Genomic DNA, 70,696 nt, shown 5'->3' with positions numbered 1-70,696 from the left:
TGTAAGAATATGAAAATTGTAAATACTCATGAAAGATTGTAAAAAGCAATATCTTTATTTACAGCAAGGGAAAGTACATAGGCATAAAGGGAGAAAACAAGAGAAGCAGATCATTGATCCTCATCCCCAGTCTAGTTGTCGGCTGCCTGTTTAGGTACGGGCTCCTCTGGAATGAACTCAGGATGTTCCTCTTCCAGGTCAGGTCCCCGAGCTGCTTCCTCAGCTTCGGCCTACACCATGGAAGCAAGTTCATTCTGGTACTCGTCAGGGAGGTCGGACAAATCCATCTCAGGATTCCTCAACAGAATGGCAAAAATGGACTGAATCGTCTATTCTACAGCCATATTCTCAATCTCCGCCTCTTGCTGCTGAATCTCCGCAGTTAGCGAAGTGACGCGACCTCAAGTAAAGTGGAGCTCGGCCTCAAGCGCTGATCGCTGCTTCTCAGTAATCTCCCACAACTCGCCCCTTTCCCTCTTTGCTTGCAAGGCCCGCTCAGAGGTCGTTTGCAGCGCCTGGTCTTTCTCACCAGCCTCTTTGGTGAGTCTGGCCACGGTCCTCTGGAGGTCCTTCACCTCTTCATTGCGCTTCTCCAACTCGGACTTCTGAAAGTCCATCGCGCGAAATGCAGCATCCATTTCAGACAAATGCTGCTCCGCCTAAACGATGGATGAGTCTCTGTCTGCTTATGCAGCCTCTAACTCCGGCTTGAGCCGCGCATTCTCTTCCCTCATCTCCACCAATCCTTCAGCAGCCCCTAGCTAGACCTTCTGCAAGGACAGGTGCATGGAGAGCAGGGCCTGCATAATGAAGAGAATAAAGTTAGTCCCTTGTATTACAAAAGCAAATGTCCTCACCGAATGCAACTCGTTTACTTGGCTCAGGTGGTGGAAGGACGTGGTCATCAGGTTCATGGTGCCGAAGGCCACGAACTGCTCGAAAGCCTCCGCAAGCCCACATTCGAGCAAAACAAAGACTACCGGCTACAGATAGTCTGGTAGCTAACCCATTGACTCCAATACGGGGGTGTCTGTGCCCGTAGCAAGTAGAGTCCCCTTTGCCGGCTCCTTTCTCGACGTCCTCCAGGGGGCTGCGATCATCTGTTGTCTTGCCTGCTTACCCTCGGGAGCGATGGAGATACCAGTCGCGCCCCTAGCTGGCCCTCTTAAGGGGAATGCTTGGTAAGGCTGCAGCCTTTTGGGCTAGATACCCAAGCCCTCCAGTTCAGACTCTAACTCCTCAGTCCGAATTTGCCTCCTCTTTTTAGGCCTCTAGGCCATGGTTTTCTGCTTCGGGCGAGCAACCGAAGGCTGGGGAGCACCTACAGGTCGAGCCAGATCGGCTGTTGATGTACCTCCGTCGGAGGGACCGTTGAGAGCTGCTCTAGCTGGTTCGATGGCACCCCTTCAAGGGAAGGCAAATTGTTGTGGTCGCGGTGAGTTGGGCACCCTGAGAGGCATGGTCACTGTACGTGAACATCGTTAGTAAAATAGTTCGTTGCACGCGAAGTCAAAAAGGCTAAGGTCAAGGGGCTTACTCGGTGTGGTCTCTAGGGTCGCTTCTGAGTTGAAGAAACCGTACTTCCGCAAATTCGCGGTTGTCACAAGCAATCTTGCGTCGCAACTCTCTTCAGGCAGAAAGCCGAAGGTAGCGATCCTATCTGGATCCTCGAGGAGCTCTAACCTGGTCGTCTTGTTAGTTGCGAAGAAACAAAGAGTTTGTTAGCAAAGAACGAAAGAAAATTCGTAAACTCAACAAAGGAGGACCTACTTGGCTCCTGAAAATGGCAAATGCCATTGTGACGAAAGAAAAAGAACTTCGTCTCGTATGGTCCTACATTGCTCGGGTAACTGTGTATCCCCGCTTCAATGGTAGTTCGCCTGGAAAGGTAGTAGGAATCCTTGTCCTTACTCTTTTTCAGGATATATGAGCAACCGAGCTCTAGCACGGTTAGCTCACTCAATCCGTTTTCACGACACGTGATGTACATGGCCACGGTAATCATTTACGCGTTCGGTGTGAGCTGCAAGGGTGTGACCCCGAAATGGTCGAGGACCGACCTGACAAAGAGGTGGAAAGGGATCAACCCCCCACCCTTGAAAATGTCCTCGGAGATCGCGGCCAACCCTCGTGATAAATTCCAAGCTGTGTGTGTTCTGTCTTGGAAGACCTCCACACAAATAGCGTATTAGTCTACTACCCTTTGAAGCTCCTCGTCTATAAGTATCGACAGGATCTCTCGAGGGGGACCTGCAGGAGCATCCTGCATAAGCGAGCTGGTCCCTTCCTTAGCTCTAGTCGTTGGGGGGTTCATTCTACTGTGGTCTGCAAAAGCGACATGCAGGGAATCACTTAGCCTTCGTACACAGTTTCGTACGATGATGTGGAGGAAAAAGTAAATACTTCCTCCCTTAAACCCTAGAAAAACCCTAATAGAATACTTCTAGAGCCACCATCAATGGCTCAATCCCAAAGAGAATATTTCATCTCTGATCAACTTCCGACAGATTGTCATCGCTTGGCAACTATTGAAAACAAAAAAAATAATAATAATAGGTGGCAGAAGGATCATCCTTACCTCTTGAAATGAGAAGATTAGTCCTCTTGCTCTGGATATCAAGCATGCACCAATCTGATAGGCAAAGGACCAAGGCTCACGAAAATCTCTTACTCTTTCTGAGAACATGAATATTGTGGCATTGCCTGAAGTGAACTTGGGGTTTTATGGTGGAGGAAATGGCGTTTTGGTTTCTCGAAATCAAATGACGTTTGGGCGAAAAACACATCTCACCGTTGATCGCGACCCCGTGTCACAGATCAGCGAAGAAGAGTGACCGTCACGCTTTGAGAAACCAGATCGTCGTCCTCTTCTGTTGAAAACGCTCAAGCGACAGCACGTTTTCCCTTCTCCACATTAAATGCACTCACATTCGCATTTAATGCACTAATGGAGAATGTCGTTTTAGCATGGCCCGCATTTAATGCGCATGGCTAGCACTTATTGCGCACAGGACACATCTGTCATAACAAAGGATACTTCATTAAATGTATCTGCTACAAAAATGCAACGGATAACATCTGAAGAGGTTGTTATGTGCAACATTCTTCAGCCCATGTCTCATCGCGAAGCGACGTGACTCTTCGACTTGGATGAGCATCGAACGCAAAGCAACACGATCTCTTGCCCTACGCAAAAAATTTCGCAAAGTGCAATCAGGTCGTGAACCTCGGACAAAGATCAAGGTCGTTGTTGTGGCAGTGGATATGGCCTAATTCAGGTTGCTAACCCTTAAAGTAAAGGCCATTGCAGGTCACCTGCATGAAAATGTTTCTTCGACCTCTCTGCATTCAGGTCGATCAACCAATGTTCAAACGCATCAAATCAAGGCATGACATGTAGTTTCCAAGGTTCAATTTTTAAACCTTAAAAATTAGGGGACTACTGTTATGCCTGGAAAAGTAGGGCTAACGCAAGACCCTGTCAGCGCCAATGTTCAGAGCTTAAGTAAGTCCATGTGTCATTCAGGTGCAGCCACGTCGTGCACTGATGCAAGAGGCGTGCTCCTGCCAGTGCAGTAGGTGCGCGTCAGGCTAACGAAAGGCTGGAGGTGATCCACGAATCCAACCCCTGCAAAACTCGAGTGAATTACTCAAGCAGGTGACTAACGGGGTGCAAGGAAGGATTTGCACGGCAATCTGACCCATTCACAGATTTAGTAATCATTACGTGATTTCATCCCACTATAAATAGATGACTCATCTCCCGTTTGTGGGATTAGCTAATCTTTCTCTATAATAGTTTATTTATTTTCTCTTTGTAATCACTTGTAAGTCAGCTCGCTGAACGCGACCTGACCTCAGTATATTAATGCAATATCAGTGGACATAGAAGTCGCTTGTTAAAGCATCCGAACCACTTTAAACATCGTTCTACATCTTTTAACCATTATCATACTCTCAATCACATGTGTTCTCTGAGTCAGCTTAGCATTTCACACTTGCGTTTAGTTGGTGTCAAAATCATGCATCAACAAGAAATTTTAGGAATTAACATATACACACTACAAGAAAAAGATTTCATTAATTTCCTACTAAGAATTTCCTTGGATCTTATAGTGCAAATGCGAGCATGTTTGATTGTACATTAAAATTGTTTATAATATTTTTAATAGAGTAGTAATACTCTTCCCAAATGAAATCTCAAGTTTTATATTCCAAATGATGTGTCATCTCATGTGGCATTGACATATCATTTAACACTTCAACTCCTCATTTATACATCAAAGCCATATAATATAAGGGAACACATTACTTGGAATGAGAAATTTGAGGTATCACTTGGGAAGAGTAGTATTATTGTTTCAAATAAGCTCTTGCACGGCTTATAGAAAAACTCAAAATTTGAGCTTCTTCTATAAGTTCTTTTTTAGCTTATTTAAAATATTGAAATTTCAAAAATATCATTGTTTTAGTTTATAAATTTGACTCAATATATTCTTGTATATTAAAACTTTTTTTAGTAAATTAACATTCGAAAGCTCTTTTACATTTTCCTAACCAAATGACTAATACATTTTTCATAAAAGTTCTGATATACTCTTCTTTTATAATTCGAATAAGTCATACTCCATGAGTTATGAAATAAGAAAATTTTAAAGCACAAAAGAACAAGTATAATTCAAATTTTTTTCAAATATCTTTTTCAAAACATTGAATTGTCTACATGTCATTCCACCTAAAAGCATAAACTAGTAAATGAGGACTCAACATTAAATTAGTTCAATAAGCTCTCTCAAATAAAACTTGGATTTATTTCATTTTTCTTTATCCAATTGAATGCTGAGATTCGAACTTTACTGGATGTAAGATTTTGAACTTTATACCTTTTTTTCTAATACCATGTTAAATTCTCATACCATCCTATTAGTCCAATAATAACTACATAGTTTTCTTATTAACTTTATGCATCAACTAAATTTACACTATGTATAAGTTATCATTGTAATTCTCTTAAACTATGGACGCCTCAAACTAGATGTAGAGTATTCATCAACCCATGGTTCATGATCCAATGGAAAAATTGCACTAGAACTAGAACTAGTGACTTGATCATCATCTCCAGGCTGATTTATAATAACAATCTCCAGACTTTCCGACACCTTCGACCTGGAGCTTTTTGACGATAAATCTGCTGCTTGTTGGGTCGTCTTCTTCGTCTCTTTGCTTTTTCCCCACATCGCGGCATACAAGCCTATTATTATGAACACCGATCCTATAACGCTGTCATCAGAAGAAGAACATCCAATTACATATTTTACATGTAGACCCTTCAATATTTTGCAAATAATATAAAGAAGTTTATTATTAAATTAACCTTCCCATTTGCAGTTTCTCGTCCAGGATCAAAGAGCCAACCAGAGCCACAAACACAAGTGCAAGTGGGTTGAAACTTGAAACAAACAATGGTCCTTTTATTCGTAAACACCAGGCCATTACTGCGAACATTAATCCAGTAGCCACAGCTCCCTTGAGACACAAAAAAATTGATAGAATTTATATATCAATACCAGAATTAATCATATCAGACAAGCCAATTAATTGAATCTTCATTTGGATCAATTTACCGTGTAGACAGCAGCAACAAGCCTGATGTTCCAACCGAGTTTCCATTTGCTGAAATCTCTCTCAGTGAAAAGGGCATAGATTGTTGCCTGAATTGATGCTGTGAAGCACGTCAATGCAGTGCCAGAGTATTTGCAAGGGTATCTTGCAACCATCTTGGTCTGCAACACACACAAATATTGTCGGGATGTAACAATCCTAATTGATTTCACATCGCAAAAAAATGGGTTTAACATATAGGTCAATAACAACGTGGGCACCCTTCCTTTGCAAGTTGGTTTTAAGGGTGATTTCTACCCATTTGTGACTATTACAATGGGTACTAGAGCAGGTACTACGCTGGGAGTCCCTCGTTGTTGTTAGGTAGGCAAGCTGGGTTTACCCTCATTGCGGATGGGCAGATGGGGCAATCTAGAGGTATAAAGTCCTCCCATCAGGGAAGATGGGCAGGTAGGCAACCTGGGGTAACCGCTAACCGGATGGAAAGATGGGGCGACCTAGAGGGATAAAGTCCTCCCAGCTGGAAAGACGGTCACCCTCTCCTTACAAACCGATTATAGGGTTTGATTTCTACCCACTTGTGATTGTTACACAGGAACTGAGGGAACCGACATACATCATCTGTATGTCCATCATCAACAATAAAATAGAAAAAATAAATATACGAAATTTACCTGAATTATGTACCAAACTGCAATGGATAAACAACCAGCTACGGCCAATAATGAGCCGAGAATTTGATTATTGACGCTATTATGTGAAGGTTGTATGTGATGTGTATTGTTTTGAATGATTTTGATGTGGGTTGACCATATTTTAATTTCACTTCCTTTGTAAAAAATGAGAACCATCCCTCCAGATAAGCTCACTAGAGTTCCCACCACCTTGGCAATTCCAGACATTTTTCTGATTTCTAAACTCTCCAACCTGAAAAAGAATAACGAAAATCATAAGAATTACAAGAAATCAAGAATATGAGTTAAAAGATTAAATATGTTTCGAGAGAGGTTTAAAAGAATAACCTGAACAAGACAGTCAATATGAATGTGAGAGCAGGAATGAGGTTAACCATGGCAGTAGCAAATGTTGCAGATGTTAAGGTAATGCTTTCGATCATTAAATTCTGAGAGAGAGAACACCTGCAATACAATTTGCATATTTAATATTAAAAAAATTAATTCTTCAAAGCATCAGCAAATCTTTTCTCAGTTTCATGAATATAATCAATCATTTCTCACCCAAATAGCCCACATAAAGTCCCCTGAAACACAATCGTCCATGTCAACTTCGGTCTGTTTGTCCTGTAAACACAAAGATCGGAGAACATGGATGAAATATTAGCCATTAAATCTCTACATTGTTCTTCGATAAATTAAACTTATTAAACTCATATCGTTTTAATGTTTCGTATGTTCATGTAATCTGGTTATAGTTAAGGTTCTTGTACATAACCCACGAAGGCTTAGTTGGATTGTCAGGTAGCCCCCCATGGGCACCTGCATAGCCAAAAGATCACTGTTTCCCACTTCCCACAAAGATTACAGGGTTCGGTGGGGGCTCTAGCTTTGAGCTAGGGTTTGCAACTTGCGAAGCAAGTGTAAGGGATTTTTAGATTCTTCAACATAAAAAAAAAAAGTTCTTGCACATAATTTAGAAATTTTCACTAAAACTTTTGGATAACCTATACAGAAATTTGTTATTCTATAATCTAAGTATACTCTGAATTTTCCATTAACAGGCATGCATGAAACCCTTCCTAGAGTATTTTCAAGATGTTAAACTCCTCTTCTCAGCCAAGCTGGAATTAAAAAAAAAAAGTAGATAAATTAGGACAAATCCTAAAGCATGAAAATTTTCTCCATTTTCGGGAGATACATATGATAATATATAGGAAAAAATTTCTATTAGTTAATTAAATTAAATTAACATATGTTGCATCCTCAAACAAAATTTATATATAATGTATTACCTTTCAAAGATCAAGGCAAATGGAACCACACAAGCTGTGGCAAATATAAATCTGTAAGCTATCAGTATTCTTACGCTCATCCCATCATTCACAGCCAGCTTGTAGAAAATATTTACCATTGCAACTATGAATTGAACTATCACCATTATTATCACGGGCTTCACCTTACCAACAAAGTTAACAAATTTGTTTGCCATGTTGGTCAGTTTTCTTCTTGGAAGAGAAGGCAAAATTACGTCTGAGTTATTTTGAGTCAAATCTTGAGCTTTTAAAGAAGATTTCAGAAATAGAATTAATCTGGCGAAAGATTATGCATATCCGAATTCCAACATATAGTCTGATTTACTGTCATATATATAATCAAGTATATAATTAATTTCTCTTGCACACGTCATCATTACCAATGTATACGTAAGAATTTATACATATATTAAGGATTTGTTTAAGGATAAAATTTACTCAAATAAACTCTACAGTTATTAGTTTAATAAATAATGAAGTTTATGAATAAAAAAATCTATGAACTTCGAAGATATAAATCATGATGAAATTCAAGAATTTGGAATTTGAAGAGTTTTGCATATTAATCATGTACAAGCATTAATACACATTAATGAAAAGTCGATTATTTATTTTGAAAAATGTGATACGATTTCAACCTATTTCTTATGTGTTTTAAGTCTCATTAATTTTATTCAAACGATTTTTATTTTTATTTTTACAAACCCATATGAATTTTACAAAAAAAGACGTCTAGAAAGAATCAGGATAGTAATATGGTATCTTATAATTAATGAAGAGGATTCTGAATAATCTAGTACTGCCCTGTGGACCAGATTTATGAAAGGAGAGATTATAATTAGTAATGTAAATAATAATATAATTAAGCTTGTTTGTTTTGCTTAATTTTATTTTCTAATTAAGCTGATCACCGACTGACCTGACTAAGAAATTTGTGAAGCTTTGACTGATACATGACACATGGGAAATTGAAGTTTAGGACATTTGTGATTTGAAACTAGGACACATATGTTGTTATACCATTGAACCACAATAATGGATAGTGCAAGATCATAATAGTAAATACAGAGGACTCTAGAAATTGATGCTTTTTTTGTAAATGGGGACAAGGGGAAAGTATCAATAAGGTGGTTGATTTTCATAGTATCATGGGTCCAAAATGGATGGGCAATTAGGAGACAAATGTAAGTAGGGATCAATTTATGAAGTAACGGTTTGGATAAAGCAAGGCAGATCAACCTTTCAAATTAGTGTACAGAATTAATCGTTTGCCTTTGCCACCCCTGAGGTTTCGTACAAAAACCTTTTTTCCCTTAAAATTTAAGAAACTAATATTGTAATCCATGGAAAAATATAATTTCGAGGAATATTATTGATAATTTTATCTTCGTAGGTTAAAGGATCTTTTCAGGCATGAATTTAATACAATTCAATGTTGTAGGAATTGTTGAGGTGGTAAACAAAATAATTACCTTTAAACTCTTTCTCACATCCATTGGATTGTATTGAATCCACGGCTGAAAATTTGTATTTTAATTTAAGTTAAAAGATCTTGTCCCATTAACAAGAACTAAATATATAAGAAATACCTTGCCAAAATTAAGGCAAACATATAAAAAAATAAATACAAGCAAATCAAAAAGATGAAATATGGATCAAAACAATACACTCTATTAAGGAAAATTCTATATTTTTTCCTACATCATAATGGAAATTTCTTCTTTTCTTTTCCTTCCATTTTTAGATTGTATGACTTTTGATGTGAAGCAATTTCTTACCATTATATTAATCCAATACGCGAAAGAGCTATAAAATTTCATACGATCTGTGCTTGTCAGTGATAATTTACTAGAAATCAACACAAAAAATGGTACATAAAAACAGTCTGTGATCTATATATAATTCTTACAATCCCATATATTATGTCTCACGAGGATTGAAATGAACTTCAGTTTAAAACAAATTTGAGATTTTTAACAAAAATATTAAAAACAAGTTCACCCACAAAAATAACCCAAAATATAAAAATTAAACCAGTGAACTACTTGGCTTCTGCAACCGCCTTGCCTGCAGCCTTAGTTTCCCTGCAGAATGAATAACAAATGATGGTTTTTTGTTTAGTGTCCACATTATGATCCCTCTATAACACTTTGACACTAAATATTTCCACAACTTCACTTAGTTTCTTCTGTTTTCTTCTCATCAGATGGCTTTTCATCTCCAGGTTTAATCTCAGACGATTTCGCCTCATCTTCGGGTTTAATCTTGGTCTCAGATAATTCTGTTTCCACAATTTTCTTCTCCGATGATTCCTTGGTTTCGGTCGCAGCAACTCCGGGTGTTTTCTCAGAATCTGGCTTCTCAGGAGCATCAACAAATTCTGCAGTAGGTGTATGCTCAACAGAAATCTCAGATTTTTCAACTTCAGGTTGCTTTGTTTCGGATTCCTCTTTAGCCTTTTCGGTCTCTTTTGAATCTTCTTTCGCTGCCTCTGAAGTAGCATTAACATCAACCGGTTTTACCTCCTGCCCTTCTTCAGTCTGCAAAGAAAGAAAATCAGAAAACCAAAATCCAAAACTATGGCCCCAATTTCATGTAAAATGTAGTACAGTTTTCACCCCCTTAATTAGTAATTCTAATTCGAGTTACTGTCAGAACGTATCTAATACTTATCCTATTCTGTTACATCAGCAAACCAATAATGAAATAAAATACAGATAAGAACCCAAAAACTAGTACCAATAATCTTTTGTGGATGTTTGGTATATTCACCTAGACCATCATTAATATGAGAGCACGCGCAATTCACGTGTTCTGATGTCACATATTTTTATTGGTTGATTTTATATATATATCTTTCATAAAGAAGATTTTTATTTTTCTTTTTTTGATATAATAATGAAAATCGTTTCTCTCTCTCACATGGGAGACAGGAAGACACAAGAAGCTCTAAAAGCCAGACAATACTAATGTCAAGCTCTCACAAGTTAACAGAAATAGCCATAAAAATGACTCTTTGAGAAACGAAAACAAACAAGAAGCAGAAACAAAACAATTTGTGGGTCTTGAACTCAGACCTCTTTGTTTGTCATCTACGGAAGATACAATGATTCAAGAGAGAGAGAACTAATTAATAATATTTGCAAACAAAGATTCTAAACCCTGTATACTTTGAGTGGTGCACATCAAATCAAAAACAAAGAGGGAGAGAGAAAGTAACCTTTGAGTGAGGTGAATAATTCAAAGAATCTTTTTAGCAAACAAACATGACGACAAAATACCATACTGGCAGAAAAAGACATGGCCCAGGTTCAATAAAGCTAAAAGATTTGTGTAAAATTATATTGAAAAAAAATTAAATTTTGACTGAAAATTTTATGATTTCTATACCTTTTTTTTTTTTTTTTTTTTTGAAACAAAATATAATGAATCAATGAAATGATTGTCCTAATTAAAAGAAATTTATCAACAATGATCTGGGTATCTTCTCAAATTATGAAACTATAGATCAAACATAAATATGCATTAAAGCAAAATTAGATCTAACAAAACCAAAAGAAAGTAATCAAAATTTTGTTTTCAAAATCATGAAAACAAAAAAAATGAAAAACAATTTATTTATGTTACCACCTTGAACAAGTTACTGAGAGATCGAGGTTTGGTTTCTTGATCATCACCCTTGCCATCTTCAACAATCTCCTTGACCTTAGTAATTTCATCACCATCACCATCTTTATTGTCAACAACCACCACCTCTTTGGCTTCTGCAGCCACCGTGACAGGTGCTGCTGCAGCCTCCTCCTTAGCGGGCTCCGGCACCGGTGCCGGCACCTCCCTATCCTGATCACCCTTCAACACCTTTGGCTTAGTTGCACAACCCCCCATAATTATTATACAAAATTCTTAATTTTTTTTTTTTTTCTCTCTTTCTCTCCCGAAAAATAAAGAAATTAAAAACACAAAAAAAAAAAAAAAAACAAAGACGTTGTTCTTGTTTATTATTGTGAAGAGAAAGATGAAAGAAAGAGAAAAGATATAGGAGATTTATAGGAAATAAAGAGTTAAAGGGTTGTTGTTTCCGACATTCGTTCTTTGTTAAGATGAAAATCTACGGAGAGAATAAGAGACAGATAGACAAAAAGAGTGACAACAGGAACAGATTGGATTATGGATTAAATTAAAAACCAAAGTGTTTTAATAAAATACTGTCATTATTATTATTATTTTGGACTGAAAATTCGGAGGATTTGAATGGTGCAGGTTGTTAATGTTTAGTTTACGGTTTAGTTTTGTCTGTTCATTTTTTTTTTTTTATATATATATATTTTTTTTTTACAGCATGGCAATGGGTATGTGTGAGTTGGCCAATCCTAAATGGAACCCACATTTTCTATATTAGTAAACCACATTCCTTAGAGGTGTCAAATCGATAATCGTAGAAATATGAATGATAAAGTATATGAGTAGTCAAGATTTTGCGAGATGTCGAATGAAGTGTCGACGATGAGGTTTTGAATGAGGTGTTTTGGAATGGTTTGTTTGTCCATGTTATATTTAATATTATTTATGAATTTATGAATTTAAAAGATTTATTTTAAAAAAGTTAATGTAAATATAAAATGATAAAACTTTTATTTTCCTAAAAGAATATACTTTTTTGAATTGTTTTATATTTTAGGGTTATTTTATCCCCCCTGAAGTTTTAAAATACATCAGCAAGACCCTTATTATTATTGGTATTATTGACACAGTATATTTTAGCCAATCAATTCTATTAATCTTAATCATTTATATGGTAATTCAAAATTTTAGTGTATTATTAGGGAATTTTATTTCCAAAAATAAAAAAAATTAACAATTAAAGAAAGGGGAGCTGCGAGAGCCTCTAATAAGGTAGCAAATCCCAAAATTTGATTCTAATTAATGGTTCCACTAATTTAAATATATTACATTCCATTTAAACTGTATTTCCTAAAACAAAAAGTTTTATAATTAATCTCCTATTAAAGAAAGGGGAACTGCGAGAGACTCAAGGCCTTCAATGGTGTCGTCGGGTCGGTGCCAGCCTATTATTATTATTAATCTCCTATTAAAGAAAGTTTTAAAGTTTTTTTTTTTTTTTTACTATTATTATTATTACTTATTTATTTAAATGCCGGCTAGAGCTGCAGAACTTTTCCCATAAATGGGAAATCGGCATATGCTTAATTTAGTAAATAATTTTAGAAGAAACTCAATTTTGCCCAACATCAATTCAATTGCAATAACATGATTTGCTCCTCAATTAATTTATTAAATTAATTATATGTACACTTGAATTTTATCATCTGAATTAACTGATAAAATGGGGTATGGTTTCTGAACTCTATTATGTATTGGAAATTTGGAATACTATTAATAAACCATTAGACATTAGTTAATTATAATTAATTTATGTGTGACGAGTAATTCCGACGTGTAATTAAACCTTTAAGGCAATCAAATATACCTTGACCCAAAAAAAAAAAAAAAAAATGATCATGGAGACATTATTGTCATAAAACTCAGTATTAAAATAAATGAAAGAAAAGTCTAGATTTTAAGAATAAAACATGGAAATAGAAGCTAATAAAGTCGGCCTTCTTTTAAGTGTTTTTGGTATCAAGAATGCTACTCACATGTTATAAGACAGAATAAATTTGGTAATAATATTTTGAAAGCTCAAATTTCCACATAGATTTGAAGCAAGAAATTAATGGAGAATCTTAGACGAAAATAGTTGCCTGATATAATATAATATTTGATTAATTTATAGTTGTAAAGTGGCTAATTAAAGTTAGTGCTGTCCTTTTATTTATGTCGTGTTCTCCATTACATTCTTTTCTTCATTTGTGCTCTCCACTCTTAAGCATATCCATTCAAACTAAAAATTAATATTCTTTTTTTTTTTTTAATTGAATTTTTGGGTTTCGAGTTGCAAATTCCAACGATTTTATTGAGATACACGAGTTTTAATTCTTGCAATACGTTCTATTTTTCTAATTTTTGGGTCAAATTGGAACTTGAACTCTCATAAGAATTCAAGAGTTATTTGTTTTACTTGTCCATACAAATATTTACAGAATTATTTTTTAACCATAAAAAATAATAAAATTTCAAGAACTCCTATCGACTTTTGTATGCTATAAAAAAAATAAAAACAAAATCTAGAGTATTACATTTCAAGTTTGGATTTTATTTATAATGCCCAGCCACTGTCAACATATTGTCTTCGGATTTGTTTCTTTTCCATCTCAATAATAATGGGAATCAATGATACTATTGATTTGTTTCTAATAATAAAGTCTCATAGATTTGAATAGAAATGAACACACTCTGAGAGGTAAGTAAGAAACAAATCCCAGATCAATATCTTGACATTTGGTTGAGATATTACATTTCCATCATATAATATACAATCGAATATTAATTCTTGTACACGAGAGTCAGCAAAATTTTAAATTTTTGCAAGAAAAAAGAATTATATGTATAAACTTTTTATCAATTTTTGCATGCAACAATTAGGTATCACTAATGAGAGTTTTAAGTTTGAATTTCGGATCCACATCTTTTGAATCGTAGGCTATTAAAATTGTAGGAACCATGTCGTGGCAAGCATGAAATAACAACAAAAATTTTCTTGCCATGGCATGGTCCTGTTACCAAAGATCACGATTTCGACTCAATTTAACCCATACAAGGTGATTGAGTCCGTCGATATCGACACGAAGGTGGGCTTGGGATCACCCTATTATTGACTGCTAGATCAATCGGAGGGCATAAGAGAGGTGGCGGATTAGAGAGATAATTTCTCTCCCTAGGGTTGGTGGCCAGGGTTTTGGGAAAGCTATTTTGCTCTTAATTTTGCAAAAATAACTTTATGAATATTATCTCTCTTAAGTTAAACCTAATGCCCATTTATATAGACAATCTCAAATAAGAGTTCAATAAAGATTTTAAATTTTTAATTCCTATTTGGGTTGGATTACAATCCTTATTTGAATTGGATTGTAATATGTGATATAAGGAATATAATATCTCTTAAAGATATTCTCCTAAATATGAATTTTAATTAAATAAATATTCATATTTATTTAATTCCTATATAAATACATATTTTAATTAAATAAATATTACTATTTATTTAATCCATATATATTTATCATATTTAATATATGGGTTTTAATAAATATTTAATTAAATTAAATATATATTCTCCAAATTAGTTAAAATTAATATGATTCCAATTTTACTAAAAATTCTCCCAATAAATTGGATAATAGCTTCAGTCCCTTAGCAAAATTACCAAAGTGCTCTTTTTGCCTACAATGATGAAAATGCCCCTAGACTCCCAAATTACCGAAATACCCTTTTTGACCTAAGGACAAGATTGTCCTTCTATTTTTTGTTTCTCACTTAACTACCTTATATATGTGTGACTCGAAGGCTTACCACTTTGCCGATAGTGTCCCACTAACTAATTAAGCATCAAGCAATTATTGTTTTGGTACACTAATCAAGATTGGCCTCTAGCAAGACATCATGATTATTCGGTAAGTAAAGAATCAGTGATTTAGGCTTACCTTGTCTTCAGTATGGTTATCATGCAATTCGATCTGTGTCATAATCTTTTATCTCATCAAGGTTTGAGGTACAGAAATAGTGTCTACCTCAAAAGCTACCTTGACATGTTCTATATTTGGTTCTTGAATCTGACGATTATTGGATTCAAGCACTAACTCGATTTCACCGTGGCCACAAATTTGAGATCGTAGTTCTTTAACCAAATATCTCGCCGAGATAAGATCTCTTGTAACTAGGAGCGATGAATCATTTGTTGATCCACCATGGTCATTGTGTACTTCTCGATGTAACCAATCACCACCGTTCTAGTAATCCTTAAAAGAGACGACTTTAGGCTAGTGTCAAATCACATCAATATTTACACACGGTGCTCTGGTGATCTCAAGTTGAAGGACCACATGCACCGTCATTCGTAAGAGGATGTATTCCATAGACACTGAGCTTACCATCTCGTGTGGAATCCTCTGATTGGTCAGTCCAGTGTACTTGCACAAACAAGCACTCATGCGTTGCACCAGGTTGATGCCCACAACCTTGACATGTGAGATTTGACACTACTTTTCGATAGGGTAGTTCAACGCGATAATAGTCTCTTCATATAATTTGTGTCCTTGGTCAGATTTATGCTATGACTACGGACGGTTTAAGAAGGGTCACCTTGTACTCATAAGGTTCTCATAATGAAGATTTATGACACTTAATTTTCTCATCATTGGTTCTAACCTTTCTAAGGACATATACTATTTTTTTTACGCGTAGTAAATAGATACTACAGTATATACTCATAAATAAGCGATATCTTTTATTCATTAATTTGAAATGAGTTTACAAGAGCTAAATTATTGGCTCTAGTGCACCTACTCTAACAAAAATAAACATGCTTTATCTTTTCTCAAAGATATGAGAATAATTCCAAGTCTTATGCTTCATAGTTTTAATTATTTATTTATGTTTACATGTTATAAACAATACTATGAAATTAATTACAAAAATAAAGCAACAAGTTAATCAATCGTTAGCATGGTTTCGTAGTTTTAAATAAGGTACATGAATTATTTGTATAATGAATCTTGACTCTCGAAACTCTAATTATAAAATTGAATCACACTTAAGCATAAGAATTATGCTTTGGCTAACCCTAATTAACACCTAATATTGAAGGAGAAATGAGCTATCCAATCAAGAAAAGCTAGCCCTTTTAATTAATTAAAGTGGTGGAATTTCCTTAATCAATAATCTTTTGTGTTCAACTTTTGGATAAGAACATTAATTACATGTAACCACTTGGTATGGGGTCAGATAGCAAGACCTTAAGTTATCTAAAGGTCTTGTGATAGAGTCCCACTGTAATACCTGCCTTATACTACTATATTCATGAAAACACTTACAATAAAATAAAGGTACATTAAGAAAAATAGTTGGACCCAAAAGTTTTCTTTCATTTAATATACATATTCTTTACATAAAGTTAGTATCATTTACAAAAGTTCTCAAAAGTATGGTGGACAGTGTTACTACTCTCCTTCGCCCGCTGACGTCCATCTGACCGTGTGCTCACCTGGAACCTGCAAAAGCATAGAAAACAACGGGATGAGCACAACTAATGCTCAGTAAATAAATCTTCTACCTGTCTATCCTCGTAACACATTCTCTTAATTCTTTCCTTATACTATTTTTTTCTCATCTCTATTCTCTTTTTGTTTCTATTTCTGTTTCTGTTTCTCATATGCTTTGCTATACACCCTCTGGTGTATGCCACGACCTCATCTTACTGGAGGCACGGCCGGGAACTCAACCTGCTCTTCGTGACTTTACTCTTTTTCTCTTTCTGTTCTTTCTATTCCTTTGTTTCTCATTCTTACGCATTGGAATGTCACGGCCTCATCTGACCGAAGGCACGGCTGGGCACTACCACTCTACGTGACTTCTACTCATTTCTCTACCGATCGGATTTGGTCATGCATGGATTCGGAACCCTTGGCCATGTGAGTGTACATTCTTTCTCTCTCTGAATGTCACGGCCCCATCTTACCGGAGGCACAGTTGGGGATCACAAAGCACCCACTCTCGTGACTCTACTCATCACTCACGGGTTCCCCATCGCACAACTTACTCTATTCTCTTCTTTAACTCTTAGAGTAGCTTGTGCACAAGGTCTCTACTCTTTCTCTAGCTATTCATCATAATGTAGCTTAACACCTAGAGTAATTCTCTACTCTTTCTCAACTTTTTCTTAAGTTCTTTCTCAATGCACAATTAATGCATATGGATGGTTCATACTCATTAATGCACTTAGGAAATGCCAATATGCAATGTTGCAATAATTAAGGTTCATAACTCATTCTCATGCTTCTCTTAGGCATTTCATCAAATAACTCATGTGCATCTAAAAACTCTTCTTTAACTACAACTCTATTTCCCCTTTTTAACCATCAAAAATTGGAAGTAAACTCCCTTCCATAGGCATAACCCCTACCATAGAAGAACACTCCCAAAATATATACTCAATCTCATCTAACTTCATCTTAACTCATCACACATCCACACTTCTTATAAAGGAAAAGTGTCCAACAAACTCAACAAGTAGACATATAACTCTACTCAATTTCTTAATAACATACATAAAACATGCATACATCATTTCTACTGAAACTCTATTCAAGAGAATTCTCAAATCTCAACTTGGGTTGGGATTTACTTATCTTGTGATGATATGATTCCACTAACACTTCCCTTTTCCTTTGGTAGAAGACTTTTCTCTACACCTTAAAACAATAACACATTAAGACCTCATCAAATTTATAGGTAAAATTCACATCTAGAATAAGAAATCTTACCTTAGGATGACTTAGATCAATTCTCTACCAAGATCTAACTAAAAAAACCCTTCAAAATCCTTGAAAGCTTGAAGGAGAAATTGAGAGGAAATGGAGAATGAAAGAGGCGGTGGAAGAAGATGAATGAATGGGTTTCTAAAGTTAAATCCTTATTATCTCATATTTTCTCCATTCTTTCCCATTTTACCCTTACTCTTTCTTGAGAATTCCGCTTTTGCCCTTTTAATTCTTTACAAATGCACCCTCATTTAAACTATTCTCCATGCAATTTTTTTGCATTTCACTCCCCACTTTTCCTGCTAATTAGGGGTAGAATGGTCATTGTGCCCCAAAGGAAGAATTTTCTAGAAACTTCATTAAACTTTTTGTTAGGCTCGTTGCCGCGGCGAAGATTATTTCTTCGCCTCGACGAAACTTCACAGAACCTACAGCGTGGGTTACAGGGCCTCATCGCCGCGGCAACGATTCTTCTTCACCCCGGCAAAGACAGTGACCCCAAAATTCCACCAAGTCTTTACAATTTCAGGGTAAACACTCAATCAAACCAAAGCATCCATTCAAACAAGGGCCAACCAAACCATATTAACAATATTCCAAGTCAAACAAGAGTTAAGTAAGAGACATTAGCTACACCCACCAAATGGCCACCTATCACATTTTGTGACTTACCTGACTCATTAAACTTATAAGGTGTTTAATGAACTCCAAAGATTAATTGAGGTGCGCGTAAACTGGTTCGGATACCCCAATCACCGACAAAAAAAAAAAAAAAAAAAAAAAAAAAAAAACATTAATCACATGTTAAAAACATTTAAAAAGAAAAACATATCAACTCATCACAGTCAATCCGAGCAATTTATTTAGGTCTTATGTAACTATAAATAAATGGGTTAAATAAAATTAAGTCAATTTTATTATTTTTTATTTTTTTTATTCGTGGTAGGAACTAAATTGTAATATAAATTTGGTCAAAACTGAGAAGGGTCAACTTGAGTAAACTTAGAAAAATGATAGGGTTATTTAAGTGAAATTTGTACAAGGTCAATGACTATTGATCTAGCATTTGTAATTAATTTTCCAAAGTCTTTTCTCCACTATAAAAGGGGTTTATCATTCAATATAAGACTTATTCTTGAATTCCACTTGTGTTTTCTCTCGTTTTCTCTTGATCTAAACATCGTTTTTTCCACAGGTGAAAACTCTGAAAAAATCATTAAAGATCTACAAAATTTTCAATTGCTTATGTTGAATTTCCTTAATGAATAGTGTTATACATCATAATTTTTATCCCAAATTTTACATATTGCTCATGCAAGCTATCAATTAAGATTTCGTAATGTTCAACTTGTTATTATCAAAAAAGAAGCAGAAAAGGAAAAAAAATAAAAAACCATTTAAATTTGTTATTGTAGAGTTATTTTTAGATGTGGATCTATTGGTTCCCCATTACTGAACCAAAGAAGCCCCAATTTTTAATAAATATTATAATGATAAATTTATCCCAAAATTAATTTTAATTTTCTATTCTTTTCAAATGCTTTTGACATCACACTGTTATCTCATAAACCCTAATTTATTATTATTATTATTGCAATTTAATTCATTCTTAGAACAAAAAGATATTTTAATGGATGAAGAAGATTTGTTATGGGATATATCAAGTTACAAACAATGTAAAATTATAAGCTTCTAATTACTTCACATATAATTTTATTGTTACTTTTTCCTTTAAAGCATTGGTAACTATTTTAATTATATATATATATATATTTGTTGTTTAACTGTATTATATTCTTAGGATTATTTGTAATAATTCTTTTTAGCTGTAATTTTTTCTGAACTATAAATTTAATTATCAAAAAAATTATTTTAAGAATAGTGATGGTGGGGTATAAAACATAACTGAAGAGAATGAAATGTTAAGCCTTTTAAAATATATAAAAAATAAAATAGAATGAAGGACATTTATGAGGTGTCATTAAAAAAAGGTTTTAGTTTTAAGAAATCAAGTAGTGGGGTCAATACCTATACTCTATTTTTTATTCAAAATTGTGACTTGTGGTCATGAAAACTTGTTAGAAGCTTGGGCCTGTTGGCCCACCAACTCATTATGATCATCATTAATAACATTATTGTAGACTTATTTAACTAATTGTAAATTTAGCTACTCCTTTTATTATTTGATTTTTTCTATAGGAAAATTCCCTTTTAAGGAAACTTCTAACAAGTATTATGAATCCTTCATAAAATATATAATAATAATAATAATAATAATTTAGGAGATTTACAATAAATTTGAGTATTTTAGAATCTATAAGATCATATTATATTTTAATCAAAAGAAAGAGGGATCAATCATACTTAATACTACGACATAAAACATTATGAATATTAGGCTAAGCTCACGCCCATTCTTAGTGTAAATACAACGTGTTTTATTGGCTTTTAAGAGTTTTATTATGTGTGAAATAATTGGAGATGTCAAATGGGTCTATTTATGTCAATATAATCATATTATATTGTCTTAGATATCATTTTTTTTTTTTTTTTTAATTTCACTTATATTTGTAGAATTCTAAGGCGCCTCTCGACTTATTTGTTACGTAACTATTTTTTATTTTTCAGTTTTACTTATTCTAATATTGATTTTAAAAAGTCAAACACAATTTATTTAAACCCTTATTGCCAATTGTCTTTCATACCCTCTGTTTTAAAACTCGGACCGATCCAATTGGTCGATCTATTGGTCAGATCGGTCCAACCGGGACTTGACAATCTCTCCGATCTAGTTCAAGTTCTAAGGGGGATTTGTTATATTTTAAACTTGTTGGGACTAATTTAATTTTTAGGGATGTTTTTGAAATATTTCAGAATGTTAGGAACTAATTAAAATTTTTTGGAAATTTTTGAAATAAACTGAAATTTGAGGGACCAATTTAATTTTTTAAAGGTATTTTTGTAATATATTAAAATTTAAGGGATTAATTTAAAAAATATTTTTGATGTTGACGTCATTGGTTCAACCGATTGAACCGATCAACTAGTGACCCCGTTACCTTACCGAATTTCACAATGGGTCAGGTTCTAAAACAATGTTCTTATCTAAAATCTTAATCGAGTACTAACCACAATCCTAATGTCATGCTACAGTCGTCTCGTACTATATATTGTCTATAATTTTTAAATTTGTGTTAAAAATGTGGATGAACCTTTACGCCCAATAAAAAGCCCAAAAGAAACCTTAAATCCAGCCCAAGTTCGGGTTCAAATTGTGGAATGGGCTTTTTAGCCCAATAAAAAGCCCATAAAACAACCACAAATCCAGCCCAAATCCTTTGCCTGATCTTACAGACCCTAGAACTTAACATCCCATGAAAGCAAAGAAGAAAACGGCAGAGCCAGCGAGAAAACCTCGGCCTTCTCTCACTCTAACGACCGCAAAACCGAAGACTTTACGTCCCTACTTGCGGTCAATCCCTAATTGGAGGCAAAAAGATTCTTTTTTCACCCACAAAAACATCTCTTTTATCTGCGCAACAATAGCCCATTTTTATTAACAAGAAATATTTTTTTTGTCTAGTTTTTAATTCATTGATTATGCAAATGCCCAGATGGAAAAATGTGTTGTTTTTGAAGAATTCATTCACAGCACCAGCTTTGTCAACCCAATGTTCTGCTTTTTTTCATTCGACACCTACTTCATGTGAAAAAGGGAAGAACAAATGGAATGCTTTTGCTGTGAGTATATTTACTTGGTGTTCTTGTTATGTACCTGTATTGATTTTTATGAAATAAAAAGATTGAATTTTGTGTAGAATAGCATTGGAAGATTTATGTTACGTTAGATTGAAGCTTAAGGGAGCTAAGAGAGTTGTGATTAATTTATCTTAGTAGGCTCTTATCATTCTAATGTGAATACATTGATAGTTATAATTAGTGATTGGTTTTTAACTGTGAAAATGTTTTCATTATCATTACTATTATTATTATTGTTATTACTATTATATATTCTTATATGTTCTTTCAACTTTGCTTATCTTGTATGAGAAAGTTTTGAAAGTTGAAATGTTTTTGCAGGATGAGAGTAGAGCTCAACAACCATCTAAGGTATATATGCTTATTTGTATCAGCTTATAGGATTTTTTTTTTTTTTTTTTTTTTTTTTTTTTTAAATGCTAAGTTTTATATTAATAGTTTATAAATATCAAATTGCAAGATTGAGCAACCTGAGTTATTTCGAGTAATGGCATTTATTTCTAGAACTTTATGCATATGCAGTCCTTATTTGATCTTTGGATTATTCATATACTAATTGTTTTCAAGTTTGGATAACCACAAAACCTTTGCTAAATTAACTGAATGTAAATATCATGGCGAACGTTGACTGCCTTTGGTTTGCACTTCTTTAAACTGCATATGTGTGCACCTAAGAATTTCAAATTCATATACTTATCTTATTAAGGGCCTAATATATATGATCTGTGGTTTTGATAATTTTTTGCTAGGAGTCTTGCTTTTCACTTCATCCTGTCTTTGCATCTTAATGCTGATATATGAGCCGAATTTGGTGTAGAATGGGCATTCTTGAATTTTTGTTAACAGAGTTAGGCCTACAAAAACGAATTGTTTCTATAAATAATTGAGATGAGAGACACTTTTTTCATGTAGATGGATGGTTGTTTAACTTTTTCTAAGCTCTGAGTCCATGACTCTACCGTGTCAGATAATTTCTTTTCTTGAGTAACCTCAGTAGTGCTTTGTAAGAAATTGCAATTTGGTATGTAGCAAATTTTTCTAGTGTTTTAATCTTCATGTATTCTTGTAATGAATTCTTTGCAGTAACCTCGGTAGTGCTTTGTAAGAAATTGCAATTTGGTATGTAGCAAATTTTTCTAGTGTTTTAATCTTCATGTATTCTTGTAATGAATTCTTTGCATGCTCCTGTTCCTCCATATCTCTCCCATTTAATTTTTACCTGACCCTGCAAGCTTTGAACACCAGACTTCTATAAGATATACAATACGTCAAAAGCGTGCCGATGCCAAGAAAGCTTTAAAAGATCTTCTTTTCACAAGTGAATCGACAAGAGTCTCATTTCAGGTAAATTTTTGTGCTACACCTACTTTGGTGATGCTCTATTGTTTGATTTAAACTTTGTGCTTAAGTAAAATTGGTTGGGGAATTTCTTTTATTCTAATGGTTTGGATTGCTATAAGATATCCAATTTCAGGCTTGTAATATGGATAGGGATTTCACAATCATATTGTAAACTTAAGGTCTATGAGAACCTACATTTCTTCCAATCTTGTATAACAATTTTCTGGTGGTTTACTTCTCTCTCAAATTTTCAACAAAGAAAAGCAAAAGATCTGCTGCATATTTAGCAAACTAAAAGCAGTTGTTTGGTGGGAAAGCTACTAGCTGAACCATATATATGATTCTCTCTATCTTTATTTATTTGGACTCGAAAGCAATAGAATATTATCAAACTTTCTCTATTTTTGGATTGTTTTGTTTTTCATAATTTGATGTAACATGTAACTTTTGGCATAAAAGTCAAATGAACTTTTTGGTTTGTTATAGCATTCTTATGGAGTGTGATTAGAGACCCCAAATTAGTTGATGACTTTAAGTTGATTTACCTGTAATTCGAGTACAAAAAGTCATGATCTTAACATGCCCTTTGAGGTGGAAAAAGTTAGTAGCAATCTTGTACATGGTGATTTGTTATCTTTTCAAGAAAATGTTAAATCATAATAAATGCTATGTAATACACTGAGCTTTTGGATGCCATGCGATGCTTAAAAGTATTATTAGAATTTCGTTAATTCTTCTCACTGTGATTCTGTGGGTTGCCACTACCCATTTCCTACTTGTGCATAAGTTTAAATTGTCCATCCAATATCCTACTTAGAACTCCAATAGTAATTTTCTGTGTACTGATGTGTGCATTGCTTTATACTTCTGTCTAGAATAAAGACCACCCAATATGGAAATTCGATGGGAAAAGCGGATGGGATGCTGAATTGGATACGAAAGGCAGACCTAATTCTTCTTCTAGACATTTAGGGAAATCTGCCCGTAAGAAAATGAAACGTGAGCTTATTCATTCTTTGACTTCTATTCTTTTCAAATTTATATTTTAAATTACCCTGCAGTAATCTATTATCCTTTGTTACACTTTTTTCCTTTCCAATCTTACTTTCATGAAATTCAATTTTGATTATGATATTCTGGCTAGGATGACCATTTTTTTCATTGTGTTCCAAAGTTTACAAGATTAATGCACATATTATAATCGTTGTGCTTTGTAAGCTGGATGATGCCCCCATCTATTATTAATAAGTTTTTCTAATGTGGGATTAAAATACTAGATTTCTAGTTGTTATGTTAGGAAGTATTTTACTTTCAGAATTTTGAGATTCGAGTTTTATTGTTACTTTTTTAGTTTAATTTGGTTCTCCCCTTCTTTCTATGACTTCCCTATTCTCTATATTTGCTGGTCCTACCTCTTCTCTACCTAATATTCTGGTCTTAACAAACCTATTAAAAAAAAGTTTTAATCAATTTCTGTGATGAAGTTGTCACATGTGGTGGTGGCTGTAGAGGATGTCAACTCTTACTCCCAAACAATATTTCTGTTAGAAAGTTCTCCTGACCCCAACAGCAACAATTTTTATTACAGGATAATACCTAACAAACATTTTAAATACTGTAAATAGAATATCAACCTAATTATGGAGTAAAGCCTACAGAATTGGTTCTCTTATTCTCTTGCTTTCTTCATGGTTATTAGACGTGCATATTTAATATTAAGATATAATGGGAGATGGAGGACAACCCTGTTAATCTGGTGCCATGAAATTCATTGTACAAACTGGAAATTAGACCATTGGTACCTTATGGAAATTATCTTACTCGTGCCAGGTGTTGTTTTTGAAAAATTTAACCTCTGTGATTAGTTAATGCTAGTTATCTAAATGTTCGCTCCAAATATTTGCTAGTAATATTACTGTTATGGTGGCAAGAGAATGAAATCAACGTAATAATAGATTTAAATACTAAACAATAAGGTACAGTTGTATTGTTTGTATAGGTGCAAAAAATTTGTAGCTTAGTATGACTATTTATGAACTGGATGCTTCCTTATATTACTTGTACAGGTAAGTTGAAAAGAGAGAGTGTTCCTGAGGATTTTGATGATCCCGAATCAATTTTCCAAGAAAGATTCAGGAGCAAATGGTATACTTGGAGTTACCATCGACGGGAGGACTCCTCTTTCCAAAGTTCATCATCTGGATTTGAGTGGCGAGAGCACTCAAACAGGACAAACCAAAGAACTAAAAATTGGAAGACTCTAAGTGACACCGAGTCTGATGACGAGTTTTGTGGTGTAGGATCATATTCTGACAGAAAAATCCTCGGCCTTCCTCGAAGAGGTCCTTTAAAGATAGAAGATGTTAAAAATGCGTAAGCAGTGCAGTTGTCTTGTCCAACTTAAAGCAGAAGTGGACATTTTGATCTTGTATTTTGCCTTCTGTTTTTATTGGTTCTTGAGCTTATTAGCTTTCTCCTTGCAGATTCCGCTTATCAGCTTTAAAATGGCATCCAGATAAACACCAAGGCCCTTCACAGGTTAGTTAGTAAAAATTCTGGTCGTGAGAAAAGGTTCAATGTGTTCTGTTGTTGACTACTTTTCTGCATCTAATTGTTACATGGATGTCCAATTTGAGAATTTACTTTGATAGACCACTTTTTATCTTTATTATTATCAAATTACCTTGAGATCATTACCATTCAATGAATGTTAGACTTAAATGAAGTTCAGTTCAGTTTGGTGATTCGTTTTAATTTTTCATTCTACTATTATCTGATCACTGTAAAACTTGAACATTTTATGTGTATATGTACTTACTGAAAACGAAATATTACATGCATAGTGAAAGAAAATACAGCGCATACTTGAATTAGTTGTTCAGAATTTAGCATACCAAATAGCATTCGGTTTCTGAATTGTTTGGTTTAGTTTGCAAATATAGTGTTTCATGTTAAAGGACGTAATCCTCATACACTATGCCCAATACAACCTATTGGATCAACTTGAGACTGTAAATTAGGACATTGCAGCCATTAATTTTTCCTGCTTATAAGATTTTCCTTTACTTCTTTTTTATTCAAATTTTTATTTTTTCATTACATTTTGAATCTCACATTACCTCTATGCATATTTGCAGGCAATGGCTGAAGAAAAATTCAAATTGTGTGCGAATGCATACAAATCACTCTGTGATGCTCTCTCCTCAGTTTGAAGTTTAGGAATTTGTCAAAATCATGTAGCTTCTAGCAAGCTTTTCTTTTCAAAAAGGGATTGACAGCGATCAAGGAAAGATGTACGTTTTTTTTTTTCTTTTCGCCTCACTGTATGATTAACTTCAATTTTTTTTATCCGTTTTTCTCTGCTCCATAGCAATGTACTAGGATAACATTTCTGACATTGCGCTGATTCACTGGTGCAAGTTGAATAAAATATAAAATTAATAGACTTTAACCAGAATTTTTGGTAATCATTTTCCAAAATTAATGTGGAGTTAAATGACTTTAACCTGTAACGACTAGTTCTTTCCGTATTTTAACTTACATTCAAGAATGCAGACAAAGAGTACATGATTCTTGAACACTAGTAATTAGACTATAAATGCTTTCTTCTGCTTCGGTACCAACCACCTTTAGAGCTTTTCATAGAAGGGGATTTACAGGATGGAGAGTTAAGAGCCCAATGGATGGAAACCTTCTATTAGAATGAAAGGAATTAACATTTGACAGGGTATTAGGTAGTTTGTGCAGAAATCTTTTATTAAATGTTATTTGATGTGAACTAGAGGACGATAATTAAACGTTGCATGTCACCCGTTTGTCTATCCTAATAACGTGATATTATACGTGTTTAATTTCTTTTTTTCTTTTTTTTTTTAAATCTAACTATGGTTATGATAGATGAGTTTTTTTATTAGATGTATTTTGTGATATGATATTATGGATGGATATATAGATGACGTGATTCTATGCACTGGACACATCTTAAACTTTCTCCTTATATATCTCGAATTTTCTTTGTTTGATCTCTCTACAAAAGTACACAGCTTGTTGAGTTTTGTAATAGATGCATTCTACAATATGATTTTATTGGATGAACATATTGATAACCTGATTCTGTGCGCTCGACACAGCTTAAACTTTCTCCTTCACAATTGTTTTTGTTTGATCTCTTTCCAATAAATACACGACAACTTGGTGAGTAATTAGTCGTTTTGTGAAGACAAGTAGGACCTGGAATTTAAAGTCCAAGACCTCATTCCAAAAGTTTGGTTTGGCATCATCATATGCAATAACAATCATATTCAAGTCTTTCTCACCAAAGCCTGGCACATTCCAACCACTTACATTGAATTTATTGAGTTGATCTAAACTTTAATAGGTTACAAATAGCTTAGTTGATATGCTGCAACAGTATAAAATGCTTTTGGAATTAAATCCTCAAGTAACACTGGGTTAGAAAGGATTGCTTTTAACTTGAAAATTAGAATTTAAAAATATTTATAACCTTATTTTATTGTGTCATGAGCAATTAACCTCTTGGTTGGGGCCTCGACCAATTAAATCTTAATCCAACACTTGCACTTTCAATTTTAAACAGATTATATATAAATAGTATTACAAATTTATAATTATAACATAATCTTTTTGTGTCAACGATAAATACTAATAATACTCTCTTACTCTTCTGAAAATACCAATGTTTTGATACCCAACCTAGCCCAGCTTCAACCGAGACTTGGGGTATTTGTTCGGCAGGTTATCACTTTTAACTATTTACCCTAAACCCTATAATTATGAATGATGATTGACGAGCATACAATGACAATTATGTTAGGGTTTTTAGAGAGGGAGTGCCAATGAGTCCAAAGGTGGTGAAGGGAGTGATTTTTAATGAGTGAATCCATTGAAAATGGCAAAAATAGACCTATTTGGCCTAGGTTGTCGACACTAGAGGTGGTGTTTGATGTGTTTTTGCAAGATTTTAAACTTATAGAGACTTATAAATAATTTTTAGGAGTATCTTTGTTGAATTTCAAACCTTTAGACACAGGTTTGACCAATAGGCGTCAGTCAAACCGGTTCAGCCGGTCAATCTTTCGGTCAAACTGGTTCAACTGATCAGCTCAATACCAGCCATTTTGCCGGGTTTCACCTTGGGTTGGTAATTAAAACCTTGGAAAATACATGGAGAAAAACAAAAGAAATTGGAGGTTTTATCTTTTGCATACAGCGAGAAAGAGGATGTTGCTAACATTCTTCTCAAAATAATTTTTTTTAACTTTCTTTTCAACTCATTGAATTTTATTGATCACAGAAATAAAGTATTTTGTGTTCAAGGGTTTATTTCCATTTTTTCCCATGAAGTTGCTGAGAATTATCAAAAATCCTTTAAATGAGTTTAAACTAAATGATTTCACGACGAAAATAAAATAAACCTTTGTGTTAAAATGTATTACAAATAATATTACTATTACAAAAAGCCTTAACCTCAAAAAGGGAACCATTGAAATATGAGAGCTGTAATGGACTGCATTGCAGGTACTGACAATCTCTGAGTCTCCACAGTCCACACTTTGGATTTCGAATTTCAAGTTTCAAATCCAAACAAGAAAACAATTCAGCACATCTTCACTGTGTCATTAATATTGTCCCTCTTTAAGAAGTTCGAAAGGTCAAACTTTTCTTGAAGACTTAAACTTTTCTTGAAGAATAAAAAAGAAAAAAGTATTCAAAGATTTTCATAAAAAGCATCACAAATTATACTAAAAGCAAAGAATTACAACAGAAGTTGAAACCATAAAACCATAAATCAAGATCAAGAAACTGAAATGCAGAGCCCAGTTCCTCTTAAACTTACCAAAATAACTCTCCGGAGGCTCCTGATAATGAATCTCAAACTCCCCACTATCTTCTCCAAACCCTTCACCGAACTCTCCATTACTCATTCTCATCTTTATCTCCCTCAGCTTCTCGGTCGCCAACCCCAAAGTCAGCTTGTGGCACCTCCTTTGGTACTTGAACCCATTGATGCACCTGAGAGTTTGAGCCACAGAAACATAAAAGATCAACTGGGCGAGGGAGAGTAGCGTGATGGGGACCCAGCAGTGGCGGCATTGGAGGCGGGGGGACTGAGCCTCAGCCATGAAGACGAGGCTCAAGAAAATGAAGAAGAGGAGGAAGAGTTTGTGGAGCTCCTTTTTTTGGAGGTCAATGGCTCGTTTTTTCTCCAGGGTTTTTTCGAAGTGGAGTTGGATGATTGTGTTTAAGGCTTGGAGGGCGGTTTCTTTGGGGATAAGGTTGTGGTTCTGGTGTTGCTGGTGGTGATGGTGGTGGGGAGAATATTCTGCCATTGATGGAGGAGGTGGAGAGTTGAGTTTGTGGATACTGGATAGAGAGAGTAAGAAATGGCCGTTGGTTTTGGGAAGGGTTTAACCGTTTGAGTGAAAGATTGAAGAGTTTTAAGTTTGGGAATCTCGAGGAGTTAAATGATATATAAAATATGTAAAACGGGGATGTAATGGCGAAAATACAAGTTAAAAACAAAAGGGTAAACTTTCTCTTTCTGTTCCAGGTTTTTGCTCCCTGGTTTTCTGTCAAATCAAGANTTTAAAAATATTTATAACCTTATTTTATTGTGTCATGAGCAAGTAACCTCTTGGTTGGGGCCTGGACCAATTAAATCTTAATCCAACACTTGCACATTCAGTTTTAAACAGATTATATATAAATAGTATTACAAATTTATAATTATAACATAATATTTTTGTGTTAACGATAAATACTAAGAATACTCTCTTTACTTTTCTGAAAATACCAATGTTTTGATATCCAACCTAGCCCAGTTTCAATCGAGACATGGGGTCTTCATTGGGCGGGTTATCACTTTTAACTATTCACGTTAAACCCTATAATTATGGATGATGATTGACCCTATAATTATGGATGATGATTGACGAGCATACAATGGCAATTATGTTGGGGCTTTTAGAGAGGAAGTGCCAATGAGTCCAAAGGTGGTGAAGGGAGTGATTTCCAATGAGTGAATCCATCGAAAAGGGCAAAAATCAATCGACCAAAACAACAGCTTGTTGTCGACGATTGATGGAGCGAACGGGGGAGAAGTGAGATGGGTTTTGGTCAGGAAGCTAAGGAGAGTGTTTTCGTGGTAATGGAGAGAGTTGTCGTTGCCTGAAACAGACCTATTTGGCCTAGTTTGTCGACACCAGAGGTAGTGTTTGAGGTATTTTTGTGAGATTTTAAACATATAGGGACTTATATGTAATTTTTAGAGGCATTTTTGTTAAATTTTAAACCTTTAAACATAGGTTTGACCGACGGGCGTCAGTCAAACCAGTTCAACCGGTCGATCCACCGGTCAAACTGGTTCAACTGATCAACTCAATACCAGCCACTTTGCCGGGGTTTCACCTCGGATTGGTTATTAAAATCTTGGAAAATACATGGAGAAAAACAAAAGAAATTGGAGGTTTTATCTTTTGCATACAGCGAGAAAGAGTATCTTGCTAACATTCTTCTCAAAATAATTTTTTTTAACTTTCTTCTCAACTCATTGAATTTTATTGATCATAGAAATAAAGTATTTTGTGTTCAAGGGTTTCTTTCCATTTTTTCCCATGAAGTTGCTTAGAATTATATCATTATTAAAAATCCCTCTAAACGTTTATAACAACTCCTTCCAGAATTATCAAAAATCCTTTAAATGAGTTTAAACTAAATGATTTCACAACGAAAATAAAATAAACCTTTGTATTAAAATATAAAATGTATTACTATTACAGAGAGCCTTAACCTAAAAAAGGGAACCATTGAAATATGAGAGCTGTAATGGACTGCATTGCAGGTACTGACAATCTCTGAGTCTCCACAGTCCACACTTTGGATTTCGAATTTCAAGTTTCAAATCCAAACAAGAAAACAATTCAGCACATCTTCACTGTGTCATTAATATTGTCCCTCTTTAAGAATTTCGAAAGGTCAAACTTTTCTTGAAGACTTAAACTTTTCTTGAAGAATAAAAAAGAAAAAAGTATTCAAAGATTTTCATAAAAAGCATCACAAATTATACTAAAAGCAAAGAATTACAACAGAAGTTGAAACCATAAAACCATAAATCAAGATCAAGAAACTGAAATGCAGAGCCCAGTTCCTCTTAAACTTACCAAAATAACTCTCCGGAGGCTCCTGATAGTGAATCTCAAACTCCCCACTATCTTCTCCAAACCCTTCACCGAACTCTCCATTACTCATTCTCATCTTTATCTCCCTCAGCTTCTCGGTCGCCAACCCCAAAGTCAGCTTGTGGCACCTCCTTTGGTACTTGAACCCATTGATGCACCTGAGAGTTTGAGCCACAGAAACATAAAAGATCAACTGGGCGAGGGAGAGTAGCGTGATGGGGACCCAGCAGTGGCGGCATTGGAGGCGGGGGGACTGAGCCTCAGCCATGAAGACGAGGCTCAAGAAAATGAAGAAGAGGAGGAAGAGTTTGTGGAGCTCCTTTTTTTGGAGGTCAATGGCTCGTTTTTTCTCCAGGGTTTTTTCGAAGTGGAGTTGGATGATTGTGTTTAAGGCTTGGAGGGCGGTTTCTTTGGGGATAAGGTTGTGGTTCTGGTGTTGCTGGTGGTGATGGTGGTGGGGGGAATAGTCTGCCATTGATGGAGGAGGTGGAGAGTTGAGTTTGTGGATACTGGATAGAGAGAGTAAGAAATGGCCGTTGGTTTTGGGAAGGGTTTAACCGTTTGAGTGAAAGATTGAAGAGTTTTAAGTTTGGGAATCTCGAGGAGTTAAATGATATATAAAATATGTAAAACGGGGATGTAATGGCGAAAATACAAGTTAAAAACAAAAGGGTAAACTTTCTCTTTCTGTTCCAGGTTTTTGCTCCCTGGTTTTCTGTCAAATCATGAGAAGGGCATTTATTTATTTACATTTATTTATTTTTAAATTGTGGATTTTGTTCCTTCCAATTACTTAATTACCATCAACTAAACTTTAGTTGAAAATTTTACATCGGAAACAGGAAAAATTAGCTTTTTTTAAGTTTTAGTCACCGTCGCGCCTCAAATTTATATATGAGATGGTAGCTTAATTTTTTTTACTTAAAATAATAATATAAATTTTCAGTTTCTCATTTGAAATCTATTAGTTGGTGAATGAAAAGCCACAAGTAATATTTTTATATATCATTTCAGCATTTTGCAAATTGCTGGATTATGATTTATCAGCTATTATTAATTAGCTTTTCAAATTAGTTTTTTTTTTTTTTTTTAATTTACTTGAGACTTCAGGTTAGTTTGTCCGCATTATCATTGAAATCCATTAAACACATTATAAATTTAATGAGTCAGGTAAGTTATAAATGTAATAGGTGATTATACTTCTACGTAATTCACTTAAATGGTTAAATTCTTGTCATCCAAACATAAGGTTAGTAGTTAGTTTAATCCTTTATATATGTACTATGAATTAATATCAAAATTCAAAATTTAAGATCTTCGTAGGGTTTTGTTTACTGCATAGGGGAAATTTTAGACTTTATATTCACTTTTTCATTCACATCACTTTGTATAAAAATCTTTACAAGACTTCTTTATAATAGGAGTATAACTCAATTTTTAAACATATCTAAATGTTTAAATAAATTTCATCCATTTACTAAATAATCTTTATCTATATATATTTATTACTCATGTTATACTTTCTCAATTTTTATTTTATATATACTTTTTTTATTTATCTATATTTAATATATAAATCAAGCATATAAACAATTTTTACACATTAGCTTCACCTGTTTTTTTTTTTTTTTTTTTTTTAAATAACATACTTATAAATTTTGTAACGTTAGAAACAATAAACTATGATAAAATAAACTCAAAGAATTGAATACATATATGCTATTGATCAAATTTATTTCAAAATAAAATAAGGGTTTACGATGTAGAAAGGAAATAAAAAATTTAAATTAATAGCAACAAATATTTTTAAATGGATGGTGTATAAAATGATTTAAAGTCTTGGTAAAGGATAAAACTGTAATTAAGAAGAAAATAATAACTAGGGTCAAGTTAAAAGGTGGAGGCGAATAAAATATACATTAATAACAAGAGTTCATTTTAGTTATTAACAATTGAAGTACGTATTTTAGTAGGAGAAATAATCATTGTCCTTGGTGGAAAAGGTTTTGTCATCACCTACCACTATAAATAATGAATTCAATTTACCAAAATGAACGTATAGATTATAGAATAAAGAATTGAATTTGAGGGATTGTCAAAATACTTGCTTGTACTATCATTTCTTAATTCTTTAATTCCTGATTGAAGTGACCTGTTTTCTTTTCCAGTAACACAGCCAATGACAATTTTTAAGTCTTGCCCTGGAGAGGAGATCTAGCCAATATTATATTAACTTATTGAGCCCTTTTATTATAGGCCCAATAAGTCTCAGAGCCCACACTTTATCATCAGCCTAGATTATTAAAAATTATTATGAACAATAGAATAATCATATTAAGTCTATTAGAATATCTCATTAGACTCATACGTTATAAACGGACCAAACATTCGCTTCCAAAGTAGAACGTGACAAATATATATAAAAAAAAAAAAAAATCCCAATAATTAAAAGCGTAATGTTTGATCACAACTGTATAGAAAATGTCAAGTTGAAAACAATTTTACATTTTTCAAAGGAGCACTTAAAAATGATAAAAATGTATATATTTTGCCCCCCTCAAGATTCCTGACAGTGATATTACAGATGAGGTTGGACTGTTGAAAATAAAATATAGACTTGCTCAGTGGCTTAAGTTAGAAAAATAGTGTAATTATTCATCAAGTAGGCCAAATTGCTTGAAATATCAACAATTATATTAGCAAGATGATAAGCTTTTGCGCAGCCCTCGGTCTTTTACTGTTGTATTAATCCTTTATATCGTGGCTAATTGCCACCACTCAATTTTGTGGGTCCATTTAGAACATTTTAGAAATCAATAGAAATTGACTCAACGGTAAGTTTTTAAGCTAATTCAATAATCTAGACCAGTTATAAATAAGAATAAATTTTACATTGTAATAAGTTATAATTTTTTTAGGTCTCATCTTAACGAATTTATCTCTACATAATAATAATTATATGTATATTATAAAAAAATATATATTATATTACATTAAAGTTTTAAGATGAAATAAAATATTTATCTACAGTTGTTTGGGACAATATTTATATTTTAGAGTTGTTACTACATCATTTATCTTGCGGGTACATCAACATAAACACCTTCTTATTGAAGTCAAAATATTTCTAACTCTCAAGCATGTTTAAAGCTTGTTGGCATGAAACTTTTGGTATTTCCATATTATCATCCTCAAGATTATCTTCTTCCTCTTCTTATCTAATTTTAGTAATGATTTATTTTTCCATTAAAACATACATGACTAGTTGCTCATTTAGATTATTGAGGAAGATATTAATATCTATTTGATCAGTGCAGTGAAGTTGTCGAATCTGATAACTCAATTTTACAGTGACTCTTTGATATCCAATTCTGTGCTATCTTAATGCTACTAAAACAATGAATTGAAATCCTAATACTACTAAAACATGAATTATAAAATAAAAAATGAAAACAATAATTTTTGTAACTACACCTCTATTAAATTATAACCTCCTTATAGTAATAAATTTAATTGGTCCCAACATTATAACTATAGAGAGATTCTTCTATATATATTATCTAATTGATAATCGTGAAAAACTCGTATTATACTTTTAATTAATTCATTCTTCTCGTTAAAAAAATATTAAAAACCTCATTATAGTGTTACTCTATATAAGAATAAACTCTCCATAGTCATAAAAAATTCTAATTCTAATTTGGGATAGTTATAAATAAGAATAAACTCTAGATTGTAATAAGTTATAATTTTTCTAAGCCCCATTTTAAAGAATTTGCCTCCACATAATAATAAATATCTGTATATTACAAAAAAAAAAAAAAATGTTATATTACATTAAAAATTTAAGATGAAATAAAATATTTATCTAAAGTTGTTTAAGACAATAATTTATACTTTAGAATTGTTACCACATCTTTTATCTTATGAGTACGTAATAACTCGCTAACATGGACATTTTCTTGTTGAAGCCAAAATAATTTTACCTTCTCAAGTATGTTTAAAGCTTCATGGCACGAAACTTTTTGTATTTCCACACTATCATTCTCATGATTATTTTTTTCTCTTCTTTTCTAATTACAGCAATGATTTCTTCTTCAGTTAAAACATACACGATTTGTTGTTCATTTAGATGATCAAGGAAGACATTAATATCCATTCGATTAGTATAGTGAAATTGTTGAATCTGATCACTCAATTATATAATGACTCTTTTATTTTCCTCATCCACTTCATTTGAAACTTGTAATTCATCAACATCAGTGATCTTAATTTAGCAGTGCTTAAAATCATTGACAATTGTCTGTGGCTTTACATCAATTGCATTTACAGTTCCATCAATGACATTTATCTTTGTTGGTTTCAAGACACAATCTTCTATCCATTTCAAAAGTAGACAATTGAAGTGTTGAATTGAAATCATAAATCATAATTCTGTACTACTAAAAAATAAATTATAAAATAAAAAATAAAAAAATAATTTTTGAAATTATAACCTATTTATAATAATAAAATTAATTGGTCCATTATATAGTCATTGATCACGCTATTGTTTTACTGTAATTATATTAGTTCTTTTGGTCAAGAAAATATTAAAAACACTTGTAACTATCAAACCTTCTTACAAATATCAAGCAACCACTTATAAAATTATCAAAAACCCCCTGATAGAAGGATACTTCTACAAAAAGAATGCGTTTAATCTTAAGCAATCTTACCCGGGGGGGAATAAAATAAACCCTTAACATAAATCCTGTAGAGTTCAATTCAATTCACATGGTACCACAACATAAAAGAGTAGTGAAATTTCCAGGAAAAGTAATGGGAAAGTTTTCCCACAACCACCTTTAACCAAGGTTTGGCAATGGCTGAAAGTCACCAGAAAAGGAGAAAACATGAAATGGAAAAATGAAAAAGCAAATGTGAAAGATAACGAAATGATGATGAGTTTAGCCAGCAATCATTCCTTATCGCTTGTGCACGGGTGATTGATACAATAGCCACTTTATAAAAAGGTGTTCACTCTTTCTCTTTCATTTCTAGTATTTCTGCAGATTCTTAGTGTACAATCATTGATACAAAATTACAATCACAACCAACCATTTCTCCCACTTCTGCACGAATGGGGGTGTGAATTATCAAAAGCTAAAATAAAAGCACAGTGTTACATTGATTTATATATAAATGTAAATGTAAATATTAAATATACATTACACCACCTAATCTTATTCTACTCTCTAAGCTTCTCTCCCACTATCTCTCTTTCACAACATTTATTCAACAAATGATGGAACATATAATACAATATAAAGCTAGACACTCAGCCATATTCCCAGATACCTTCATATGTTTGAATATCGAAGGTTTAAATGCTGGAAAATTTGACCCACAAAAACTATGATGCAGTAGTAGGCTATGGAATGAGCCCAATGGAAATTGACTATCACGCTTTGTGTAAAGAGGACATGACCCACATCTTAAAGTTGAGCACAACAATTACTTTAGTTCTAAAAGGAACTTCCCTGTTTGTGTTTTTTTTTTTTTTTTTACCCCTTACCCCATGATTGCTACTGAAGATGGATTAGTAGCTACTATTTGATAATCGTCCTGCTCGTTCTCATCTTCGTTATCTCCATCTTCTTGATTGTGATCGACGTTTTCACTTTCACCGTTGTTGTCTGTTGCTAAGTCCAGTTGTTGTCGCTCTTCTTGGGAACCCATCATGTGCATTAAGAGTTCTTCGGGCTTCAACTCATAGATGGGGTTAACAGGATCAATAACCTTCTTTGCTGTCCTCTCTTTATATATGGCGTCAAGCTGGTGAAAGTAAGGACATGTTTTGGCATCCTCAGGCCGTTTCTTATTGCTTTCTTTAACCTTCTTGAAGTACTTGTTCATATTCTCCCATTTCTCCTTACACCTTTTCGCGCTTCGGTTGTAACCAAGCTTTTTCATGGCTGCCGATATCTCCTCCCATAGTGGCCCTTTAGGTCCATTTTCTTGATAATTCCCATCAAGATTAGTCCTTAGCTTTATCAAAGCCTCAACTTCATCTTTAGGCCACCTTGATGAACCCAAATGCAAAAAACTCTCGCCACCATTACTGAACTCTTGCCTCTCCACAAGTTTCTCAGCAGGAACTGGGGTTTCAGGCAATTGCACTGGAGTCGATTGTTCAGAAAACTTCTGCAAAAAAGCAAGTACTGCCGCATCCTTGGCTGCAGCTATGGATCTTTCTTGAACCAAAAGTTCACGCTCTCTCTTAATCCTATCCAATTCCTGCATCTTCCACGCCTCCTCTCTTGCTATCCGATCTTGTTCACACTTTTCTATTGCGTCTAAAAATTTCTTTTGCAAATTCTCCTGTTTCTCTACCACTTCTCTCATCAACCTCTCAAAAAAATCTGTCAATTTCCTCTTCTTCTTTTGTGTCCCCGCTGACTCTTTACTAGTCGTTGAGGTAGTTGAAGTAGAGGTGTCCATAAAATTTAAACTCGGATTTTGGATAGAACATGGCGCAACATTTTTTACCGTACTTATTGGGTCAATTTCCATCACCATAGAAGAATTAATCCTTTCAGGGGAAGAAGATGGAAGGTAAGAATGGGTATCTAGAGCTTGTAACTGATCAAAAAACCGATAAGTTTTGCCTGATCGACCTTCTTTGGTTCTTCTATGATATTTATAAATGTTTTCAAACTTCTCTTTGCATTTCTTCGCGCTACGACTATACCCAAGTTCCGATAATTTCCTGACATCATCACACATAATTTTCACTTCATTTGGATACCAATTTACTAATAAAGAATATCCTGACAATAACACTTCCATAAACAAATACATTACACTTTAGTTCTCTAATTTGAATAAAAAATTCAATCTAACCTAAAAGGATTCAAGTAACCAAAAAGTTGAAGCACAATAATTAAACCTCGTAAACCACCATCACAGTAAAAAAAGAAGAGCTCTATAATAGAAATTATATGCAACTTCACACCATAAGCATAAGCTATAAACACATAAAATAGAGCTAAAATACATTGAATTTCATAAAAATATAAACCAATAATCCAAAATCTAAACTTCTTCAATTTATTTTCTAGGGAAACAAACAAACAAAGAATGCCAAAATGAAAAGAACAAACCAACACAGCGTCTTTTAACTTTCTACCAAATTTTCTCAAGAAAGGCTTCAACTTTTGAACACAAAACTTAATTTTAAAACTAACCTTGAAACCTCTTCCCATAGAGGAGCCTTGAGACCAGAGTCTTTAAACACAGTATCCATCTCAGACCTTATCTTCAACAAAGCCAAAGTCTCTTCTTTTGGCCACCGGTTACCGCCAAGGTTCCGGTCACCCTCTTCACCTTTCACTCCCTCCTCATCTTGTTCACCTCCATTCTGCCGGTTTCCGGCAGAAAGCTCTGGTTTTTCCGGTAAAGCTGAAGCTTCCATGATTTTCCCAGAAAAAAAATGAAATTTTTACAGCTGAGAAAATTTGGTGAATTCTAAGGCTTTGAGGAGCTGGGTAAAATTTTTTTTTTTTTCAGTTGGGGTTTTTCATTTATGGTTTATGCAAATGGGTTTTCTTGTTTTGGTTTGATTTGTGAAAATTTCTACTACAAGTAGCCATTTTTAAAATGGGTTAAGTAGGTAACAAATGTAAACACACAGAGGTGAATTAGGGTTTCTTAAACGACATAAAGAGTGTGAGTAGTGGTCAAGTGGGGCTCAATCCAGCTAACACCAGTGACCTGGCACCTCCTCATTGGTCAAATGTTTATCTTCTTCTTTTGACATTTATTGTTTTGACCCAAGTTTCGGTTTGGTTTTTTGAGTCAAAATTTGTAGCCTTGAGCACGCTTTGTAACTAGTTAAGCCTTTGAAATTGAAACAATTCACATTTTCTTGCCTTTTTAGTAACTTATTTTAATTTTTTTCTCTCATTAATAAACCCCCTTTTCATTAGGTTTTTTTTAACAAAACAATATTAATTACTAAAGAGTACAAATCAAAGATCAACAATTAACAGTTATTTTTCGTTAAACTAGAGATTAAAAGTTGATATTTGATTTGTCCGATAATTGGGAAGGATTATAAATATATATATATATATATATATATATATTGAAGATTAAAGAAAAGGGATTGAAGGGGTAATAAGTATCAATTAACAGTTGTAAAGAAGCAAAGATGGTTTTGTCTTGACAACCAAAATTGGTTAAAAAGTAGGACCACTAAGCCACCTTTGCCTTTTGAAGTGTTTTTGTTTTCCCATTAACTTTGACTGAATTCATTTCTGAAAATCTGCAACCCCTTTTGAGAATTTGTTTTTTCTTTAACATTCTTTTAATTACTTTTGTAAAACTTTATGCTTTTAACATTCATACAAATTGAGAAAATCAACACTTGCCTTACTTAGGTCACTTTTCTAGATAAGGTTCCATGTCATAGGGATTATAGGTTTATCCACCCATATTTATCACATTAATCATAATCCACAAGATTGGAATAAAATAACAATTGTTGTATCTAGACCCAAATGAAAGAGGATTATGATAAATCAACTTAAATTTTTGTGTCACTATCTCATTTCTCTAGGGAAGTAGAGTTTAAATCTATATATATAAGCAGTCAGTTTACCCAGTTCAACAGTAACGAGTTTTGAATAAAAGTTGTTGACTTAAAGTTGAAAATCAAATTCTCGTTAATCATAATAACGTCTAGGTCCAAACAGAAGTGGGTTATGTTATATAAACTTAAATTTATGTGTCATATCACGTGTTGCTAGAGAATAAAAGTTACATGAAACTAAAAAAATATATTCTGATTTGGTAAAAAACGAATGATATTTGATTACACTCGTGCAATAAAGGTTAAATTATAGTAAATAGATTATAGTGAAATAATGTCAAAAAGTTTGAAGTCTAACCCATCTAGGTTATTAGTTAATCTCATTTAGAAGTTAAGAAAATTAAATAGTAATAATGCAAGGTGACTTACTTTTGTACGAAGAAAGTAAAAGAGTGTGAATGGGTAGACTCAAATCATAAAAAAATTGATTGCTAAGAGACAAAGTTAAAGGTGTATAATTGGTATACGTAAATGTGACTTTCATTTGGGAAAATTTTATTTATTTATATTCACATTAACCATACAATCAATTATTGAGAGAATAAAAATCAAAGCCAAAGTCAAGTTTTTCAACCAAGATGGTGATGAAATTGTGGTCTAAAGCCTCCCACGAAGATAAACTAGACCCAAGCGATTGTGACCACTCAATTTGATGGGGTATTTTGCCAGCTAATTTGGTTCAACATATCTTGAAATTTATGGTAGAAGGTTTAGGATTCCTATAAAAAAGCTTTAGTGAATTACAAGTCATATTTGTACTGTTCTGCTTGATGCTAACAAGTAACGACTGTATTGTTTAGAAGATAAAATTCCTAGGTAATTCTCATTTCAACCCCTTCAAGTTTAACTACTTCATGTTAACTCTTTATAGTTTTAAAAATAGTTAGTAGCATTTCCCCTCTCAGCTATATGATTAAATAACAAAATTTATTGAAATTTCTGAAATTTAAAAAAAAAAAAAAAAATCCTCTACCGTGAAATTATGAATAAAGAATGTCTTTGTAGAAGTGTAGAATTTATATAGCAAATAATTAGAGAATTTCACTTTCAAGGTGTGCAAACTTTTGTAGATACAAGAAGAATGAATTTATGCATATGACTGTTAAGAGCATTTGTTATTTTGGTATATACCAATAACATCCTTATCTAAATCTTGATAATATGGTAATCCATTAGATTAGCACTAATTTTAATTTTTTTTTTTTTTTTTTTTACCACAAACTCTAATAAAATCAGTGTTCATGTAAATAATACTGAAATCTTTTATTTATGACCACAAAACTCTACAATGGTTCAATTCTCTAGTACCTTTTGAGTTAGGTGCTTTAAATCTCATTTATTATTGTCAATTCTCTCTCTTATTGAAAGTTTCCATCTTAAATTTTCTAATACATTGGATTCTAAGGTATCCAAGGATCTATGATGGTAAGGGTAAGTCGTCTTGTAAGCTCCATTGACTTGTGTTTGTTTTCCAAAGGAAAGATCAACCCCATTTTAAGGGGCACAATTGACTCAAATGGATTAAACTTACACAATTGTTAAAATTCATAAGAGTAATCCTTCATATGCAAATTATTTCATATAAATTAATTAACGATTATAACTTGGATTTAATTTCAATATATATATATATATATGATTTTCTAACAGGACCATCATGACAAATCTAAAATTCTCTTTAAATTAATTGTTGTCAAAACACAATAACTATTGTTTGAAATACTTATATTATGAACAATAAAATAAATTGAAAGTTTTATATATAATTAAGCATATTCATATAATTTGAACTTGAAATGATAAAGAAAAGAGAGTGATGCAACATCATGGCAAAGAAATGTAAAAAGTGAACAGAATTTGCTCAAATCTCAAGCAATTTTAATATCAGCCACTTACACCTCTTCAGTGCTTATGATTGCATTTTAATTAATTAATTAAACTTTAATAATGATCTTCACTTCGTGCCAAATTATTTGGTAGTTGACATGTTTGTGTTATAAATTTTAATCTATTCTTTTATTTAATAATCACCTTTTATATGAAGTAGTTATTCATAATTATATCACAATTCAAACATTTTTCATTACATTTTTCTCTATTTCTAGTGAGTCATTGTACAAAAAATTGAAACAATTAAAAAAAAAAAGTGTGAAAAAAATATTTCTACTTTCTATGACTTTTTAACTATGAAAATAAGTTTCCTCATTTTTTTGTTTCTATTTTCTCTAATACTATCAAGCAAGTTTTGGATTTAAATTTTAATATACAATTGAAATTTATTTTATATATGAAATTTTTGAAAAAAAAAAAATTGGATCTCAAATCAAACAATAGAGAAGTAATCCTTTTTGGTTAATGAATACAATATCAAGAAATTTTTCATATGGTAAAATACTTGTATTTCAAACTATTCAATTGCACTGCCATCATCCTTGCAATCTCCCAGCTATTGTGGCGTGGGAGAAAGTGGTGCAATCTCTCAACGCACACTGCGGCAGGACTCAGTTTATCCATAAATTCCACGTCCTCAATGTCAATGTGTTAGCATAGTGAACACTAATAGAAGTATTACGTCGAGAAACATTATCTCCAATGATAATAAACCGATGTAGCGTCAGTACATTAAAATGCATTTGGAAAAGGTAATCTCAATACAATTATTCTGTTTGTGAACGGTCATGAATGCGTTGATGTAAAAAAGGTTTTCTAGTAGTTCAAATTGAGTCTAACTTTGCTTTCACGTCTCTGATCATACAAGGGTTGAAATTGTTGATCAATAAGTATAATTCCTATCACCACATATGATGTAAAACTTGAGATATATAACTTTATTTTGCCGAAAGATGATGATTCTTTCTTATCTTTTCTTTTTTTGGTGCAATAAAAACAAACAATGTGGACATTTTTAATGGGCTTTTGCAGGACTAAATGGGCCTTGCATGATATCCACCCAAATCGAATCTTCAAATTTTTTTTTAAATAATTAATAATTACGTGCTCTGTATATTTATATAGCGGCGCTAGAAACCTATTCAAAGTAAAACAGAGAGATGGGGGTGACAAAAGAGCAAGTTGAATCTACTTTGACTTCTAAACTCAACCCTTCTCATCTTGTAAGCTCTCTTCACGATTTTAGGAACTGGGTTCTTTTTTATTTTCTTTTTTTAGTTTGTTTTGATTGATAATTTTCGAGTTCATTTTTTATATGTTTATGATGGTTTGTGTTGATGCAGTAACCATTAATTATTTCAGTGGATTATTAGTTGCCTTATGAATTTTGGCTATGTCTTTTTACTGGGTTTGAGTTTTTTGGGTTATTTCAGTTTAGAATTTTGGGGTAAGTGAAAATAAGGTTTATGTAAATCAATTGCTAAGTGCAAATATTAATGGTTAAAGCGTTGGATGTTTAACTGTTTCTTCGCGGGTGTCTCAAGATTGTGTGATGTTATGGTTATGCATCAATCTGCTAGCTTTTTGGAGTAGAAATTGTGAAAGCTCAATTGTAATTGGAAGAGAAATCTCATTGATATGCCTTTAGGTTTGGCTAAAATGCGGACAAGTTTGTATACTTTAGTTTCTTGTCGAGGTTGTTTACGGAATTTTTGAAGTTTAGGGACTAAAGAATCTTGAAGGAGGTTTTTGATGCAGTTTGGGAAAAGTAGATTCTGCTTGATTGCATGGAATCTTAATGGGGTCAATGTAGTTTATCATTGTGGTGAGATATTTTAAATGTGACTCACCGTGGTATTTATCTTTCTAAGTGAGATAGTCTCAGTGCATTTTGTGCTATAATCTAATTTTCCCATGTCTTTATTTAAGTTTAAAACTTGTTACCAATTTTTAATCATTTTGACAATGGTCATTCATAGGCTTTGCTTGTTCTCAATCTTCTGAATTGGGAATGTTTTGGTGGGTCTTATTGAAACATCTTGTTTCTAACATTTGTATGGGAAGTATCATCTTTCTGAATTGTTCTTGTCATTACGTTGTTGACAACTGGCTGAAAATACATTGATGTGAAAGCTTTTGTCTTTTTAGCTTGTTATGTGACATTGTTACGATGACCACAGTTATAAATTTCTTAGATGTATTTGTAGAATTATTGAGCAGCTGTTACTGATTTCTAAGTGCATAACAAGTAATATTAGAATCTTGGTTTACATTTGAACTAGCTGTGTCTTGAATGCTGTCTTGTATCCTAAGTCTTCTTACTCTGCATCATCATAACTTGTTCATTTCCTGGAGATAACTGTAATAATCTGATTATGTTTGGCTGCATTTGGATAGTCGCTAGGGACAATTGTGAATTTGTGCCTGGCTCAGCTTGTCTAGTTGTGGGCTTCATGTCAGGCTAGCCGGTCAGGGCATGGCTTGATTAAATAATCCAGCATGTTCAAATTGAGCATTTCTTGTGTTGAGACCAAACTGTTAGTTAGAGGCTCAGGTTTATTTGTTGACAGAATGCCGTTCATTGTTTATTAAATGTTTCTTTTTCTTGTAATCCATCCAAGCATAAACCGAGACAACCTTTTTTCCTAAAAAGTAAAACTAATTCTTAAACTTTTGTTTTTTCAGGAAGTGATTGACACATCTGGAGGGTGAGTTTCTTACTGCAAAATAACTTTATTCTGAGTTCCTGCACTGTTTTTAGGCTTTTCTTCCCCTGTTACAACTCTTGAATAATATTTGTATGTTGGTCAGATGTGGCGCAAGTTTTGTAGTTGAGATTGTATCAGCACAATTTGAAGGGAAGAGGCTGCTGGAGAGGCACCGGCTTGTGAATTCAACCCTGGAAGAGGAGATGAAGCAAATCCATGCTCTGTCTATAAAGAAAGCTTTGACCCCAGAACAGTGGAAGCAACAACAGGAGGCTGAGAAATCTAATTCTGCTGCTTAAACAGATGTTCTCCAATAGTTCAAGACATTGGTACAAGCCTGATGTAACTACTATCATAAATAGCCTTTTGGGAATAAATTTGAACATTAAATTTGGGTAAAATTACTGTTTACTAAATATAGCTAATATTGTTCTCATGTTTGGAGAAAGTTTTATATTTGGATGAGTTTCTGTTTGCCCAAATCATCAACCATTTTTCTTTTGACAAAGAAAGTTGGTTAGTAATTATTTTCCTCATTTAGTCAGCTTTCTACACTACCTATAATTTCGAACTGTTTCAGTTGTCAATATAGTTAAGTGCTCTTATCAGACAAAAAGAGTAGTATCTGGAATCTTCTCTTACCAAATTACAGCTGAGCTTTGAAGAATGTTGTGACTCATGTTAATTTATAGATCACAGGTCTGAACTGTTGTGCAAGAGGGTTAGCATCTTATCGTGGCGGAGATTAGGGGTCCAAGTTATATTGAACTGTGGGGACAAAATTGATGCTTNTTGGAAGAGAAATCTCATTGATATGCCTTTAGGTTTGGCTAAAATGCAGACAAGGTTGTATTAGTTTCTTGTCGAGGTTGTTTACGGAATTTTTGAAGTTTAGGGACTATAGAATCTTGAAGGAGGTTTTTGATGCAGTTTGGGAAAAGTAGATTCTGCTTGATTGCATGGAATCTTAATGGGGTCAATGTAGTTTATCATTGTGGTGAGATATTTTAAATGTGACTCACCGTGGTATTTATCTTTCTAAGTGAGATAGTCTCAGTGCATTTTGTGCTATAATCTAATTTTCCCATGTCTTTATTTAAGTTTAAAACTTGTTACCAATTTTTAATCATTTTGACAATGGTCATTCATAGGCTTTGCTTGTTCTCAATCTTCTGAATTGGGAATGTTTTGGTGGGTCTTATTGAAACATCTTGTTTCTAACATTTGTATGGGAAGTATCATCTTTCTGAATTGTTCTTGTCATTACGTTGTTGACAACTGGCTGAAAATACATTGATGTGAAAGCTTTTGTCTTTTTAGCTTGTTATGTGACATTGTTACGATGACCACAGTTATAAATTTCTCAGATGTATTTGTAGAATTATTGAGCAGCAGTTACTGATTTCTAAGTGCATAACAAGTAATATTAGAATCTTGGTTTACATTTGAACTAGCAGTGTCTTGAATGCTGTCTTGTATCCTAAGTCTTCTTACTCTGCATCATCATAACTTGTTAATTTCCTGGAGAAAACTGTAATAATCTGATTATGTTTGGCTGCATTTGGATGGTCGCTAGGGACAATTGTGAATTTGTGCCTGGCTCAGCTTGTCTAGTTGTGGGCTTCATGTCAGGCTAGCCGGTCAGGGCATGGCTTGATTAAATAATCCAGCATGTTCAAATTGAGCATTTCTTGTGTTGAGACCAAACTGTTAGTTAGAGGCTCAGGTTTATTTGTTGACAGAATGCCGTTCATTGTTTATTAAATGTTTCTTTTTCTTGTAATCCATCCAAGCATAAACCGAGACAACCTTTTTTCCTAAAAAGTAAAACTAATTCTTAAACTTTTGTTTTTTCAGGAAGTGATTGACACATCTGGAGGGTGAGTTTCTTACTGCAAAATAACTTTATTCTGAGTTCCTGCACTGTTTTTAGGCTTTTCTTCCCCTGTTACAACTCTTGAATAATATTTGTATGTTGGTCAGATGTGGCGCAAGTTTTGTAGTTGAGATTGTATCAGCACAATTTGAAGGGAAGAGGCTGCTGGAGAGGCACCGGCTTGTGAATTCAACCCTGGAAGAGGAGATGAAGCAAATCCATGCTCTGTCTATAAAGAAAGCTTTGACCCCAGAACAGTGGAAGCAACAACAGGAGGCTGAGAAATCTAATTCTGCTGCTTAAACAGATGTTCTCCAATAGTTCAAGACATTGGTACAAGCCTGATGTAACTACTATCATAAATAGCCTTTTGGGAATAAATTTGAACATTAAATTTGGGTAAAATTACTGTTTACTAAATATAGCTAATATTGTTCTCATGTTTAGAGAAAGTTTTATATTTGGATGAGTTGCTGTTTGCTCAAATCATCAACCATTTTTCTTTTGACAAAGAAAGTTGGTTAGTAATTATTTTCCTCATTTAGTCAGCTTTCTACACTACCTATAATTTCAAACTGTTTCAGTTGTCAATATAGTTAAGTGCTCTTATCAGACAAAAAGAGTAGGATCTGGAATCTTCTCTTACCAAATCACAGCTGAGCTTTGAAGAATGTTGTGACTCATGTTAATTTATAGATCACAGGTCTGAACTGTTGTGCAAGAGGGTTAGCATCTTATCGTGGCGGAGATTAGGGATCCAAGTTATATTGAACTGTGGGGACAAAATTGATGGTTTAAAGAAATAAGTTTGCAACAGTTACAGCTTTTATCTTGATATGATTGTAACTCTTAATAAGCTTAAAGTTTTAGTATCTATACCATCTGGGTTTTATTGCAAGTTCCTTCTAATAGTAAACAAGTAGCTTAAAAGTTAAAAGGTGAATTTAGCTATTGACTGTTTTGATCCTGCACTTTGACACCAAATAAAGGCAAACAGTTAGGGCAAAAGCAGGAATTTTTGCTCATGTCTTGGGTTGCTGACAACTTTCTACATTCATATATAGCATTTGAAAATAAATGATTGCTTCAACCGAAATCAAAAAGTCAGGCCACGGATAATGCTTGCTGAATATGTATATCCAGTTGCATACAGTCTCTTCTCTGTTTGGTCACAGGAGTAACTGTGCTACCTTTCATGACTTTATTTTATAATTATATTTGAATAATACTTTGGGTACTAACGGATGGGTACTAATCTGTGTACTAACTAAAACATAGTACGGACATTATATGCATAGTACGGATACTATGCTTTAGTTAGTACACAGATTAGTACCCATCCATTAGTACCCATAGCATCACTCATTATATTTAGTGAAACATAACTTTTAAATATTTATTTATTGATATTGGATATTACTAGTATAATATATTTGTGGTTGGAATATGACGTTTATATGTGATAAGGTGCACATGAACTCTCTCTCTTAAAAGACATGGAAACTCTCAACCACATGTACATATATTCAGATTTATCCTCGACTCTGTGTTCAATTATTTAGAGATGCAAGATTTCCATATTTGTTCCAAATCTAAACTCCTGTTTATATTGATAAAAATTTAAAGACAATTTTATTCTTTAATAAAAAAATTCAAAAAAGCTGAAAAATTAAGAAAAAAATAACTATTCCAACCAAAAAACATACCGACAGAGACAAGTTAACTGAAAACTCAAGCCTTTTATTAAACAAAGACACAACTAAAAGCCCCAGAATCCTGAGGCTTCTTCTTAACTTGCAGGCCATGACCTTCAGCTTTCATGGCTACTAAACTTCTTCAACCACCACTTCCAGCTCACCAGGCGGCAGTGCCACCACTCCACAGACTCACAAGCTTCATAAAAGCTCACAGATTCATCTCAGCCACACATCCATGGCCTAAAAACACAGCCCTTAGATCCATATTCAGTACTAAAGTTGCAAAACAAACCTCTGGCTTAGCTGAAGATGACAAGGAGACTCCACAAAGATTGACTCTTGCCCACCTCAAAGCTGACCTTTTTCAACAAGTTCAAGGTCTGTTTATCAATTATTTACCTCTTGGTTTATATACTTTTAGTGACTGTTGAACTTAAAGTTTCATTGCATTTGTTAAAGGAATCAATAGAGGAATTTTTGGAGTGCCATCTGGGAAAAAATCAGAGATTGAGAGGCTTGTGAAGCTGCTGGAGTCTCAGAATCCAACTCCAGATCCTACTGTGAATCTAGAAAAGGTAAAAAGCTTTGATTTCTAAGTGATTTTTTATGGGGTTTTGACTTTGAAGTTATAGTTTTTTTCTAAAATTTATAGGTTAGTGGATGTTGGAAACTTATTTATAGCACAATTACTATATTGGGTTCTAAAAGAACAAAACTTGGCTTGAGAGATTTCATCACTTTGGGAGATTTTTTGCAGACCATTGATATTGCTAAGGTATGCCACTTCTCTCTTTATAGAACCAATTTAGCAAGAGATTTGTGCTAATTTCTTAGTTAAGTTGTAACACCCCGCCCACGGTCAAAATGTTATTAGATTTTTGTCTCTACCGACCTCAAATAGTGGGGTTCAGAATGTGTTTCTCTTGATTCGAAAAAGAATAAGGAGTGATGCGTTCTAGACCCCACTATTTAAGGTGAGTAAGAGATAAAATCAACAATATCTTGACAATGAATCAGGGTGTTACTTAAATTGATATAAGGGGTATTCTTGTTATGTTTGTGGAGTGCTTCGTTGATAGAATCATTTAACTCAATTTCGATATTTGGTGATGCGAGAATGGAGGGTAAAGCAGTTAATGTGATCAAGTTCAATGTGAGGGGACTAAATTTGTTGAATGGACAGCTGACTATTGAAGCTTCCTTCAAGATTGCATCAAAATCAGTTAAAGCTCTATAAACTATGTCTCACTTTAATTATGCCTTTCTTATTGATGAAACTTCAATGAATTTAACTTTGTTTTATTTGAATTCTGCAGAGAGTTGACATAAATTATGACAACTCAATGATTACTCCTGATCAGGTACGCGAAACTTAGATTCTGTGAGTTGCAACTCTGTTTATTGGATGTTCTAACTTAGAATATGTTCAATGTTATTCTTGTTTGGAAAACGATAGTTGATGAACATGTTCCGGAAAAACTATGATATTCTGCTTGGCATCTTCAATCCGGATGGTTGGCTAGAGATCACGTATCCTTTACCATCGCTTTTCTTTTCATTATTATGAAGTTGAAGGCAGAATGTACTTGTTCAAGTCCTTGATTTAGCGGCCATAGATATGTTGATGATACGATGAGGATAGGGAGAGATGACAAAGGCAATATCTTCATATTAGAGAGATCAGAAGAAAGCATAACAAAATGATCAGTTTGTTACCACAAATTTCTCAGTAAATTTCACAATATATTTTTTTTTTCAGTTGGAAATTTTTTCCGGTGATGAAAACAGAAATTTTTTTACGGTGCATATGACAGAGCATCGGATTGCTTCATACTTTGATGTTAAATGAACAATTTCTGAAGGCCTGCATTTGGCAAATTTTGCAGTCAATATGTATTTATACAGCTCCATTTCTGCAGGCAGATCCTTTTGGAGAAGTTCTAATTGTTTAGTTTCTGATTACTTCAAGTCATTTTGCTCTTCTGGAGATTTAGAAACTAGAAATCTCAAAACTGTTTTCGAATCATAAATCAAACCTTTTAAGTAAGAGTCAAAAGTGTTTACATGTGCACCTATTCAATTACGGATCAACAGGTATATTGATTCATAGTATACATTACCATAATTTAATATTGTGCTAGATAGATGTGCATAAGTTCAATTGCATACATGTGTAGTAAACATATAAGATAGACATGTGACACTTGTTCAATCACAGTATATCATAAGTATATACTTTATTCAGATAAACGATCGTTTTATACCCTAATTATATACATGTTTAGATAGACAATTACAATACGCCTTAACTATGGCGATTAAAGTAAACCATGCCGTAAGTATAGCGATTAAAGTATACCTGTGTGGCACCTTAATTATGTACCCACCGAGTGATTACAATACCCTATTTGTGTACCCTTCTAGTGATTACAATACTGGTTAGTATCCATTACTTCCCTTCCTTGTTTTTCCCGGTGACACCTCACAGGTTTAAGATGACATCCCCCGCCTCACCTTTCCACTGTAATTCTCTCAAACCTCTTCTTTCCACCCTTTTTTTTTTTGGAAAAAAGAAAAAACTCTAATCCGCTGAGTATATAGACATTTGAGAGATGCAAAATGCAGCGTTCAGATACACCCTGATTAAATATGTTCTGATTATGTACACAATTAACTGATAAACTAATCAAACATTCATTCTATAAGCCATTCTTTTACACTCCTAAATTAATTAAAAATGCGAACACCAGTAAAATTCTTTGGACTAAAATTGGTAGGGGGCATTTCCACAGAAATGCTCCTCCAAAAATAGGCGTATGCCGCTATCTGCGGCGAACACACGGTATTCTTTAGTAAAAGGCGAAAGAATAGTTCGCTTTGTGTTCACCGCACGGCTCCGTGACCTTAAATCATTTGCAAGCGCTTGTTTATGTAAGTAGAAGGCCTTTACGCTGTTCCTGTTCTTCCTGATGTGGGACAAAACTCCTTTCACCAACCATTTTGTGCAACGCCCATATTTAAGAGTAATTATTACCCATATCTTACTACATCTTAAACAACATATCCTTTTTTAAAATTTTAATCATTGATGATTTTGTTTTAATTTTTTATTAGGAAAAATATTAATCAAAAATCAAAATGTGAATAAAAAAATAGATATATGATGCAAGATTTTTAAGAGCTAAAAAAAAAAGTTCATATTAAAAAAGGATTGGAGNTGCCAACTGCCGATTGTTTGTAAAAGACTGAGTGATCAGACTTGCTCTTTGTCATTCCGAACTTTGCAACTACCTTACTGAACTTTCCAAACCAAGCACGTGAACTCTGTTTCAAACCATACAACGATTTGCGAAGATGACAAACTTTCCCATACTCCCCCTGAGCAACAAATCCAGGTGATTGCTCCATATAGACTTCTTCCTGAAGGTCACCATGTAAAAAGGCATTTTTGATGTCCAACTGATGTAATGGCCAAGAATGAGTAGCCGCCATGGAGATAAACAAGCGAATAGAAGTCAATTTAGCCACAGGGAAAAAAGTGTCAGAATAATCCACTCCATAAGTTTGAGCATAGCCTTTAGCTATAAGACGAGCTTTAAGCCTAGCCACTGACCCATCAGGATTTACTTTAACAGTAAACACCCATTTACATCCAATAGGCTTCTTTCCAGTAGGTAAGTCAACCAAGTTCCATGTACCATGCATTAACATCTAAAGCATTCATCTCTTCTATCATAGCATCACGTCAACTAGGATAAGATAAGGCTTCATGAACAGTTGCAGGAAGGGAAACAGAGTCTAGTGATGCCACAAAAGAACAAGAAAAAGATGATAGGTGATCATAAGAAACAAATGAAGAGATAGGATAAGTACACTGACGTTTACCTTTCCGAAGAGCAATAGGAAGATCAAGATCACGCAAGGTTGGATCCAACGACGAATAGTCTTGGGTAGGACATGAAGTCTGAGTGTCTTCTTGACGAGGAACATAGGTATCGGGATCACTGGAGACTGGGTCTAACGACGAAGGGACTGGTACATGAGGTTCCTGTCGACGAGAATAAACAATGCGAAATGGAGGTAGTGGACGGACATGTGGTGGTGCTGGAGGAGGAACAGTAGGTGGGGAAGCCTCAGGTGTGGGAGTAGCCGGTAAGGATGTGGCAGTATAGATTAATAAGTCATTGTCCTCCCCCTGACGTGTATAGGTAGACGAAGTAGGAAAAAAAAGGGTGTTTTCTAAGAAAGTAACATCAGGTGACACCAGATATCTATTAAGACTAGGACAATAACATCGATATCCCTTCTGAAGGTGAGAGTAACCTAGANGTTATCAATATTCAATTGAATCAAACAAAAAATTCTACAAGAAATAATTAAATGATTATTTTAGCTCTTTTTTTTTTTTTTTTTTTTTTTTTGAGGTTTTTGAGGTTCAACTCAAGAATTTACGGTGATTAATAAGCTATGTTTTTATATCTAATAAGAGAACCTGGATAGAAATATGATATAAGCTTCAAATCCGTATCATGTTTTTAGCGAATTAATAGGCACGTGAAATTACTAAAAACCCTTAAGAAAAATCATAAACCTATATACAAAAATTAGAATCCTGTGCGATGCTTTCTGAAAAATCTCTGAAGGAGTGAATCCTTTTATCAATCCAAATAACTAACAGCTTCGACTTGGTAGTTGAAGAAGTTCTAAGCATTCTGTTAAAATTAGTAGTAGCCAGTATTCAACTAATTTTATTATAGAATTAGCATTGTTAATTCGAATTGATGTCTTTTACCTAGCGTAATAATACAGTGGCTTACAGTGTGATGACAAAATTATAACTAATATTGTTAAGGGGCATTTACTAAGAAATGCTCCTCCAAAAATAGGCGTATGCCGCTGTCAGCGGCGAGCACACGGTATTCTTTAGTAAAAGGCGAAAGAATAGTTCGCTATGTGCTCACCGCACGGCTCCGTAATTTCTACAATGTCAAACATTTCTTTATATAAGTAGGAGGTCACTGCTACATTACCTTCTTCTTCGGATGTGGGACAAAGTCTTCGAGTCTATTCTAGTCTTTGCTTATTTCTTAGCCCATTTCTTTTGCCACATTTGGGTCACTCGTTTGACAAATTAGTGGGCTAAACAAGGCCCGTGTTTAAATTAACAAGTAAACAAATGGCGGAAGCTGAAAAACTTTTCATTCTTTCTCTGGCTTGAAAGAAGCAAAAATTAAGAGTGAGAGTTTGTTCTTAGTGGATAATTTAATTAAGCCCAAGGCATTTATGGTAAAGCAATCAAATTCATTAATATTTGCGAAGATATGATTTTACAAATTTATCCATAAAAGCGTGAAACAAGATAAATGGATGACTACAAATAAAAGTTAATTCAATAAACACTCAAATAAATATAGATGAATAATAAGACAACATAAGAGTTAAATCACGTTAGTTTATATACAAAAGTTTACATATTCAATTTTTATATACAATATAGCTCTGTATTTATGTATATTTACGATGATATTATATGTATAAATTCTTTATATAATTAAACCAATATTATCTGCATATTTTCATTTTTTCCCACTTGCTTAAAAGATGGAGCTAATGCAAGTGTATATTTTGGGAGATATTGATACGAATACGTATTATATGTATAATAACTATGACCATATCATTTATGGTAAAAGCACTAATACAAAATATATGTATACTTTTTTTTTTTTTTTTTTTTTTTTGAGACATTTCCAATTGAATTAAATTATAATCTAATAGGTGTGAGTTAATGCGGGTATACTTTTAGACTTATTTCGCTCTTTCTTGTATACTCAATGATATGTAATTTGAAATTGTGACTATATATTTTAAAATAACTATAGAGATATTATATTGATCTCTCTCATTTGGAAAATGTAGGATTAGAATTGGTTTCCTTTCATTGATTCCTACTAAATTGCAATGATTTATCCTAAAGATTTCATTTTCAATTGAAATTTGGTTATTCACTATGTAAGAGGATCCCTGCCAAGCATCTATGGTGGAATGGTTAAAAAGTGTCCAACTCATAACTGGCAAACTCATAGGTTCAATTCATACTAGATTCATGCCAATGGGACCTTCCATTAAATTGGAATTGACTATGTATTAATGAAATCTCATCATCTATACATAATGAATTAGTGTGGTATATTCATATCATAAGATATGAATGCTAAGAGTTAGCATTCTTATTAAGACTCAAACTCACAGGGAAGAAAATAAATTTATGGATGGAATTATATATGAGGTTTAGTTCTTACTCAGACTCAAACTCATAGGGTAGAAAATAGATTTATGGGGAGAAAAATCAATATACTGTACTTCTAATGTCAAATCATGATCAATTAAGCCAAAAATAAAGTATTGGGTGGAACTTTTTTTTTTAATTTTTTTATGTTAAGGTAATAATTATGATAGTCATCAACTCCTCGAAAAGGGTAGAAGAATGAAACCATTCTAGGACATACAATGTGTATTAATAGACTTTTAATACAAATTAAAAAAGCTCCTTGAGGATTTAACGTTTTTTCGCATTTTTTAGCTTCCACCATCTCTACCTCATTCCTTATAACAATCATAAAATACAATAGAAATTGATGTTAATTAATAAAACAAATGATTTAATTGAGTTTATGTAAGAGGAAAATAGACGAGTTCAATCTTAACATAAGATAGTAAGAATTGTAACATCAAATATCATATTTGTATAGAGAATTTTCCGTACAAAGGATGTACAGTACAAACAACTAATCATAGGCGGATACATGTCACATGTGCTGATGTGATGCCCTTATGATCAGTTGATTCATGATTGTATGTCCGCTGGGCTATTCAAAATTTTATAAAAATATTTCATTTTCGTCCCTAAATGTTTGATTTTTACCTTTCGGCCCTCATTCGCCAACTTGACACTTTAACCTCCTAGATGCAACTTCCTAAATTCATTTTCTATACTCTGACCACCTTACTCTTTGAACATTGCACTTCAGAGCCCCGAGAAAAAATTTCTAGCTTCATCCTTGATTGTATATGCATGTATATCCATTGTAGGGAAATTTTTTTTTTTTTTTTTTCCATATTTGTAATATAAGACATGAGATGTGTTGAAAAACATTACTAGGATTAATTTGATTAATTCCTCTTAAGAAAAAATGATAGATATGATTGGGTACTTCATATATAGATCCATAATATTCATTAAAATACTATGTTAGTTTGTATTCATGATACCCAACTAGGAAATAAAATGATTCTAAAGAAACTAAGATTGAAAATTTACCTATAATGATAAAGAGAACAAGGAAAAGAAAGGCAGAGATTGAGAAATTTTTCATAATAATTTGGGAGATATTGATACAAGTGAGTTATGGTTATTAGAAGTGTTTACGTGAATATATAATAATCATGGATAAAGCATTTATGGTAAAAACCACTAATACAAAATTTATGTGGCTAAAGCATTAAAGGTAAAACCACTTATGTATATATATCAAATATAAATGGTTAAAGCATTTTAAGTACAAATTGATACGTTCTGTAGAGAGTTTTTTTTTTTTTTTGTTTGTTAATTTTTATTTTAATAATAAAATCATATCATATATCCTTATTTTTAACATTGACTATTAATCAAGGAGTCATATCCTACATCATTAACAAATCAAAGCTGTTGTGCCTAAAAAGTCACACTGATGTCAGCTCAACAAGTGCCTAAAAGATAAAGTGTACTAGCTGTCAAGCCCATACCGCCTCAAAGATATTTTATACAAACCCTATCTCATTTTAAGATAAGGACGAATAAGAGCTCTCCATGTGTTAAGGCAACTTGCAAAAGTACTAATTACATTAACCTCAAAGGTGTATAAATTGACACCTCTCTTCGTAAAAGGGGGGCTGGACAGATGAGAGCTAGGCAAACATTTGAGCTTCATTATTTCTCTCTGTAAATAAAGTATTTCTCCATCTTTATATGCCTTACGGGTAATATCATAGAGATAGTCAGAGAATAATAAAAGAACAATGGATGTAGGATTCGCTTTAAATATCTGAACCACTATAAAAAATTTTGTTCTCTATATATTATTTATGTTTCTGCAAACATATATAATCTCAACACCATATTCAAATCTCATGAATCTATCACGTGTAATTTCTAAGACTCTTTTAGCACTTTGCACATGTGAGTCGTTGGTGTCAAAATCAAGCATTAACAGTTTGGTGGCCCATGCAGAACTCGAACCTGCGTCCAAACTCACCCGATCGCGTGGCCAGATCGCAGATCGCACGCATCAGAGCTCTCAGATGGCGTGGTCAAATCGCAAATCGCACGCACCAAAGCTCTCAAATTGCGTGTCCAAATCGCAGATTGCACATATCATAGCTCTCAAATGGCGTGATTAGATCTCACGCATCGAGCTCTTAGATGGCATGATCAGATCGCATGCATCAAAGCTCTCAAATCAGATGTCCAGATTGTAGATCGTACGCTCAGATCGCGTGTTCAAGATCGATGAGATCACGCGCTCAAATTGCAGATCGCACATATCAGAGCTTCAGATGGCGTTGTCAGATCGTAGATCGCACACATCAGAGCTCTTAGATGGCGTGGTCAGATCACAGATCTCACATATTAGAGCTCTCAGATGGCGTGAGCAGATCGTAGATAGCACGCATCAAAGCTCTCAGATGGCGTGGTCAGATCACAGATCACACGCATCAGAACTCTCAAATCGCATGTCCAGATCGCAGATCGCATGCTCAGATTTCGCGTTCAAGATCGCTGAGATCACGCGCTTAGATTGATCAGATCTCTAGCTCTCAGCTGACTTGATTAGATCACACGCATCAGAGCTCTCGGGTCGTGTGGCCAGATCGTAGATCGCACACCCAGATCATCCAGATCGCGCATTTAAGATCGTTGAGATCACATGTTCAAATGATTTAGATCGTGCTTCTGAGCACTTAGATCACTGATCTCGAGTTCTCAGATCAAGCTTTGCACATTCTAATTGAACAATTCTTCTGTTCTCAGATTAAGCTTCGTGCTTTCTGATTGAACTCCTTATGTTCTCAAATCAAGCTTCGTGCTTTCTGATCGAACTTCTCATGATCTCAGATTGAGCTTTTTATGCTTTCGGATCAAGCTTGTTATGATCTTAGATCAAGCTCTTTATGCTCTCAGATCGAGCTCCTCATGATCTCAGATCGAGCTCCTCATGATCTCAGATCAAGCTCTTTATGATCTCAGATCGAACTCCTTATGCTCTCAAATTGGGCTCCTTATGCTCTCTGATATGATAATTGAGAACTAATCTTGGGCCTATAATGGGCTTTAGAGTTTATTGGACATTTAATGGGAGTGCCCAATAAATTAATATCAATTGGCTAGGTCCCTTTTACAAATACGATTGTACACTGAACCCTATTTGGAAGTCGTCATTTTGGAGTGTTTCCAGAAATGAAGACCAATCACTACTTGCAGGGAATTCAAGAAATTCAGAAGCTATGATAGAATCAGGTTTTTCTAAGCCTTAATCTTTAAATTTAGTATTCTATAATCAATATGCAGATCTTGGGATTAATTGTTAGAATTGAGTGAAATTCATGTTAAAAATCCTACAATAAGAGTTTATTAATATCAATTTGAATATATATAATCAACTCAATAATTACACTTTCCCAAAATGTGTAGGTTTTATTCAAAGGACAAATCTAGCTATAAAATCCAGTAACTTATTAATTATACCTTTAATGAAATAATAAATGATATATTTCTAATTCATAATGCTAGATTATACATGACTCGATAGTCTAGCATTTAACAATATGGTTTGACAATCTAATTAAATTATGCTAGACAATGCTAATGGTACTAGACTTGGTAGTCTAGCATATTCCAACTATTTTTACCCTTGTTATCTCAATTAGGTTAATTCATGTCATTTTGTGGCTAAATCTATCGATGACTATATATGAGATTATATCTAATACTAATATTATATGTAGAAATTCATTATATGGGTTAACTTACAAAAATTAATGTATTACAATATGATCGAAAAACTTAAAATTAGATAAATAAACAAATTAAAGTGCGTATAACAATCAAAGGAAACTGTTACGTGTGTTTTTATAGGAAAAACATTATCTGTATACTTATTATGTATATAAATCTAATATAAAATTAATGTGGCATGCATAATCCAGCTACTTTCTTTATTCACATTATTTTTCTTTTTTGGTTTTATATGACAATTATTGATCAAGATTAGAAGATAGGGACAACATTTCACCACAAATCTATTGCAAATGAACTTTTCCCCCCTTGGTTTCGGAAACACTCATGTTACCCTCCATTTTTTGAATTCAGACATTAGAACTTAACCATGAAAGGAAAATCTTGTGAATTCATAATGTTAAATTAAGTTTAATATCTCCGTTGTTGACCAAAGGGTAAAAGTGTAAAAATCTCAAGCAGTAGGAGAAAATGATATTCTGCAATATGATGTCATTTTGTTTATAACAAAATCAGTAGTTTAGTTGTAAAGTAGTTGGTAATCTGTTCTCTGTATAAAAAGGGAGAATGTTCAGTCACTTGTATTTGTTACGAATCTACTCTTCAATATCTAAAATCAGTTACACTTTCTTGATATTTCGTTTTTCTCTTAAACCCTAAGCTAGATTCACATGGTATCAGAGCATTGACTCGCGTCAAATGGCTTCAGATCCTGATCTCTCTCAGTCGCTTAACAACACCGGGAAGATGATGCCTGAACTGCAGAGCCGAACTACCTCAGCTCTTGCCTCGAGCTTACAAGTTATCAATCCCAAGCTAACGAGGAACAACTATCATTTTTGGAGCTCCCAAGTTCTCTTTGCAACTGGTTCCCATGAATTGGAAGATCACTTGTTAGGTAGAGTGCCTTGTCCTCCTCTAATTTTAATTAATGATTCTGAGATAGAAATTAGCAATAACACTATTGGAGAGAGTCTAAATCTAGCTTACATTATGTGGAAAAGACTAATAAATTCCTAGTAAGCTGGTTACTAGCTTTAATCAGTGAAAGCATGTTTTGCTCTGTGTCTAAGTGTCGGTTTTCCAATGAGATTTGGCTAGCTTTAGAAAATGAGTTTATCACAGATTCAAAGGCTAGAGCCTTACATCTAAAAAAATTAGTTCAAACCATTCATAAAGGAGATTCGAGTATTAGTGATTATGTGAAGAAAATGAAAGAAATTGCAGAGAGTTTAGCTGCTAATGGATTAGTTGTTTCCGATGAAGATCTACTTATTGCAATATGTGTTAGATGGCCTAGGGCCTGAATATGATCTAACTGTGATGACACTTACCTCTAGATTAGAGTCAAAAGTAGACATTGTAACCCTCCAAGAAGCCTAATTCCTATTGCAAAAATATGAAATACAACTTGATAAGTTCAATTCCACATATTTGTATAACAGCAAACATAGCCTCAATAACTAGTCCTAGGTGTTATAATGTTTCTGGTACAAATTCACAGTTAAACTCTACTGTCAAAACTAGAGAAAACTTGAGTAGTACCATACCTTCTCTAATGTCTATTGGAAATCTACATACTTCTTAGAATTATGTTGCATTACCTTCCTATGTAAACTCACATGTTCAGCCTCTTCTCTCACCTATTCAATCTTCATTTTCTGCTTACAATACTACCACTCAACCTTATTCTGCTCCTGCTTCATCTGCTCATCACTTCTTACCCTATAATAACAATAACTTCAACCCTAGACCTCCTGGTTTTACCACCTATGGAAGAGGTAGAGGAACATGAACAGGAATAGGAAAAATTATATGTCATGTTTGCAACAAAGCTGGTCACTCATAAATACAATGTTATCACCTATATAACTCAGCTTACAATGGTGCATTTCAAGCTGGAAATGTCTCATCTCAGAGTTTTCATAACAATTCTTATGTTGATCCGATGTCCCAGCACCATCACAACACTTATTCTACTAAAGTAGTACCATTAGCTCATCTTAGTGGTCCACAACAGAATTCTGATACTACATTTCAACCACAATAGCAACATTACAACTCGCAGCAACCACACTATAGTCCTCCTCCTAAGAATAATTTAAGCTCTTCTCCAACCTTTGGAGTTCCCAGTCAACAGATGGGACCAAATAGTCAAGCAAATTTGGTTCATACTGGTGCTAACTCAGCAGTGTATCCTAGAAGTAATTCCCTCTTTGCCCATAGTTGCACAACAATGTACAATAATCAAAAGGCCTCTACTTCTACTCCAGTTGATCCAACATGGTATATGGACTCCAGAGCAATTGATCATGTAACCTCTAACCTGTTCCAGTTGAACATTAGCAAGAATTATGAAGGTGAGACCAACTTTAGGTTGGCAACTGTGAGTACCTTCCCATTTCTCATATTGGTCATTCTTTTATTCTTGGCAATCTACATTCCAGGTGTCTTTATCTTAAAAACATACTTTGTGTTCCTAAAATTACAAAGAATTTACTTAGTATCTCTAGGTTTACAAGGGATAACAATTTTGTTGTTGAGTTTGATGCTAACTCTTGTGTTGTTAAGGATAAGTCAACCAAGGCCATGTTACTGCAAGGGGGCCTTAAAGAAGGGCTTTATCAACTGGAAATCCCATCTAACACCATTGCCTTGCCAAAATCATGCATCTCTCCTTACCGGCCTGATATGACTATAGCTTACATGTCACAAAACTTTGCAACTCTTGCACACTCTATGTGCTCCTCAACCAATGACTTATCTTAGTCTTCAAATAAATTTGTTTCCATACCTCCATTGTCAAATAAGTCTCTCGAGTTAGTTGCAAATGTTAATAAATCTCTTGTTCTAGTTTCGAATGTTGGCTGTGAAAATGTTTCTGTTTCTGATGCACAATGTAATCCCACTTATTCTAGTTGTGGTACACAATTATTCCTTCTGATTCCAATACTTGTTCTACCTTCAATATTAATAAAACATATATTGAACGGTCTTCAGTTGAGTCCAATGAAAGAACTACTAAACCTATTGCATATTGCATGTCTGATGAAAGAAAATCTATTGTTTCATGTTGCACTTCTGATAAAAGAAACTCTAATGCTTCAAAATTTAACTGTTTGACTGTTGACAAGCATTCATATCAATACATGCTTTGGCATAAGAGATTGGGTCATCCCAACTCCATTACTTTGCATAAAATCTTACCAACACTTCCTAAGTTTACTCCTCACTTTACAAATCAGAATTTGCCTACCCAATTATCTAACTTCTATGATGCATGTTAGTTAGGAAAACTTCATCAAAATAGCTTCCCTTTATCACAATCTCATGCCAATGAACCCTTAGCTTTAGTACACAGTGATGTGTGGGGCCCTGCACCAATTTCTTCAGTAGAAGGTTTCAAGTTTTATGCGCAAAATCTAAATGATTTTAGCCGCTTTACCTGGTTGTTTCCCTTTAGAACCAAAGCTGAAGTTAAATAAACTTTTATTAAATTTCATCACCTTGCTGAGAGGCAATTTGGAACTAAAATGCCTCCAATCCAATCAAAGAGGTGAGTATAAAACTCTCCTTCCTTACCTCACTAAATATGGTATTCAAACTAGATATTTTTGTGCCTATGTTCACCAACAAAATGGCTGTAATGAGAGGAAACACAGGCACATTATTGAAACATGACTTACTTTGTTAGCTCATGTCTCTATGCCTTTAAAATACTGGTGGCTAGCCTTTGGAACAGTAGCCTTTCTCATTAACAAGATGCCCACTACTGTCTTAAATAATGATACACCTTATCACAAACTTTTCAATAAACTTCCTGTGTATGATAGCCTTAAAATCTTTGGCTGTTCTTGCTTTCCTTTCCTTTGAAACTTTAACAGCCACAAATTTGATTTTCATTCTTCCAAATGTGTCTTTGTAGGGTATAGTTTACTTCATAAGGGTTATAAATGTTTACTTCATAAGGGTTATAAATGTTTAAGGGCTAATAGTAAAACCTTCATCACTCCTAGTGTCCAATTCAATGAAGATGAGTTTCTTTTTTCCAAAAAATTTGATAAGCCCTCTGTCCTACCTAACTCTGATTCATCATCACATCCTACTAATTCTTGTCATGATAACTCCTCAACATTTCCTTGTATCATTTTGCAACATACCTCATCTCCAGTAGGTCTTATCCTCCAAGCAATAACTGGCTCTCAAACTTTCTTACATACTCTAGTAGTTGGTACTCACTCTTCAGCAGCAGGTAAATTTCCTACACACAGTTCTGATTTATCTCTAGATACTGCTTCTCAGATTCCTATTATTTCTAGTAGTAGTTCACCTTTATTTGAACCTACATCTGCTACCTTAAAATTCAGACCAACCTTACATACCAGTAAACCAAACTCTTCCCCATCTGCCTTGACTAGTCATAATTTAGTTTCCTAATTACCTGTTATCCCTTCCTCCAGCACTTTGCCAACTTGTCAAATGAAATTGATTTAACTACCGCAGCGTTACCTCCTTATCAATCGATTCCTGTCTCCACTGCTCTAAGTCCAAACACAGACCTACACACTTCTCTCAGTCCAAATACAAACCTAAACACTACTCAATCACAATCTTCTTCATCCATCTTCAACTATTTTCATCCAGTTTCAGCCTTACCTATTATTCCACCAACATGTACTATACCAAGCTGTCAACTAGAGGTTGATCTTACTGTTTCACAATTCACTAATGTTCAACCTTCTACTCCCATTAATTCTCACCCTATGATTACAAGAACTAAATTTGCTGCTGTTCTTACTAATCAAAGTTGTGAGTCCTTGGATCATGTTGTTTACCATACAGTTAGTTAGCCTCTTATAGAATTTGAACCTATGACAATTGCTGAAGCACTAAAAAGTACAATTGGGAAAGAAGCTATGCAAACAGAGTTTGATACTCTAATTAGGAACAACACTTGGACTCTTGTTCCTCCTACTTTAGACATGAACATTGTAGGTAACAAATGGGTTTTTAGGACAAAATTTAATTCTGATGGTATCCTGTAGAAGTACAAAGTTAGATTAGTAACTAAGGGATTCCAACAAACTCCTGGTTTGGACTATTTTGAAACCTTTAGTCTAGTTATAAAACCCTTAACTATTAGAATAATCATTACTTTAGCAGTGACCAATGCATTGGATATTCAACAAGTTTATGTAAACAATGCTTTCCTTAATGACACTCTAAGTGAGACAATGTTTATGCAGCAGCCGAGTGGTTTTGAATCAGCTACTCATCCTTCATTCGTGTCCAAGTTAAACAAGGCACTATATGGCCTTGAACAAGCCCCTAGGGCTTGGTTTGATAGACTCAAGGCTACCCTACAAGATAAAGGTTTTCAAAACTCAATTTTAGACTCAAGTTTGTTTGTTCTTAAAAGATCATCAGGCCTAATCTATGTTCTCGTTTATGTGGATGATATACTTGTCATTGGTTCTGATGCAACCTACATTACTCAGTTGATGAAAGACTTGAATCATCAATTTGCCTTGAAAACCTTAGGGTCACTTAAGTATTTTTTAAGATTGGAAGCACTTAGAACAACAGCTAGTATACACCTCCGACAGTCTAAATATGCTTCAGATTTTCTTGTTAAAACCAAAATGATGGAAGCTCACCCCTGTTCCACACTAATGGCTATTGGCACTCAGCTTAATAGTGATAATAGTGCCCCATTTGAGAATCCTAGCCTATACCGAAGCACCATAGGAGCCTTATAGTACCTAACACTCACTAGACTAGATATTAGCTTCACTGTTAATCGACTCAGTCAATTTTTACAAGCCCTAACTGAGTTACAATGGCAAGCCTGCAAAAGGGTACTTAAGTATATCAAAGGGACACTGAATTTTGGCCTCCAATTTAAACCAACAAGTTCATTGCATGTTCAATGTTATGCTGATGCAGACTAGGGTAGTAATTTTGAAGATAGAAGATCCACTAGTGGGTATTGCGTCTATCGTGGTCCTAACCTAATCCAGTGGAGTTCAAGGAAACAAAAAGTAGTTGCATTGTCGTCTACTGAAGCTGAATACAAGGCTTTAGCACAAACTGCCATAGAGGTTGCATGGCTTCAAAGTATGTTCTTTTAACTCAACCTTAATCTACATATAAAACCTATTATTTGGTGTGATAATATAAGTGCAGGGGCCTTAGTTTCAAATAGTCTTCCATGTAAGAACAAAGCATATAGAATAGATGCTCACTACATTAGAGAGCAAGTTCTTGCTACGAATCTGACTGTTTAGTATGTACCATTAAAACTACAAATTGCAGATAAATTGACAAAGGCATTGTCTGCTGTTTAATTTGCTGAGCTGAGATAGAAACATAATGTGACTGCACTACCTTATGCCACAAACTGATTATTAACAACTTGAATTTGATATCTTATTTGCTTGAATTTGATTAAGAAGTTTGGAACAAATAAAGAAGTAAAAAACAAGAGGATGTAGTAAAGCATAACACACTACCTGGTTGTTCACTGTCTACTATGATAGTCCTTTGACTAGTTGTTTACTCAGTTGATTTAAATGGTTAGGTACTCTAAAAGCTTCACTCATGTTACTCTGAGTATCATACCAACATGTTACTCTGAGTATCATACCAACATGATACTCTATTACTAATACTACCATGAATCCATCTGTTTAGTATCCAATTTTTTGTTTAGTTGTCACATTGAAGGCATTGAATGATTCATCTTTAGAGGGGATATCGATTAAAGGCTGTCAAAATACATTGAAGGCACTGAATGTTTACCTTCAGATAGGATATTGATAAAAGGCTGTCAAAATAGGACTAATGTAGTAGCAGAGGAAGAGTGTTCAGTTTGCGAGGGGATGTTGGTCAAAGGTTGTTGAATAGAACTAATGAAGTAGCAGAGGAAAAGTGTCCAGTTTGAGAGGGGATGTTGACCAAAGGGTAAAAGTGTAAAAATCTCAAACAGCAGGAGTAAAATGATATTCTATAATACGATGTCATTTTGTCTATAACAGAATCAATAGTTCAGTTGTAAAGTAGTTGGTAATCTGTTCTCTGTATAAAAAGGGAGAATGTTCCCTAAATTGCATCTGTTACAAATCTACTCTTCAATAAGTAAAATCTGTTACACTTTCTTGATTTTTCGTTTTTCTCTCAAACCCTAAGCTAGATTTACATCCATAACATTTTATATGTGAGGATAATTAACAAGATTTCTCTTTCACAGTTTAAGTTTTATCGCTTGAATTAAAAAATGGGAGTAATATTGAGTTGATCATCTTATTCATGTAATAAGAACTCAAGATATTAGAAGAAATTAACATTGGAATTCACAATGGCAATAAAGGTCAAACTTAGTGCAAATCCCTGTGGCTTGTAATCCAAACAACTGCTTGCATGTTGCATCACAAGTATCATCTGCACATGCACTTGAATCAAATATCTTTTGACACGTTTGACCCTTCATCATCATTGGCTCATTGCCTACAACAATTACAAATCAAATATAAGTGTAAGTTGTTTGTCTAACTTATGATTCAAGTGAGGTAACACCAGTCGTGGTATGAGCACTTCATGTTGATTCTTGCACAATCATTTCTGTTTAAATTTCTAGTGTGACGACTCTCTGTCAAAGTGACCATTTTCAATTAAGTCATTTTTATGTTATATCGTGTGAGCACCTCAGGGTCTGAGTGGTCACACGTATCTAGTAGATATTTTGTTTAACACGTATTGCATTATATTATTCTGTGAATTATTTTTATTCTCTTTATGAGATATTGTTTGTGGGCCATGACACTTGTCATTTATTCATGTAATGTGCTGGAAAGTTTGTTTACAATTGTTTGTGGTCCCAAGAGAATTGGAATAAATTTTTTCATAAAGGTAAAAGCATAAAGTATCTTTTTGGCTACTTGTCCCCTCGCATTGGAGCCCAAGTTTTCTATATATTCATCTTCTCTAATGCAATTCTTTTTAAGCCTAAATATACCTTTGATATTGCTCTGAAAATTCCTAGAGGTTTCATTTGTTTTCAATTAGGTTTCTTATGCCTTAGGTAGGCTTACAAATACCTTGGATAAACTTTGTTTATTTGTTCATGGCTGGAACGTGGGTTTCCATTGGTGATGCTTAATGGGATTTCAAGCTTTTGGAGTTGAAGTACATCTTCAGTGTTGTACCTTGAGAGGAGTTCAAGGCTGACCAAGTGGTCTCATGAACGTGGAGCTTGTTGTGGTAGTTCGACGTTCGACCAAAGGGTGAAGTTTGAAGCGTTGCAAAACAGAGAGTGTTCTTGCAACTGATGCTTAACTTTGATTTTTTAATTGAACTGTAAATGTTTGCCATAGTAGATTGGCTTCATCTGGATTGGTCCCATGGATGTAGGCATTTTGCCGAACCATGTAAGATCCCCTGGTGTGCTTTATTTTGTTTCATGTTTGATTGTTTTGTAATGGTGACGAATAAACACTAAAATCAACTTAACATCCCATTCCGCTTAGGTTTAATTCACTTTGTAAAGTATTAAAACTTTCAATAAGAATTATTTTAAAACAAATAAATTAGTATATGATTCATAAAAGCTTATAAAAGTAGAATTTATTAAACAGTATAGACGTTCTTAGTAATAGATTTAGCAACAAGTTTTACTGTTTTGAACCTATAAAGAATGTTTCATAAAAAGAATAGTATTATGTATACCACCCTATGCAAACTCACTCATACAAATTAATGTGTTTTATTGTGATTAAATGATTTTAAATTAGAGATAAATTAAACAAATTAGAGTAAATGATGTGCCGCATGTTTGACAAGTAATATTAGTTAAATTATTTTTAATTCAAACCCACCCAATCATCTTGACAGAGTATGAGAGAGTTTATGACATGACCCGTCTCGACCCTCCCTATCCCACAAGCTCCGGGCGCACCCATGAGACTTAGGTGACCAAGACGTGCCATGTAAAATCTATAAAACCATAAAAAAAAAAAAATGTTTTTCCTAAAATATCTTTATAAACATTTTCTTCTTTGCATCATGGTATGCATTCATCAATAATTCTTTTACAAAAATAAGAGGAATATTTGGTATCAGGTTATATATATATATATATTACAAATCCAAAATAAAGCATGAAATGGCACATGATAGAGCCAAACATAAGTCTCTATGATGCAAAAGAAAAATCTATCGGTTATACACTTGCCAAAATGGAGTCGTGTGGCCCAACTTTGAGCGAATATCACTCTTCTGCACGATTCTCTTCTTGACCTGGTGGGAGGAAAAGGAAAACATAAAAAAAATATAGGTGAGCTAGAAATACTCAGTGAGTGGGGAAAAGGGAGAAATCATTTTAATATACGACAAAACATTTATATTTATAAAGTTTCCACTTCCATAAATGATTTATATAAATATAAAACTTTTCCCAACTTCATGTGAAACTCCTCACCATAACTAGTACCCAGATGTGAACCCATCCAACTCGGCAAAGTCCAACATCGCGCGGGTTGAATGCTAAATCCATCTTATCTAGAGATATCTGCCTCGTTCGGGCCTTTGACCCCTTTTGGGCCGACAAAACAATCCAATGTAGCGATATCTGCCTCGCTCAGGCCTTTGACCCACTTGAGCCCGCAATATAACCAACCATGCACATGCGTAAGATCTAGTCAATATCATGAGGGGGATGGGTGTTAGTAAACGGTCCCATATTTGCAACGGAAACAAAAAATATAATTCAGGGATCATTTACATGACCCAAGATCAAGAGTATAATTTTACAATTCATATAAATAAAATCTGCAAAAAAATAAATCTGAGTTTAAAGAAAACAAACGCACGTTAGAGGATCCTCCAAATTTGTCGACGAATGTTTTGCTACCGATCCAAGTGTAGGATCGGACCTATGTAGTCCACACGAAGACAATCTCAAAAGAACCAAAGAGGGATTTGCTAGATCCTCTTTGGCTTCAAGATTAAGAAGAAAGCAAATCAAATTCCTAAAACCCAAAACTGGCGTGGGAGGAGATGGGGCTGCTATGTGTGTTTTTAATTTCAAGAGAAATCAATTCATTAAATTAATTAACACACACTTTTCCTTTTATATTTAATTAAGTTGCCCTAATCCCATATGGAATAGGCTTGGGCTCCAACCCAAACGCCCCATGTTGCCAAACACTCCCAATTTGATTTATTTTATTCTCCATCATTATCTCAATTAAAATCAATTAATATATATTTAAATATATATTAACATTTAACAATAATGATAATATATTTAAATATGTACGAACACACATTTAAACGTAATTTCACTTATTTAATTTTTCTAACAAATTAAATAAAGGCTACGACCTCAGCAAATTTAATTGCACTGTGAAATTACCAAAATACCCTTTCGCCTTAAAAGACGAAAACGCCCTTCTTTCTTCTTGCATCTTAAATTGTCTTCTATGTGTGTGACCCTTAGGCTCCTCATCATATCGGCAGTGTATAGTATTGCGATTAACACCAATTAATCGTCTCACTAATACACAGACCAAGATTGGCCCCTAGCAAGGCATCATGGCCACCCGATAGATTCGGATTCAGCAAAGTAGCTACCTGTCAACAATATGGTTACCGTGCAATTCGATCCTTTCATCATACGTTATCTCGACGAGACGAAGGCATAGAAATAGTGTCAACCTTCGGTTACTCTCGATATTATTTATTCAGTTTCTGGACCAATGACCCGTATTATAAACTGGATAGAGCAACAACTCAATCCCACTGTGGCCACAGTTTTAGTATTATTGTCGTATACTGAATTGCGCCGTGAGATAACTTCTCCCGTACTCGGGAGTGATAAATCCTTTGTCAATCCACCATAGTCTTGATACACTCCTTGATGCAGCCAATCACCGCCGTATTGACAGCTTTGAAAAGAACTGCGTTAGGCTAGTGTCAAACTACACCAATCGGTGCACAAGGCGCTCCAGTAATCTCAAGTCTAAGGATCACATATACCACCATTCGTTAGAGGATTTCTTCCATAGACATTAGGGTTACCATCCATATGAAATCATCTGGTGGGTCAGTCCAGTGAACTTGCTCCGATGTAATCGCCTACAACAAGCACCCAGAAGTTGCACCCGGTTGTCGCGAAACAACCTTGACAAGTGAGATCAGTCACTGCCTTTTGACAGGGTCGTTCAACACTATGATAGCCTTACCGTATTATTTGTGCCCTTACTTCAGAATAATACTGGGGTTACGAACATTTCTAGAATGGCCACCATATGTGCTCATAGGGTTCTCACTATCAAGATTTGAAACACTTGATACCATCGTCACGGTTCTATCATTCTAAGGATATATATCAATACATATTACAATAATAATGATTTACACGATATAGTATAAAATGCCTTTTATTGATTAATGAACATTATTACAAAGAGTCAATTCCACAATAATTGATTGACTCTAGGGCACCTGCTCCAACAATGGGTACTATATATGATGGTTTGAAACTACTATTATCAATATACATGTTTTCAATTTACAACTTTCCATAGATCTCATACCTTTATTCAAAAAAAAAAAAATATATATATATAACATAATATTAATTCACAATATACAATAGGAGGTTAAAAATACAAGTCTTAATAACAATTTTAGCCAAATTTTTGTATTATCATTAATTCTTGCCCAAGAGATTTTGAAATCCAATCATTCTCATATCAATACTCAAATCTAAAGGATAATCATGTATTAAACACATTTCCATAACAAAAATCAAAGGATTTAAGCAATTAAAACATTAATAATACTAGAGTAAACAATTTATATAATATTTTGCTAAAAAAAAAAGTTAGGGTTTTAGATTTTCTACTCATACCCGTGAAGCTTGTCCCAAATAACGAAGGCCTTCAAAAGAACTTGGTTCTCCTCCTCCTATATGAACCAATTCTTTGAAGAAATTAGCTTAAACTATAAACTTAGGGAAAATGAAGGAAAAATGATAAAATTTTACCCAAATAAAAGCTTACTCACGGATCAAGCACGCCCAAAAATTGATTCCCAAATGAAAATGGGGGTCAAAACTGGTCGGAAAGAAACTAAAGAATTAAATTTTACTTGCAACGATGAAGATGACGAGTAAAAGAATGGCTGATGCTGAAAATCTTTTCATTCTTTATCTCTCTTGAAATTAAGAAGCTACCTGGTTATAAAATATGGTTGTTATTGTTAATGTCCATGAATATATAATATTATCAGGGCTATAGCATTTATGGTAAAGCAATTTACTGATATTATCTGTGACTCTGAAGATACGTTTTTTCATTCAAAATCTGTCATAGTTAATAAAATCTGTCATAGTTCAATGTATTTGATAACTTATTATTTTCAGAGTTGTGTTTTTTTTTTTTGGTTAATATTTTTCTTAATAATCGACAAACTATTTATTTGATGTACC

General features: G+C 33.9%; 8 protein-coding genes, 1 long non-coding RNA gene and 2 other non-coding genes across 11 annotated transcripts; 4 read left to right on the top strand and 7 right to left on the bottom strand.

The window, feature by feature from the left end:
* Nucleotides 1–5,015: 5,015 nt before the first annotated feature.
* On the bottom strand, nucleotides 5,016–7,788 carry LOC116131403 (WAT1-related protein At1g68170-like). Its single transcript, XM_031417049.1, has 7 exons — nucleotides 7,592–7,788; nucleotides 6,861–6,923; nucleotides 6,645–6,761; nucleotides 6,297–6,549; nucleotides 5,625–5,783; nucleotides 5,375–5,526; nucleotides 5,016–5,280 (listed from the first exon to the last, which is right to left on the bottom strand). The coding sequence occupies exons 1-7, from the start codon at nucleotides 7,786–7,788 to the stop codon at nucleotides 5,016–5,018; spliced, it is 1,206 nt and encodes a 401-aa protein (XP_031272909.1).
* A 1,695-nt stretch (nucleotides 7,789–9,483) lies between these two features.
* LOC116131445 (CUE domain-containing protein 5-like) lies at nucleotides 9,484–11,876 on the bottom strand. Its single transcript, XM_031417099.1, has 2 exons — nucleotides 11,243–11,876; nucleotides 9,484–10,152 (listed from the first exon to the last, which is right to left on the bottom strand). Exons 1-2 carry the CDS (start codon nucleotides 11,495–11,497, stop codon nucleotides 9,787–9,789), a joined length of 621 nt encoding a protein of 206 aa, XP_031272959.1. The 5' UTR covers nucleotides 11,498–11,876; the 3' UTR covers nucleotides 9,484–9,786.
* A 9,541-nt stretch (nucleotides 11,877–21,417) lies between these two features.
* LOC116131425 lies at nucleotides 21,418–26,597 on the top strand. The gene is made up of 8 exons (XM_031417073.1): nucleotides 21,418–21,538; nucleotides 21,663–21,789; nucleotides 22,129–22,158; nucleotides 23,053–23,151; nucleotides 24,024–24,147; nucleotides 25,215–25,521; nucleotides 25,632–25,686; nucleotides 26,286–26,597. Exons 1-8 carry the CDS (start codon nucleotides 21,423–21,425, stop codon nucleotides 26,358–26,360), a joined length of 933 nt encoding a protein of 310 aa, XP_031272933.1. The 5' UTR covers nucleotides 21,418–21,422; the 3' UTR covers nucleotides 26,361–26,597.
* Nucleotides 26,598–28,634: 2,037 nt separating this feature from the next.
* Nucleotides 28,635–29,498, bottom strand: LOC116131402. The gene has a single exon (XM_031417048.1). The coding sequence runs from the start codon at nucleotides 29,496–29,498 to the stop codon at nucleotides 28,911–28,913; it is 588 nt and encodes a 195-aa protein (XP_031272908.1). The 3' UTR covers nucleotides 28,635–28,910.
* Nucleotides 29,499–30,917: 1,419 nt separating this feature from the next.
* LOC116131467 lies at nucleotides 30,918–31,849 on the bottom strand. Its single transcript, XM_031417116.1, has 2 exons — nucleotides 31,329–31,849; nucleotides 30,918–31,172 (listed from the first exon to the last, which is right to left on the bottom strand). The coding sequence occupies exons 1-2, from the start codon at nucleotides 31,819–31,821 to the stop codon at nucleotides 31,144–31,146; spliced, it is 522 nt and encodes a 173-aa protein (XP_031272976.1). The 5' UTR covers nucleotides 31,822–31,849; the 3' UTR covers nucleotides 30,918–31,143.
* A 4,643-nt stretch (nucleotides 31,850–36,492) lies between these two features.
* On the bottom strand, nucleotides 36,493–39,020 carry LOC116131412 (trihelix transcription factor GT-2-like). The gene is made up of 2 exons (XM_031417056.1): nucleotides 38,576–39,020; nucleotides 36,493–38,097 (listed from the first exon to the last, which is right to left on the bottom strand). Exons 1-2 carry the CDS (start codon nucleotides 38,800–38,802, stop codon nucleotides 36,900–36,902), a joined length of 1,425 nt encoding a protein of 474 aa, XP_031272916.1. The 5' UTR covers nucleotides 38,803–39,020; the 3' UTR covers nucleotides 36,493–36,899.
* A 3,936-nt stretch (nucleotides 39,021–42,956) lies between these two features.
* Nucleotides 42,957–45,106, top strand: LOC116131432 (protein BOLA2). Its single transcript, XM_031417084.1, has 3 exons — nucleotides 42,957–43,094; nucleotides 44,557–44,579; nucleotides 44,683–45,106. Exons 1-3 carry the CDS (start codon nucleotides 43,032–43,034, stop codon nucleotides 44,876–44,878), a joined length of 282 nt encoding a protein of 93 aa, XP_031272944.1. The 5' UTR covers nucleotides 42,957–43,031; the 3' UTR covers nucleotides 44,879–45,106.
* Nucleotides 45,107–46,094: 988 nt separating this feature from the next.
* Nucleotides 46,095–46,667, top strand: LOC116131434. Its single transcript, XR_004128249.1, has 2 exons — nucleotides 46,095–46,459; nucleotides 46,563–46,667. It is a non-coding gene; the product is annotated as an uncharacterized LOC116131434 (long non-coding RNA).
* Nucleotides 46,668–48,048: 1,381 nt separating this feature from the next.
* Nucleotides 48,049–49,982, top strand: LOC116131428 (fibrillin-5, chloroplastic). Its single transcript, XM_031417078.1, has 7 exons — nucleotides 48,049–48,530; nucleotides 48,612–48,727; nucleotides 48,805–48,927; nucleotides 49,276–49,374; nucleotides 49,469–49,513; nucleotides 49,609–49,682; nucleotides 49,769–49,982. Exons 1-7 carry the CDS (start codon nucleotides 48,275–48,277, stop codon nucleotides 49,854–49,856), a joined length of 801 nt encoding a protein of 266 aa, XP_031272938.1. The 5' UTR covers nucleotides 48,049–48,274; the 3' UTR covers nucleotides 49,857–49,982.
* A 949-nt stretch (nucleotides 49,983–50,931) lies between these two features.
* On the bottom strand, nucleotides 50,932–51,048 carry LOC116131472. The gene has a single exon (XR_004128256.1). It is a non-coding gene; the product is annotated as a U5 spliceosomal RNA (small nuclear RNA).
* Nucleotides 51,049–53,005: 1,957 nt separating this feature from the next.
* LOC116131471 lies at nucleotides 53,006–53,122 on the bottom strand. The gene has a single exon (XR_004128255.1). It is a non-coding gene; the product is annotated as a U5 spliceosomal RNA (small nuclear RNA).
* Nucleotides 53,123–70,696: the final 17,574 nt, after the last annotated feature.

This window comes from Pistacia vera, unplaced genomic scaffold (assembly GCF_008641045.1).
Source record: "Pistacia vera cultivar Batoury unplaced genomic scaffold, PisVer_v2 Contig233, whole genome shotgun sequence".
NCBI lineage: Eukaryota > Viridiplantae > Streptophyta > Magnoliopsida > Sapindales > Anacardiaceae > Pistacia > Pistacia vera.
The sequence above is the reverse complement of the archived record's forward strand: the minus strand, read 5'-3'. Positions and strand labels throughout refer to the sequence as shown.

Bases quoted from the DNA above. Each gene is read 5' to 3' on its own strand.
- LOC116131445 (XM_031417099.1), bottom strand. From the start codon at position 11,497: ATGGGGGGTTGTGCAACTAAGCCAAAGGTGTTGAAGGGTGATCAGGAT. The intron at 10,153-11,242 runs GTGGTAACATAA...CTTTCTTTGCAG, and splicing joins CTCTCAGTAACTTGTTCAAG to ACTGAAGAAGGGCAGGAGGT.
- LOC116131412 (XM_031417056.1), bottom strand. From the start codon at position 38,802: ATGGAAGCTTCAGCTTTACCGGAAAAACCAGAGCTTTCTGCCGGAAAC. The intron at 38,098-38,575 runs GTTAGTTTTAAA...TGATGATGTCAG, and splicing joins CTATGGGAAGAGGTTTCAAG to GAAATTATCGGAACTTGGGT.
- LOC116131425 (XM_031417073.1), top strand. From the start codon at position 21,423: ATGAAAGCAAAGAAGAAAACGGCAGAGCCAGCGAGAAAACCTCGGCCT. The intron at 24,148-25,214 runs GTGAGCTTATTC...TTACTTGTACAG, and splicing joins TGCCCGTAAGAAAATGAAAC to GTAAGTTGAAAAGAGAGAGT. The intron at 25,687-26,285 runs GTTAGTTAGTAA...GCATATTTGCAG, and splicing joins AACACCAAGGCCCTTCACAG to GCAATGGCTGAAGAAAAATT.
- LOC116131432 (XM_031417084.1), top strand. From the start codon at position 43,032: ATGGGGGTGACAAAAGAGCAAGTTGAATCTACTTTGACTTCTAAACTC. The intron at 43,095-44,556 runs GTAAGCTCTCTT...TTGTTTTTTCAG, and splicing joins AACTCAACCCTTCTCATCTT to GAAGTGATTGACACATCTGG. The intron at 44,580-44,682 runs GTGAGTTTCTTA...TATGTTGGTCAG, and splicing joins GTGATTGACACATCTGGAGG to ATGTGGCGCAAGTTTTGTAG.
- LOC116131428 (XM_031417078.1), top strand. From the start codon at position 48,275: ATGGCTACTAAACTTCTTCAACCACCACTTCCAGCTCACCAGGCGGCA. The intron at 49,375-49,468 runs GTTAAAGCTCTA...TGAATTCTGCAG, and splicing joins TCAAGATTGCATCAAAATCA to AGAGTTGACATAAATTATGA. The intron at 49,514-49,608 runs GTACGCGAAACT...GGAAAACGATAG, and splicing joins CAATGATTACTCCTGATCAG to TTGATGAACATGTTCCGGAA.
- LOC116131402 (XM_031417048.1), bottom strand. From the start codon at position 29,498: ATGGCAGAATATTCTCCCCACCACCATCACCACCAGCAACACCAGAAC.
- LOC116131467 (XM_031417116.1), bottom strand. From the start codon at position 31,821: ATGGCAGACTATTCCCCCCACCACCATCACCACCAGCAACACCAGAAC. The intron at 31,173-31,328 runs GTAAGTTTAAGA...TTATTCTTCAAG, and splicing joins GCCTCCGGAGAGTTATTTTG to AAAAGTTTAAGTCTTCAAGA.
- LOC116131403 (XM_031417049.1), bottom strand. From the start codon at position 7,788: ATGGCAAACAAATTTGTTAACTTTGTTGGTAAGGTGAAGCCCGTGATA. The intron at 6,762-6,860 runs GTGAGAAATGAT...ATTGTATTGCAG, and splicing joins ACTTTATGTGGGCTATTTGG to GTGTTCTCTCTCTCAGAATT. The intron at 5,527-5,624 runs GTAAATTGATCC...TTGTGTCTCAAG, and splicing joins TTGTTGCTGCTGTCTACACG to GGAGCTGTGGCTACTGGATT.